We start from the raw sequence: 72,089 nt of genomic DNA, 5'->3' as shown, positions 1-72,089 counted from the left end.
CACACACACTCCCAGAGACACACACACACACTCCCAGACACACACACACACTCCCAGACACACACACACACACTCCCAGACACACACACACACTCCCAGACACACACACTCACTCCCAGAGACACACACACTCACTCCCAGACACACACACACTCCCAGACACACACACTCACTCCCAGAGACACACACACACTCCCAGACACACACACTCACTCCCAGAGACCCACACTCACTCCCAGAGACACACACACACTCCCAGACACACACACTCACTCCCAGAGACACACACACTCACTCCCAGACACACACACTCACTCCCAGAGACACACACACTCACTCCCAGAGACACACACACTCACTCCCAGAGACACACACACTCACTCCCAGACACACACACTCACTACCAGAGACACACACTCACTCCCAGAGACACACACTCACTCCCAGAGACACACACTCACTCCCAGACACACACACACTCTCCCAGACACACACACACACTCCCAGACACACACACACACTCCCAGACACACACACTCACTCCCAGACACACACACTCCCAGACACACACACTCACTCCCAGACACACACACTCACTCCCAGACACACACACTCACTCCCAGACACACACACTCACTCCCAGACACACACACTCACTCCCAGACACACACACTCACTCCCAGACACACACACTCACTCCCAGACACACACACTCACTCCCAGAGACACACTCACTCCCAGACACACACACTCACTCCCAGAGACACACTCAATCCCAGACACACACACTCACTCCCAGAGACACACACTCACTCCCAGACACACACACTCACTCCCAGAGAGACACACTCACTCCCAGACACACACACTCACTCCCAGACACACACACACACTCCCAGACAAACACACACACTCCCAGACACACACACTAACTCCCAGAGACACACACACTCCCAGACACACACACACACTCCCAGACACACACACTCACTCCCAGACACACACTCACTCCCAGACACACACACTCACTCCCAGAGACACACACACTCACTCCCAGAGACACACACTCACTCCCAGAGACACACACTCACTCCCAGAGACACACACACTCCCAGACACACACACTCACTCCCAAAGACACACACACACACTCCCAGAGACACACACACACTCCCAGACACACACACTCACTCCCAGAGACACACACTCACTCCCAGAGACACACACACACACTCCCAGACACACACACACACTCCCAGACACACACACTCACTCCCAGACACACACACACACTCCCAGACACACACACACACTTCCAGACACACACACTCATTCCCAGAGACACACACTCACTCCCAGAGACACACACACACTCCCAGACACACACACTCACTCCCAGACACACACACACTCCCAGACACACACACTCACTCCCAGACACACACACTCACTCCCAGACACACACACTCACTCCCAGAGACACACACTCACTCACAGAGACACACACACACTCCCAGACACACACACTCACTCCCAGGGACACACACACTCACTCCCAGAGACACACACACTCACTCCCAGACACACACACACTCCCAGACACACACACTCACTCCCAGAGACACACACTCACTCCCAGAGACACACACTCACTCCCAGACACACACACTCACTCCCAGAGACACACACACTCACTCCCAGAGACACACACACTCACTCCCAGAGACACACACACTCACTCCCAGACACACACACTCACTCCCAGACACACACACTCACTCCCAGACACACACACACACTCCCAGACACACACACTCTCCCAGACACACACACTCACTCCCAGACACACACACACACTCCCAGACACACACACTCACTCCCAGACACACACACTCACTCCCAGACACACACACTCCCAGACACACACACTCACTCCCAGACACACACTCACTCCCAGACACACACACACTCCCAGACACACACACTCACTCCCAGACACACACACTCACTCCCAGACACACACACTCACTCCCAGACACACACACTCACTCCCAGACACACACTCACTCCCAGAGACACACACTCATCCCAGAGACACACACACTCCCAGACACACACACTCACTCCCAGAGACACACACACACACTCCCAGAGACACACACACACTCCCAGACACACACACTCACTCCCAGAGACTCACACTCACTCCCAGAGACACACACTCACTCCCAGAGAGACACACACACACTCCCAGACACACACACACACTCCCAGACACACACACTCACTCCCAGACACACACACTCACTCCCAGACACACACACACACTCCCAGACACACACACTCACTCCCAGAGACACACACTCACTCCCAGAGACACACACACTCACTCCCAGACACACACACTCACTCCCAGACACACACACTCACTCCCAGACACACACACTCAGTCCCAGAGACACACACTCACTCCCAGAGACACACACTCACTCCCAGAGACACACACTCACTCCCAGACACACACACTCACTCCCAGACACACACACTCCCTCCCAGACACACACTCACTCCCAGAGACACACACACTCCCAGACACACACACTCCCAGACACACACACTCACTCCCAGACACACACACTCACTCCCAGACACACACACTCACTCCCAGACACACACTCACTCCCAGAGACACACACTCACTCCCAGAGACACACACACTCCCAGACACACACTCTCACTCCCAGAGACACACACACACACTCCCAGAGACACACACACACTCCCAAACACACACACTCACTCCCAGAGACACACACACTCACTCCCAGACACACACACACTCCCAGACACACACACTCACTCCCAGAGACACACACACACTCCCAGACACACACTCCCACTCCCAGACACACACACACACTCCCAGACACACACTCACTCCCAGACACACACACTCACTCCCAGAGACACACACACTCACTCCCAGACACACACACTCACTCCCAGAGACACACACACTCACTCCCAGAGACACACACACTCACTCCCAGACACACACACTCACTCCCAGACACACACACTCACTCCCAGAGACACACACTCACTCCCAGAGACACACACTCACTCCCAGACACACACTCACTCCCAGAGACACACACTCACTCCCAGACACACACTCACTCCCAGACACACACACACTCCCAGAGACACACACACTCGCTCCCAGACACACACACTCACTCCCAGAGACACACACTCACTCCCAGAGACACACACACTCACTCTCAGAGACACACACTCACTCCCAGACACACACTCACTCCCAGAGACACACACTCACTCCCAGACACACACACACTCACTCCCAGACACACACTCACTCCCAGACACACACACACACTCCCAGACACACACTCACTCCCAGAGACACACACACTCACTCCCAGACACACACTCACTCCCAGAGACACACACACACACACTCCCAGAGTCACACACACTCACTCCCAGACACACACTCACTCCCAGAGACACACACTCACTCCCAGACACACACACACTCACTCCCAGACACACACTCACTCCCAGACACACACACACACTCCCAGACACACACTCACTCCCAGAGACACACACACTCACTCCCAGACACACACTCACTCCCAGAGACACACACACACACACTCCCAGAGTCACACACACTCACTCCCAGACACACACTCACTCCCAGACACACACACACACTCCCAGACAAACACACACACTCCCAGACACACAGACTAACTCCCAGAGACACACACACTCCCAGACACACACACACACTCCCAGACACACACACTCACTCCCAGACACACACACTCACTCCCAGAGACACACACACTCACTCCCAGAGACACACACTCACTCCCAGACACACACTCACTCCCAGAGACACACACTCACTCCCAGAGACACACACACTCCCAGAGACACACACACACACTCCCAGAGACACACACACACTCCCAGACACACACACTCACTCCCAGAGACACACACACACACTCCCAGACACACACACACACTCCCAGACACACACACTCACTCCCAGACACACACACACACTCCCAGACACACACACACTCCCAGACACACACACACACTCCCAGAGACACACACACACTCCCAGACACACACACTCACTCCCAGACACACACACACTCCCAGACACACACACTCACTCCCAGACACACACACTCACTCCCAGAGACACACACTCACTCCCAGAGACACACACTCACTCCCAGACACACACACTCACTCACAGAGACACACACACACTCCCAGACACACACACTCACTCCCAGGGACACACACACTCACTCCCAGAGACACACACACTCACTCCCAGACACACACACACTCCCAGACACACACACTCACTCCCAGAGACACACACACACTCCCAGACACACACACTCACTCCCAGAGACACACACTCACTCCCAGACACACACACTCACTCCCAGAGACACACACACACTCCCAGACACACACACTCACTCCCAGAGACACACACACTCACTCCCAGAGACACACACACTGCCAGACACACACACTCACTCCCAGAGACACACACACACACTCCCAGAGACACACACACACTCCCAGACACACACACTCACTCCCAGAGACACACACTCACTCCCAGAGACACACACTCACTCCCAGAGACACACACACACACTCCCAGACACACACACACATTCCCAGACACACACACTCACTCCCAGACACACACACTCACTCCCAGACACACACACTCACTCCCAGACACACACACTCACTCCCAGAGACACACACTCACTCCCAGAGACACACACACTCACTCCCAGACACACACACTCACTCCCAGACACACACACTCACTCCCAGACACACACACTCACTCCCAGAGACCCACACTCACTCACAGAGACACACACTCACTCCCAGAGACACACACACTCCCAGACACACACACTCACTCCCAGAGACACACACACACACTCCCAGAGACACACACACTCCCAGACACACACACTCACTCCCAGAGACACACACACTCACTCCCAGACACACACACACACTCCCAGACACACACACTCACTCCCAGAGACACACACTCACTCCCAGACACACTCACACACTCCCAGACACACACACTCACTCCCAGAGACACACACACACTCCCAGACACACACACTCACTCCCAGAGACACACACTCACTCCCAGAGACACACACACACTCCCAGACACACACACTCACTCCCAGAGACACACACACTCACTCCCAGAGACACACACACTCACTCCCAGAGACACACACACTCACTCCCAGACACACACACTCACTCCCAGACACACACACTCACTCCCAGAGACACACACTCACTCCCAGAGACACACACTCACTCCCAGACACACACTCACTCCCAGACACACACACACACTCCCAGACACACACACTCTCCCAGACACATACACTCACTCCCAGACACACACACACACTCCCAGACACACACACTAACTCCCAGACACACACACTTACTCCCAGGCACACACACTCCCAGACACACACACTCACTCCCAGACACACACTCACTCCCAGAGACACACACACTCCCAGACACACACACACTCCCAGACACACACACACTCCCAGACACACACACACTCACTCCCAGACACACACACTCACTCCCAGACACACACTCACTCCCAGACACACACACTCACTCCCAGAGACACACACGCACTCCCAGAGACACACACTCACTCCCAGACACACACACTCACTCCCAGACACACACACTCACTCCCAGACACACACACACACTCCCAGACACACACACTCACTCCCAGACACACACACTCACTCCCAGACACACACACTCACTCCCAGACACACACTCACTCCCAGAGACACACACTCACTCCCAGACACACACACTCACTCCCAGACACACACACTCATTCCCAGAGATACACACTCACTCCCAGAGATACACACTCACTCCCAGACACACACACTCACTCCCAGAGACACACACTCACTCCCAGAGACACACACTCACTCCCAGAGACACACACACTCACTCCCAGACACACACACTCACTTCCAGAGACACACACTCACTCCCAGACACACACACTCACTCCCAGGCACACACACTCCCAGACACACACACTCACTCCCAGACACACACTCACTCCCAGAGACACACACACTCCCAGAGACACACACACTCCCAGACACACACACACTCCCAGACACACACACACTCCCAGACACACACACACTCACTCCCAGACACACACACTCACTCCCAGACACACACTCACTCCCAGACACACACACTCACTCCCAGAGACACACACGCACTCCCAGAGACACACACTCACTCCCAGACACACACACACACTCCCAGAGGCACACACTCACTCCCAGACACACACTCACTCCCAGACACACACACTCACTCCCAGACACACACACTCACTCCCAGACACACACACTCACTCCCAGACACACACACACTCACTCCCAGACAAACACACACTCCCAGACACACACACACACTCCCAGACACACACACACTCACTCCCAGACACACACACTCACTCCCAGAGACACACACAAACTCCCAGAGACACACACTCACTCCCAGACACACACACTCACTCCCAGAGAGACACACACTCCCAGACACACACACTCACTCCCAGACACACACACACTCACTCCCAGACACACACACTCACTCCCAGACACACATACTCACTCCCAGACACACATACTCACTCCCAGAGACACACACTCACTCCCAGACACACACACACTCACTCCCAGACACACACACTCACTCCCAGAGACACACACTCACTCCCAGACACACACACACACTCCCAGAGACACACACACACACTCCCAGAGACACACACACACACTCCCAGACACACACACACACTCCCAGACACACACACTCACTCCCAGACACACACACACTCCCAGAGACACACACACACACTCCCAGACACACACACACACTCCCAGACACTCACACTCCCAGACACACACACTCCCAGACACACACACTCCCAGACACACACTCACTCCCAGACACTCACACTCCCAGACACACACACTCCCAGACACACACACTCCCAGACACACACTCACTCCCAGACACACACACTCACTCCCAGAGACACACACGCACTCCCAGAGACACACACTCACTCCCAGACACACACACTCACTCCCAGACACACACACTCACTCCCAGACACACACACACACTCCCAGACACACACACTCACTCCCAGACACACACACTCACTCCCAGACACACACTCACTCCCAGACACACACACTCACTCCCAGAGACACACACTCACTCACAGACACACACACTCACTCCCAGACACACACACTCATTCCCAGAGATACACACTCACTCCCAGAGATACACACTCACTCCCAGACACACACACTCACTCCCAGAGACACACACTCACTCCCAGAGACACACACACTCACTCCCAGACACACACACTCACTCCCAGAGACACACACTCACTCCCAGACTCACACACTCACTCCCAGAGATACACACTCACTCCCAGACACACACACTCACTCCCAGACACACACACTCACTCCCAGAGACACACACTCACTCCCAGACACACACATACTCCCAGAGACACACACACTCACTCCCAGACACACACACACACTCCCAGACACACACACACACTCCCAGACACACACACACACTCCCAGACACACACACTCACTCCCAGACACACACACTCACTCCCAGACACACACACTCACTCCCAGACACACACACACTCCCAGACACACACACACACTCCCAGACACACACACACACTCCCAGACACACACACTCACTCCCAGACACACACACACTCACTCCCAGACACACACACTCACTCCCAGAGACACACACTCACTCCCAGACACACACACGCACTCCCAGAGACACACACTCACTCCCAGACACGCACACACTCCCAGAGACACACACACTCACTCCCAGACACACACACTCACTCCCAGAGACACACACTCACTCCCAGACACACACACTCACTCCCAGACACACACACACTCCCAGAGACACACACACACACTCCCAGACACACACACACACTCCCAGACACACACACACACACTCCCAGACACACACACACACTCCCAGACACACACACTCACTCCCAGAGACACACACACTCACTCCCAGACACACACACACTCCCAGACACACACACTCACTCCCAGAGACACACACACACTCCCAGACACACACACTCACTCCCAGAGACCCACACTCACTCCCAGAGACACACACACACTCCCAGACACACACACTCACTCCCAGAGACACACACACTCACTCCCAGACACACACACTCACTCCCAGAGACACACACACTCACTCCCAGAGACACACACACTCACTCCCAGAGACACACACACTCACTCCCAGACACACACACTCACTACCAGAGACACACACTCACTCCCAGAGACACACACTCACTCCCAGAGACACACACTCACTCCCAGACACACACACTCTCCCAGACACACACACACACTCCCAGACACACACACACACTCCCAGACACACACACTCACTCCCAGACACACACACTCCCAGACACACACACTCACTCCCAGACACACACACTCACTCCCAGACACACACACTCACTCCCAGACACACACACTCACTCCCAGACACACACACTCACTCCCAGACACACACACTCACTCCCAGACACACACACTCACTCCCAGACACACACACTCACTCCCAGAGACACACTCACTCCCAGACACACACACTCACTCCCAGAGACACACTCAATCCCAGACACACACACTCACTCCCAGAGACACACACTCACTCCCAGACACACACACTCACTCCCAGAGAGACACACTCACTCCCAGACACACACACTCACTCCCAGACACACACACACACTCCCAGACAAACACACACACTCCCAGACACACACACTAACTCCCAGAGACACACACACTCCCAGACACACACACACACTCCCAGACACACACACTCACTCCCAGACACACACTCACTCCCAGACACACACACTCACTCCCAGAGACACACACACTCACTCCCAGAGACACACACTCACTCCCAGAGACACACACTCACTCCCAGAGACACACACACTCCCAGACACACACACTCACTCCCAAAGACACACACACACACTCCCAGAGACACACACACACTCCCAGACACACACACTCACTCCCAGAGACACACACTCACTCCCAGAGACACACACACACACTCCCAGACACACACACACACTCCCAGACACACACACTCACTCCCAGACACACACACACACTCCCAGACACACACACACACTTCCAGACACACACACTCATTCCCAGAGACACACACTCACTCCCAGAGACACACACACACTCCCAGACACACACACTCACTCCCAGACACACACACACTCCCAGACACACACACTCACTCCCAGACACACACACTCACTCCCAGACACACACACTCACTCCCAGAGACACACACTCACTCACAGAGACACACACACACTCCCAGACACACACACTCACTCCCAGGGACACACACACTCACTCCCAGAGACACACACACTCACTCCCAGACACACACACACTCCCAGACACACACACTCACTCCCAGAGACACACACTCACTCCCAGAGACACACACTCACTCCCAGACACACACACTCACTCCCAGAGACACACACACTCACTCCCAGAGACACACACACTCACTCCCAGAGACACACACACTCACTCCCAGACACACACACTCACTCCCAGACACACACACTCACTCCCAGACACACACACACACTCCCAGACACACACACTCTCCCAGACACACACACTCACTCCCAGACACACACACACACTCCCAGACACACACACTCACTCCCAGACACACACACTCACTCCCAGACACACACACTCCCAGACACACACACTCACTCCCAGACACACACTCACTCCCAGACACACACACACTCCCAGACACACACACTCACTCCCAGACACACACACTCACTCCCAGACACACACACTCACTCCCAGACACACACACTCACTCCCAGACACACACTCACTCCCAGAGACACACACTCATCCCAGAGACACACACACTCCCAGACACACACACTCACTCCCAGAGACACACACACACACTCCCAGAGACACACACACACTCCCAGACACACACACTCACTCCCAGAGACTCACACTCACTCCCAGAGACACACACTCACTCCCAGAGAGACACACACACACTCCCAGACACACACACACACTCCCAGACACACACACTCACTCCCAGACACACACACTCACTCCCAGACACACACACACACTCCCAGACACACACACTCACTCCCAGAGACACACACTCACTCCCAGAGACACACACACTCACTCCCAGACACACACACTCACTCCCAGACACACACACTCACTCCCAGACACACACACTCAGTCCCAGAGACACACACTCACTCCCAGAGACACACACTCACTCCCAGAGACACACACTCACTCCCAGACACACACACTCACTCCCAGACACACACACTCCCTCCCAGACACACACTCACTCCCAGAGACACACACACTCCCAGACACACACACTCCCAGACACACACACTCACTCCCAGACACACACACTCACTCCCAGACACACACACTCACTCCCAGACACACACTCACTCCCAGAGACACACACTCACTCCCAGAGACACACACACTCCCAGACACACACTCTCACTCCCAGAGACACACACACACACTCCCAGAGACACACACACACTCCCAAACACACACACTCACTCCCAGAGACACACACACTCACTCCCAGACACACACACACTCCCAGACACACACACTCACTCCCAGAGACACACACACACTCCCAGACACACACTCCCACTCCCAGACACACACACACACTCCCAGACACACACTCACTCCCAGACACACACACTCACTCCCAGAGACACACACACTCACTCCCAGACACACACACTCACTCCCAGAGACACACACACTCACTCCCAGAGACACACACACTCACTCCCAGACACACACACTCACTCCCAGACACACACACTCACTCCCAGAGACACACACTCACTCCCAGAGACACACACTCACTCCCAGACACACACTCACTCCCAGAGACACACACTCACTCCCAGACACACACTCACTCCCAGACACACACACACTCCCAGAGACACACACACTCGCTCCCAGACACACACACTCACTCCCAGAGACACACACTCACTCCCAGAGACACACACACTCACTCTCAGAGACACACACTCACTCCCAGACACACACTCACTCCCAGAGACACACACTCACTCCCAGACACACACACACTCACTCCCAGACACACACTCACTCCCAGACACACACACACACTCCCAGACACACACTCACTCCCAGAGACACACACACTCACTCCCAGACACACACTCACTCCCAGAGACACACACACACACACTCCCAGAGTCACACACACTCACTCCCAGACACACACTCACTCCCAGAGACACACACTCACTCCCAGACACACACACACTCACTCCCAGACACACACTCACTCCCAGACACACACACACACTCCCAGACACACACTCACTCCCAGAGACACACACACTCACTCCCAGACACACACTCACTCCCAGAGACACACACACACACACTCCCAGAGTCACACACACTCACTCCCAGACACACACTCACTCCCAGACACACACACACACTCCCAGACAAACACACACACTCCCAGACACACAGACTAACTCCCAGAGACACACACACTCCCAGACACACACACACACTCCCAGACACACACACTCACTCCCAGACACACACACTCACTCCCAGAGACACACACACTCACTCCCAGAGACACACACACACTCCCAGACACACACACTCACTCCCAGAGACACACACTCACTCCCAGACACACACACTCACTCCCAGAGACACACACACACTCCCAGACACACACACTCACTCCCAGAGACACACACACTCACTCCCAGAGACACACACACTGCCAGACACACACACTCACTCCCAGAGACACACACACACACTCCCAGAGACACACACACACTCCCAGACACACACACTCACTCCCAGAGACACACACTCACTCCCAGAGACACACACTCACTCCCAGAGACACACACACACACTCCCAGACACACACACACACTCCCAGACACACACACTCACTCCCAGACACACACACTCACTCCCAGACACACACACTCACTCCCAGACACACACACTCACTCCCAGAGACACACACTCACTCCCAGAGACACACACACTCACTCCCAGACACACACACTCACTCCCAGACACACACACTCACTCCCATACACACACACTCACTCCCAGAGACCCACACTCACTCACAGAGACACACACTCACTCCCAGAGACACACACACTCCCAGACACACACACTCACTCCCAGAGACACACACACACACTCCCAGAGACACACACACTCCCAGACACACACACTCACTCCCAGAGACACACACACTCACTCCCAGACACACACACACACTCCCAGACACACACACTCACTCCCAGAGACACACACTCACTCCCAGACACACTCACACACTCCCAGACACACACACTCACTCCCAGAGACACACACACACTCCCAGACACACACACTCACTCCCAGAGACACACACTCACTCCCAGAGACACACACACACTCCCAGACACACACACTCACTCCCAGAGACACACACACTCACTCCCAGAGACACACACACTCACTCCCAGAGACACACACACTCACTCCCAGACACACACACTCACTCCCAGACACACACACTCACTCCCAGAGACACACACTCACTCCCAGAGACACACACTCACTCCCAGACACACACTCACTCCCAGACACACACACACACTCCCAGACACACACACTCTCCCAGACACATACACTCACTCCCAGACACACACACACACTCCCAGACACACACACTAACTCCCAGACACACACACTTACTCCCAGGCACACACACTCCCAGACACACACACTCACTCCCAGACACACACTCACTCCCAGAGACACACACACTCCCAGACACACACACACTCCCAGACACACACACACTCCCAGACACACACACACTCACTCCCAGACACACACACTCACTCCCAGACACACACTCACTCCCAGACACACACACTCACTCCCAGAGACACACACGCACTCCCAGAGACACACACTCACTCCCAGACACACACACTCACTCCCAGACACACACACTCACTCCCAGACACACACACACACTCCCAGACACACACACTCACTCCCAGACACACACACTCACTCCCAGACACACACACTCACTCCCAGACACACACTCACTCCCAGAGACACACACTCACTCCCAGACACACACACTCACTCCCAGACACACACACTCATTCCCAGAGATACACACTCACTCCCAGAGATACACACTCACTCCCAGACACACACACTCACTCCCAGAGACACACACTCACTCCCAGAGACACACACTCACTCCCAGAGACACACACACTCACTCCCAGACACACACACTCACTTCCAGAGACACACACTCACTCCCAGACACACACACTCACTCCCAGGCACACACACTCCCAGACACACACACTCACTCCCAGACACACACTCACTCCCAGAGACACACACACTCCCAGAGACACACACACTCCCAGACACACACACACTCCCAGACACACACACACTCCCAGACACACACACACTCACTCCCAGACACACACACTCACTCCCAGACACACACTCACTCCCAGACACACACACTCACTCCCAGAGACACACACGCACTCCCAGAGACACACACTCACTCCCAGACACACACACTCACTCCCAGACACACACACACACTCCCAGACACACACACTCACTCCCAGACACACACACTCACTCCCAGACACACACACTCACTCCCAGACACACACTCACTCCCAGACACACACACTCACTCCCAGAGACACACACTCACTCACAGACACACACACTCACTCCCAGACACACACACTCATTCCCAGAGATACACACTCACTCCCAGAGATACACACTCACTCCCAGACACACACACTCACTCCCAGAGACACACACTCACTCCCAGAGACACACACACTCACTCCCAGACACACACACTCACTCCCAGAGACACACACTCACTCCCAGACTCACACACTCACTCCCAGAGATACACACTCACTCCCAGACACACACACTCACTCCCAGAGACACACACTCACTCCCAGAGACCCACACTCACTCCCAGACACACACACTCACTCCCAGAGACACACACTCCCAGACACACACACTCACTCCCAGACACACACACTCACTCACAGAGACACACTCACTCCCAGAGACCCACACTCACTCCCAGACACACACACTCACTCCCAGAGACACACACTCCCAGACACACACACTCACTCCCAGACACACACACTCACTCACAGAGACACACACTCACTCCCAGAGACACACACACTCCCAGACACACACACTCACTCCCAGAGACACACACACACACTCCCAGAGACACACACACTCCCAGACACACACACTCACTCCCAGAGACACACACACTCACTCCCAGACACACACACACACTCCCAGACACACACACTCACTCCCAGAGACACACACTCACTCCCAGACACACACACACACTCCCAGCGACACACACACACTCCCAGACACACACACTCACTCCCAGAGACACACACTCACTCCCAGAGACACACACACACTCCCAGACACACACACTCACTCCCAGAGACACACACACTCACTCCCAGAGACACACACACTCACTCCCAGAGACACACACACTCACTCCCAGACACACACACTCACTCCCAGACACACACACTCACTCCCAGAGACACACACTCACTCCCAGAGACACACACTCACTCCCAGACACACACTCACTCCCAGACACACACACACACTCCCAGACACACACACTCTCCCAGACACACACACTCACTCCCAGACACACACACACACTCCCAGACACACACACTAACTCCCAGACACACACACTTACTCCCAGGCACACACACTCCCAGACACACACACTCACTCCCAGACACACACTCACTCCCAGAGACACACACACTCCCAGACACACACACACTCCCAGACACACACACACTCCCAGACACACACACACTCACTCCCAGACACACACACTCACTCCCAGACACACACTCACTCCCAGACACACACACTCACTCCCAGAGACACACACGCACTCCCAGAGACACACACTCACTCCCAGACACACACACTCACTCCCAGACACACACACTCACTCCCAGACACACACACACACTCCCAGACACACACACTCACTCCCAGACACACACACTCACTCCCAGACACACACACTCACTCCCAGACACACACTCACTCCCAGACACACACTCACTCCCAGACACACACACTCACTCCCAGAGACACACACTCACTCCCAGACACACACACTCACTCCCAGACACACACACTCATTCCCAGAGATACACACTCACTCCCAGAGATACACACTCACTCCCAGACACACACACTCACTCCCAGAGACACACACTCACTCCCAGAGACACACACACTCACTCCCAGACACACACACTCACTCCCAGAGACACACACTCACTCCCAGACACACACACTCACTCCCAGGCACACACACTCCCAGACACACACACTCACTCCCAGACACACACTCACTCCCAGAGACACACACACTCCCAGAGACACACACACTCCCAGACACACACACACTCCCAGACACACACACACTCCCAGACACACACACACTCACTCCCAGACACACACACTCACTCCCAGACACACACTCACTCCCAGACACACACACTCACTCCCAGAGACACACACGCACTCCCAGAGACACACACTCACTCCCAGACACACACACTCACTCCCAGACACACACACTCACTCCCAGACACACACACACACTCCCAGACACACACACTCACTCCCAGACACACACACTCACTCCCAGACACACACACTCACTCCCAGACACACACACTCACTCCCAGAGACACACACTCACTCACAGACACACACACTCACTCCCAGACACACACACTCATTCCCAGAGATACACACACACACACTCACTCCCAGACACACACACACTCACTCCCAGACACACACACTCACTCCCAGAGACACACACTCACTCCCAGACACACACACGCACTCCCAGAGACACACACTCACTCCCAGACACACACACACTCCCAGAGACACACACACTCACTCCCAGACACACACACTCACTCCCAGAGACACACACTCACTCCCAGACACACACACTCACTCCCAGACACACACACACTCCCAGAGACACACACACACACTCCCAGACACACACACACACTCCCAGACACACACACACACACTCCCAGACACACACACTCACTCCCAGACACACACACTCACTCCCAGACACACACACTCACTCCCAGACACACACACACTCCCAGACACACACACACACACTCCCAGACACACACACACACTCCCAGACACACACACTCACTCCCAGACACACACACACTCACTCCCAGACACACACACTCACTCCCAGAGACACACACTCACTCCCAGACACACACACGCACTCCCAGAGACACACACTCACTCCCAGACACACACACACTCCCAGAGACACACACACTCACTCCCAGACACACACACTCACTCCCAGAGACACACACTCACTCCCAGACACACACTCACTCCCAGAGACACACACACTCCCAGAGACACACACACTCCCAGACACACACACACTCCCAGACACACACACACTCCCAGACACACACACACTCACTCCCAGACACACACACTCACTCCCAGACACACACTCACTCCCAGACACACACACTCACTCCCAGAGACACACACGCACTCCCAGAGACACACACTCACTCCCAGACACACACACTCACTCCCAGACACACACACACACTCCCAGACACACACACTCACTCCCAGACACACACACTCACTCCCAGACACACACACTCACTCCCAGACACACACTCACTCCCAGACACACACACTCACTCCCAGAGACACACACTCACTCACAGACACACACACTCACTCCCAGACACACACACTCATTCCCAGAGATACACACTCACTCCCAGAGATACACACTCACTCCCAGACACACACACTCACTCCCAGAGACACACACTCACTCCCAGAGACACACACACTCACTCCCAGACACACACACTCACTCCCAGAGACACACACTCACTCCCAGACTCACACACTCACTCCCAGAGATACACACTCACTCCCAGACACACACACTCACTCCCAGAGACACACACTCACTCCCAGAGACCCACACTCACTCCCAGACACACACACTCACTCCCAGAGACACACACTCCCAGACACACACACTCACTCCAGGACACACACACTCACTCACAGAGACACACTCACTCCCAGAGACCCACACTCACTCCCAGACACACACACTCACTCCCAGAGACACACACTCCCAGACACACACACTCACTCCCAGACACACACACTCACTCACAGAGACACACACTCACTCCCAGAGACACACACACTCCCAGACACACACACTCACTCCCAGAGACACACACACACACTCCCAGAGACACACACACTCCCAGACACACACACTCACTCCCAGAGACACACACACTCACTCCCAGACACACACACACACTCCCAGACACACACACTCACTCCCAGAGACACACACTCACTCCCAGACACACACACACACTCCCAGAGACACACACACACTCCCAGACACACACACTCACTCCCAGAGACACACACTCACTCCCAGAGACACACACACACTCCCAGACACACACACTCACTCCCAGAGACACACACACTCACTCCCAGAGACACACACACTCACTCCCAGAGACACACACACTCACTCCCAGACACACACACTCACTCCCAGACACACACACTCACTCCCAGAGACACACACTCACTCCCAGAGACACACACTCACTCCCAGACACACACTCACTCCCAGACACACACACACACTCCCAGACACACACACTCTCCCAGACACACACACTCACTCCCAGACACACACACACACTCCCAGACACACACACTAACTCCCAGACACACACACTTACTCCCAGGCACACACACTCCCAGACACACACACTCACTCCCAGACACACACTCACTCCCAGAGACACACACACTCCCAGACACACACACACTCCCAGACACACACACACTCCCAGACACACACACACTCACTCCCAGACACACACACTCACTCCCAGACACACACTCACTCCCAGACACACACACTCACTCCCAGAGACACACACGCACTCCCAGAGACACACACTCACTCCCAGACACACACACTCACTCCCAGACACACACACTCACTCCCAGACACACACACACACTCCCAGACACACACACTCACTCCCAGACACACACACTCACTCCCAGACACACACACTCACTCCCAGACACACACTCACTCCCAGACACACACTCACTCCCAGACACACACACTCACTCCCAGAGACACACACTCACTCCCAGACACACACACTCACTCCCAGACACACACACTCATTCCCAGAGATACACACTCACTCCCAGAGATACACACTCACTCCCAGACACACACACTCACTCCCAGAGACACACACTCACTCCCAGAGACACACACACTCACTCCCAGACACACACACTCACTCCCAGAGACACACACTCACTCCCAGACACACACACTCACTCCCAGGCACACACACTCCCAGACACACACACTCACTCCCAGACACACACTCACTCCCAGAGACACACACACTCCCAGAGACACACACACTCCCAGACACACACACACTCCCAGACACACACACACTCCCAGACACACACACACTCCCAGACACACACACACTCACTCCCAGACACACACACTCACTCCCAGACACACACTCACTCCCAGACACACACACTCACTCCCAGAGACACACACGCACTCCCAGAGACACACACTCACTCCCAGACACACACACTCACTCCCAGACACACACACTCACTCCCAGACACACACACACACTCCCAGACACACACACTCACTCCCAGACACACACACTCACTCCCAGACACACACACTCACTCCCAGACACACACACTCACTCCCAGAGACACACACTCACTCACAGACACACACACTCACTCCCAGACACACACACTCATTCCCAGAGATACACACACACACACTCACTCCCAGACACACACACACTCACTCCCAGACACACACACTCACTCCCAGAGACACACACTCACTCCCAGACACACACACGCACTCCCAGAGACACACACTCACTCCCAGACACACACACACTCCCAGAGACACACACACTCACTCCCAGACACACACACTCACTCCCAGAGACACACACTCACTCCCAGACACACACACTCACTCCCAGACACACACACACTCCCAGAGACAGACACACACACTCCCAGACACACACACACACTCCCAGACACACACACACACACTCCCAGACACACACACTCACTCCCAGACACACACACTCACTCCCAGACACACACACTCACTCCCAGACACACACACACTCCCAGACACACACACACACACTCCCAGACACACACACACACTCCCAGACACACACACTCACTCCCAGACACACACACACTCACTCCCAGACACACACACTCACTCCCAGAGACACACACTCACTCCCAGACACACACACGCACTCCCAGAGACACACACTCACTCCCAGACACACACACACTCCCAGAGACACACACACTCACTCCCAGACACACACACTCACTCCCAGAGACACACACTCACTCCCAGACACACACACACTCCCAGAGACACACACACTCACTCCCAGAGACACACACACTCCCAGACACACACACACACTCCCAGACACACACACTCACTCCCAGAGACACACACTCACTCCCAGACACACACACTCACTCCCAGAGACACACACTCACTCCCAGACACACACACTCACTCCCAGAGACACACACACTCCCAGACACACACACACACTCCCAGACACACACACACTCACTCCCAGACACACACTCACTCCCAGAGACACACACTCACTCCCAGAGACACACACACTCAGTCCCAGAGACACACACACACTCCCAGACACACACACACACTCCCAGACACACACACACTCACTCCCAGAGACACACACACACACTCCCAGAGACACACACACACTCCCAGAGACACACACTCACTCCCAGACACACACACTCACTCCCAGACACACACACTCACTCCCAGACACACACTCACTCCCAGACACACACACTCACTCCCAGAGACACACACTCACTCCCAGACACACACACACACTCACTCCCAGACACACACACACACTCCCAGAGACACACACTCACTCCCAGAGACACACACACTCACTCCCAGACACACACACTCCCAGAGACACACACACACTCACTCCCAGACACACACACACACTCCCAGAAACAGACACACTCACTCCCAGACACACACTCACTCCCAGAGACACACACACACTCCCAGACACACACTCCCAGACACACACACTCACTCCCAGACACACACACTCACTCCCAGACACACACACACTCCCAGAGACACACACACACACTCCCAGACACACACACACACTCCCAGACACACACACTCACTCCCAGACACACACACTCACTCCCAGACACACACACTCACTCCCAGACAAACACACTCCCAGACACACACACACACTCCCAGACACACACACTCACTCCCAGACACACACACACTCACTCCCAGACACACACACTCACTCCCAGAGACACACACTCACTCCCAGACACACACACGCACTCCCAGAGACACACACTCACTCCCAGACACACACACACTCCCAGAGACACACACACTCACTCCCAGACACACACACTCACTCCCAGAGACACACACTCACTCCCAGACACACACACTCACTCCCAGACACACACACACTCCCAGAGACACACACACTCACTCCCAGAGACACACACACTCCCAGACACACACACACACTCCCAGACACACACACTCACTCCCAGAGACACACACTCACTCCCAGACACACACACTCACTCCCAGAGACACACACTCACTCCCAGACACACACACTCACTCCCAGACACACACACTCACTCCCAGAGACACACACTCACTCCCAGAGACACACACTCACTCCCAGACACACACACACTCACTCCCAGAGACACACACTCACTCCCAGAGACACACACTCACTCCCAGAGACACACACTCACTCCCAGACACACACACACTCACTCCCAGAGACACACACACTCCCAGACACACACACACACTCCCAGACACACACACTCACTCCCAGACACACACTCACTCCCAGAGACACACACTCACTCCCAGAGACACACACACTCAGTCCCAGAGACACACACACACTCCCAGACACACACACACACTCCCAGACACACACACACACTCCCAGAGACACACACACTCACTCCCAGAGACACACACACACACTCCCAGAGACACACACACACTCCCAGAGACACACACTCACTCCCAGACACACACACTCACTCCCAGACACACACACTCACTCCCAGACACACACACTCACTCCCAGACACACACTCACTCCCAGACACACACTCACTCCCAGAGACACACACTCACTCCCAGACACACACACACACTCACTCCCAGACACACACACACACTCCCAGAGACACACACTCACTCCCAGAGACACACACACTCACTCCCAGACACACACACTCCCAGAGACACACACACACTCACTCCCAGACACACACACACACTCCCAGAAACAGACACACTCACTCCCAGACACACACTCACTCCCAGAGACACACACACACTCCCAGACACACACTCCCAGACACACACACTCACTCCCAGAGACACACACTCACTCCCAGACACACACACACACTCCCAGAGGCACACACTCACTCCCAGACACACACTCACTCCCAGACACACACACTCACTCCCAGACACACACACTCACTCCCAGACACACACACTCACTCCCAGACACACACACACTCACTCCCAGACAAACACACACTCCCAGACACACACACACACTCCCAGACACACACACACTCACTCCCAGACACACACACTCACTCCCAGAGACACACACAAACTCCCAGAGACACACACTCACTCCCAGACACACACACTCACTCCCAGAGAGACACACACTCCCAGACACACACACTCACTCCCAGACACACACACACTCACTCCCAGACACACACACTCACTCCCAGACACACATACTCACTCCCAGACACACATACTCACTCCCAGAGACACACACTCACTCCCAGACACACACACTCACTCCCAGGCACACACACTCCCAGACACACACACTCACTCCCAGACACACACTCACTCCCAGAGACACACACACTCCCAGAGACACACACACTCCCAGACACACACACACTCCCAGACACACACACACTCCCAGACACACACACACTCACTCCCAGACACACACACTCACTCCCAGACACACACTCACTCCCAGACACACACACTCACTCCCAGAGACACACACGCACTCCCAGAGACACACACTCACTCCCAGACACACACACTCACTCCCAGACACACACACACACTCCCAGACACACACACTCACTCCCAGACACACACACTCACTCCCAGACACACACACTCACTCCCAGACACACACACTCACTCCCAGAGACACACACTCACTCACAGACACACACACTCACTCCCAGACACACACACTCATTCCCAGAGATACACACTCACTCCCAGAGATACACACTCACTCCCAGACACACACACTCACTCCCAGAGACACACACTCACTCCCAGAGACACACACACTCACTCCCAGACACACACACTCACTCCCAGAGACACACACTCACTCCCAGACTCACACACTCACTCCCAGAGATACACACTCACTCCCAGACACACACACTCACTCCCAGAGACACACACTCCCAGACACACACACTCACTCCCAGACACACACACTCACTCACAGAGACACACTCACTCCCAGAGACCCACACTCACTCCCAGACACACACACTCACTCCCAGAGACACACACTCCCAGACACACACACTCACTCCCAGACACACACACTCACTCACAGAGACACACACTCACTCCCAGAGACACACACACTCCCAGACACACACACTCACTCCCAGAGACACACACACACACTCCCAGAGACACACACACTCCCAGACACACACACTCACTCCCAGAGACACACACACTCACTCCCAGACACACACACACTCACTCCCAGACACACACACACACTCCCAGACACACACACTCACTCCCAGAGACACACACTCACTCCCAGAGACACACACACACTCCCAGACACACACACTCACTCCCAGAGACACACACACTCACTCCCAGAGACACACACACTCACTCCCAGAGACACACACACTCACTCCCAGACACACACACTCACTCCCAGACACACACACTCACTCCCAGAGACACACACTCACTCCCAGAGACACACACTCACTCCCAGACACACACTCACTCCCAGACACACACACACACTCCCAGACACACACACTCTCCCAGACACACACACTCACTCCCAGACACACACACACACTCCCAGACACACACACTAACTCCCAGACACACACACTTACTCCCAGGCACACACACTCCCAGACACACACACTCACTCCCAGACACACACTCACTCCCAGAGACACACACACTCCCAGACACACACACACTCCCAGACACACACACACTCCCAGACACACACACACTCACTCCCAGACACACACACTCACTCCCAGACACACACTCACTCCCAGACACACACACTCACTCCCAGAGACACACACGCACTCCCAGAGACACACACTCACTCCCAGACACACACACTCACTCCCAGACACACACACTCACTCCCAGACACACACACACACTCCCAGACACACACACTCACTCCCAGACACACACACTCACTCCCAGACACACACACTCACTCCCAGACACACACTCACTCCCAGACACACACTCACTCCCAGACACACACTCACTCCCAGACACACACACTCACTCCCAGAGACACACACTCACTCCCAGACACACACACTCACTCCCAGACACACACACTCATTCCCAGAGATACACACTCACTCCCAGAGATACACACTCACTCCCAGACACACACACTCACTCCCAGAGACACACACACTCACTCCCAGACACACACACTCACTCCCAGAGACACACACTCACTCCCAGACACACACACTCACTCCCAGGCACACACACTCCCAGACACACACACTCACTCCCAGACACACACTCACTCCCAGAGACACACACACTCCCAGAGACACACACACTCCCAGACACACACACACTCCCAGACACACACACACTCCCAGACACACACACACTCCCAGACACACACACACTCACTCCCAGACACACACACTCACTCCCAGACACACACTCACTCCCAGACACACACACTCACTCCCAGAGACACACACGCACTCCCAGAGACACACACTCACTCCCAGACACACACACTCACTCCCAGACACACACACTCACTCCCAGACACACACACACACTCCCAGACACACACACTCACTCCCAGACACACACACTCACTCCCAGACACACACACTCACTCCCAGACACACACACTCACTCACAGACACACACACTCACTCCCAGACACACACACTCATTCCCAGAGATACACACACACACACTCACTCCCAGACACACACACACTCACTCCCAGACACACACACTCACTCCCAGAGACACACACTCACTCCCAGACACACACACGCACTCCCAGAGACACACACTCACTCCCAGACACACACACACTCCCAGAGACACACACACTCACTCCCAGACACACACACTCACTCCCAGAGACACACACTCACTCCCAGACACACACACTCACTCCCAGACACACACACACTCCCAGAGACACACACACACACTCCCAGACACACACACACACTCCCAGACACACACACACACACTCCCAGACACACACACTCACTCCCAGACACACACACTCACTCCCAGACACACACACTCACTCCCAGACACACACACACTCCCAGACACACACACACACACTCCCAGACACACACACACACTCCCAGACACACACACTCACTCCCAGACACACACACACTCACTCCCAGACACACACACTCACTCCCAGAGACACACACTCACTCCCAGACACACACACGCACTCCCAGAGACACACACTCACTCCCAGACACACACACACTCCCAGAGACACACACACTCACTCCCAGACACACACACTCACTCCCAGAGACACACACTCACTCCCAGACACACACACACTCCCAGAGACACACACACTCACTCCCAGAGACACACACACTCCCAGACACACACACACACTCCCAGACACACACACTCACTCCCAGAGACACACACTCACTCCCAGACACACACACTCACTCCCAGAGACACACACTCACTCCCAGACACACACACTCACTCCCAGACACACACACTCACTCCCAGAGACACACACACTCCCAGACACACACACACACTCCCAGACACACACACACTCACTCCCAGACACACACTCACTCCCAGAGACACACACTCACTCCCAGAGACACACACACTCAGTCCCAGAGACACACACACACTCCCAGACACACACACACACTCCCAGACACACACACACACTCCCAGAGACACACACACTCACTCCCAGAGACACACACACACACTCCCAGAGACACACACACACTCCCAGAGACACACACTCACTCCCAGACACACACACTCACTCCCAGACACACACACTCACTCCCAGACACACACTCACTCCCAGACACACACACTCACTCCCAGAGACACACACTCACTCCCAGACACACACACACACTCACTCCCAGACACACACACACACTCCCAGAGACACACACTCACTCCCAGAGACACACACACTCACTCCCAGACACACACACTCCCAGAGACACACACACACTCACTCCCAGACACACACACACACTCCCAGAAACAGACACACTCACTCCCAGACACACACTCACTCCCAGAGACACACACACACTCCCAGACACACACTCCCAGACACACACACTCACTCCCAGACACACACACTCACTCCCAGACACACACACACTCCCAGAGACACACACACACACTCCCAGACACACACACACACTCCCAGACACACACACTCACTCCCAGACACACACACTCACTCCCAGACACACACACTCACTCCCAGACAAACACACTCCCAGACACACACACACACTCCCAGACACACACACTCACTCCCAGACACACACACACTCACTCCCAGACACACACACTCACTCCCAGAGACACACACTCACTCCCAGACACACACACGCACTCCCAGAGACACACACTCACTCCCAGACACACACACACTCCCAGAGACACACACACTCACTCCCAGACACACACACTCACTCCCAGAGACACACACTCACTCCCAGACACACACACTCACTCCCAGACACACACACACTCCCAGAGACACACACACTCACTCCCAGAGACACACACACTCCCAGACACACACACACACTCCCAGACACACACACTCACTCCCAGAGACACACACTCACTCCCAGACACACACACTCACTCCCAGAGACACACACTCACTCCCAGACACACACACTCACTCCCAGACACACACACTCACTCCCAGAGACACACACTCACTCCCAGAGACACACACTCACTCCCAGACACACACACACTCACTCCCAGAGACACACACTCACTCCCAGAGACACACACTCACTCCCAGAGACACACACTCACTCCCAGACACACACACACTCACTCCCAGAGACACACACACTCCCAGACACACACACACACTCCCAGACACACACACTCACTCCCAGACACACACTCACTCCCAGAGACACACACTCACTCCCAGAGACACACACACTCAGTCCCAGAGACACACACACACTCCCAGACACACACACACACTCCCAGACACACACACACACTCCCAGAGACACACACACTCACTCCCAGAGACACACACACACACTCCCAGAGACACACACACACTCCCAGAGACACACACTCACTCCCAGACACACACACTCACTCCCAGACACACACACTCACTCCCAGACACACACACTCACTCCCAGACACACACTCACTCCCAGACACACACTCACTCCCAGAGACACACACTCACTCCCAGACACACACACACACTCACTCCCAGACACACACACACACTCCCAGAGACACACACTCACTCCCAGAGACACACACACTCACTCCCAGACACACACACTCCCAGAGACACACACACACTCACTCCCAGACACACACACACACTCCCAGAAACAGACACACTCACTCCCAGACACACACTCACTCCCAGAGACACACACACACTCCCAGACACACACTCCCAGACACACACACTCACTCCCAGAGACACACACTCACTCCCAGACACACACACACACTCCCAGAGGCACACACTCACTCCCAGACACACACTCACTCCCAGACACACACACTCACTCCCAGACACACACACTCACTCCCAGACACACACACTCACTCCCAGACACACACACACTCACTCCCAGACAAACACACACTCCCAGACACACACACACACTCCCAGACACACACACACTCACTCCCAGACACACACACTCACTCCCAGAGACACACACAAACTCCCAGAGACACACACTCACTCCCAGACACACACACTCACTCCCAGAGAGACACACACTCCCAGACACACACACTCACTCCCAGACACACACACACTCACTCCCAGACACACACACTCACTCCCAGACACACATACTCACTCCCAGACACACATACTCACTCCCAGAGACACACACTCACTCCCAGACACACACACACTCACTCCCAGACACACACACTCACTCCCAGAGACACACACTCACTCCCAGACACACACACACACTCCCAGAGACACACACACACACTCCCAGAGACACACACACACACTCCCAGACACACACACACACTCCCAGACACACACACTCACTCCCAGACACACACACACTCCCAGAGACACACACACACACTCCCAGACACACACACACACTCCCAGACACACACACACACTCCCAGACACTCACACTCCCAGACACACACACTCCCAGACACACACACTCCCAGACACACACTCACTCCCAGACACTCACACTCCCAGACACACACACTCCCAGACACACACACTCCCAGACACACACTCACTCCCAGACACACACACTCACTCCCAGAGACACACACGCACTCCCAGAGACACACACTCACTCCCAGACACACACACTCACTCCCAGACACACACACACACTCCCAGACACACACACTCACTCCCAGACACACACACTCACTCCCAGACACACACACTCACTCCCAGACACACACTCACTCCCAGACACACACACACACTCCCAGAGACACACACTCACTCACAGACACACACACTCACTCCCAGACACACACACTCATTCCCAGAGATACACACTCACTCCCAGAGTTACACACTCACTCCCAGACACACACACTCACTCCCAGAGACACACACTCACTCCCAGAGACACACACACTCACTCCCAGACACACACACTCACTCCCAGAGACACACACTCACTCCCAGACTCACACACTCACTCCCAGAGATACACACTCACTCCCAGACACACACACTCACTCCCAGACACACACACTCACTCCCAGAGACACACACTCACTCCCAGACACACACATACTCCCAGAGACACACACACTCACTCCCAGACACACACACACACTCCCAGACACACACACACACTCCCAGACACACACACACACTCCCAGACACACACACTCACTCCCAGACACACACACTCACTCCCAGACACACACACTCACTCCCAGACACACACACACTCCCAGACACACACACACACTCCCAGACACACACACACACTCCCAGACACACACACTCACTCCCAGACACACACACACTCACTCCCAGACACACACACTCACTCCCAGAGACACACACTCACTCCCAGACACACACACGCACTCCCAGAGACACACACTCACTCCCAGACACGCACACACTCCCAGAGACACACACACTCACTCCCAGACACACACACTCACTCCCAGAGACACACACTCACTCCCAGACACACACACTCACTCCCAGACACACACACACTCCCAGAGACACACACACACACTCCCAGACACACACACACACTCCCAGACACACACACACACACTCCCAGACACACACACTCACTCCCAGACACACACACTCACTCCCAGACACACACACACTCCCAGACACACACACACACACTCCCAGACACACACACACACTCCCAGACACACACACTCACTCCCAGACACACACACACTCACTCCCAGACACACACACTCACTCCCAGAGACACACACTCACTCCCAGACACACACACGCACTCCCAGAGACACACACTCACTCCCAGACACACACACACTCCCAGAGACACACACACTCACTCCCAGACACACACACTCACTCCCAGAGACACACACTCACTCCCAGACACACACACTCACTCCCAGACACACACACACTCCCAGAGACACACACACTCACTCCCAGAGACACACACACTCCCAGACACACACACACACTCCCAGACACACACACTCACTCCCAGAGACACACACTCACTCCCAGACACACACACTCACTCCCAGAGACACACACTCACTCCCAGACACACACACGCACTCCCAGAGACACACACTCACTCCCAGACACACACACACTCCCAGAGACACACACACTCACTCCCAGACACACACACTCACTCCCAGAGACACACACTCACTCCCAGACACACACACTCACTCCCAGACACACACACACTCCCAGAGACACACACACACACTCCCAGACACACACACACACTCCCAGACACACACACACACACTCCCAGACACACACACTCACTCCCAGACACACACACTCACTCCCAGACACACACACACTCCCAGACACACACACACACTCCCAGACACACACACTCACTCCCAGACACACACACACTCACTCCCAGACACACACACTCACTCCCAGAGACACACACTCACTCCCAGACACACACACGCACTCCCAGAGACACACACTCACTCCCAGACACACACACACTCCCAGAGACACACACACTCACTCCCAGACACACACACTCACTCCCAGAGACACACACTCACTCCCAGACACACACACTCACTCCCAGACACACACACACTCCCAGAGACACACACACTCACTCCCAGAGACACACACACTCCCAGACACACACACACACTCCCAGACACACACACTCACTCCCAGAGACACACACTCACTCCCAGACACACACACTCACTCCCTGACACACACTCCCAGACACACACACTCACTCCCAGACACACACACTCACTCCCAGACACACACACTCACTCCCAGACACACACACTCACTCCCAGACACACACACTCACTCCCAGACACACACTCACTCCCAGACACACACACTCACTCCCAGAGACACACACTCACTCCCAGAGACACACTCACTCCCAGACACACACACACTCCCAGAGACACACACACTCCCAGAGACACACACACTCACTCCCAGACACACACACACACTCCCAGACACACACACACTCCCAGACACACACACACTCCCAGAGACACACACTCACTCCCAGACACACACACTCACTCCCAGAGACACACACACACACTCCCAGACACACACACACACTCCCAGAGACACACACACACTCCCAGACACACACACTCACTCCCAGAGACACACACTCACTCCCAGAGACACACACTCACTCCCAGACACACACACTCACTCCCAGACACACACACTCACTCCCAGACACACACACTCACTCCCAGACACACACTCACTCCCAGACACACACACACTCCCAGACACACACACACTCCCAGACACACACACTCACTCCCAGACACACACACTCACTCCCAGACACACACACTCACTCCCAGACACACACACTCACTCCCAGAGACACACACACACACTCCCAGAGACACACACACACTCCCAGACCCACACACACTCACTCCCAGAGACACACACACACTCCCAGACACACACACACACTCCCAGACACACACACACACACTCCCAGACACACACACACTCTCCCAGAGACACACACACACTCTCCCAGACACACACACACACTCCCAGACACACACACACACTCCCAGACACACACACTCACTCCCAGACACACACACACACTCCCAGAGACACACACTCACTCCCAGACACACACACACACTCCCAGACACACACACACTCCCAGACACACACACACACTCCCAGACACACACACACACTCCCAGACACACTCACTCCCAGACACACACACTCAATCCCAGACACACACACACACACACTCCCAGAGACACACACTCACTCCCAGAGACACACACTCACTCCCAGACACACACACTCACTCCCAGACACACACACTCACTCCCAGACACACACACACACTCCCAGAGACACACACTCCCAGACACACACACACACACTCCCAGAGACACACACTCACTCCCAGACACACACACTCACTCCCAGACACACACACACACACTCCCAGACACACACACACACTCCCAGACACACACACACTCCCAGACACACACACTCACTCCCAGACACACACACGCACTCCCAGAGACACACACTCCGAGACACACACACACACTCCCAGACACACACACACACTCCCAGAGACACACACTCACTCCCAGACACACACACACACTCCCAGACACACACACACACACTCCCAGAGACACACACTCACTCCCAGACACACACACACACTCCCAGACACACACACTCACTCCCAGAGACACACACACACACTCCCAGACACACACACACACTCCCAGACACACACACACTCCCAGACACACACACTCACTCCCAGACACACACACACTCACTCCCAGAGACACACACCCACTCCCAGAGACACACACTCACTCCCAGAGACACACACTCCCAGACACACACACACACTCCCAGACACACACACACACTCCCAGAGACACACACTACCAGACACACACACTCACTCCCAGAGACACACACACACACTCCCAGACACACACACACACTCCCAGAGACACACACACACTCCCAGACACACACACACACTCCCAGAGACACACACTCACTCCCAGAGACACACACTCACTCCCAGACACACACACTCACTCCCAGAGACACACACACTCACTCCCAGACACACACACTCACTCCCAGAGACACACACACTCCCAGAGACACACACTCCCAGACACACACACACTCCCAGAGACACACACTCACTCCCAGACACACACACTCACTCCCAGAGACACACACTCACTCCCAGAGACACACACTCACTCCCAGACACACACACTCACTCCCAGAGACACACACACACACTCCCAGACACACACACACTCCCAGACACACACTCACTCCCAGAGACACACACACACTCCCAGAGACACACACACACTCCCAGAGACACACACTCACTCCCAGAGACACACACTCACTCCCAGAGACACACACTCCCAGACACACACACACACACTCCCAGAGACACCCACCCACTCCCATACACACACACCCACTCCCAGAGACACACACACACTCCCAGAGACACACACACACTCCCAGAGACACACACACACTCCCAGAGACACACACTCACTCCCAGAGACACACACTCCCAGAGACACACACACACACTCCCAGAGACACACACACACACTCCCAGAGACACACACACACACTCCCAGACACACACACACACTCCCAGACATACACACACACACTCCCAGACACACACACACTCTCCCAGAGACACACACACACTCTCCCAGACACACACACACACTCCCAGACACACACACACACTCCCAGACACACACACTCACTCCCAGACACACACACACACTCCCAGAGACACACACTCACTCCCAGACACACACACACACTCCCAGACACACACACACTCCCAGACACACACACTCACTCCCAGACACACACACTCACTCCCAGACACACATACTCACTCCCAGACACACATACTCACTCCCAGAGACACACACTCACTCCCAGACACACACACACTCACTCCCAGACACACACACTCACTCCCAGAGACACACACTCACTCCCAGACACACACACACACTCCCAGAGACACACACACACACTCCCAGAGACACACACACACACTCCCAGACACACACACTCCCAGACACACACACTCCCAGACACACACTCACTCCCAGACACTCACACTCCCAGACACACACACTCCCAGACACACACACTCCCAGACACACACTCACTCCCAGACACACACACTCACTCCCAGAGACACACACGCACTCCCAGAGACACACACTCACTCCCAGACACACACACTCACTCCCAGACACACACACTCACTCCCAGACACACACACACACTCCCAGACACACACACACACTCACTCCCAGACACACACTCACTCCCAGACACACACACTCACTCCCAGACACACACACTCACTCCCAGACACACACACTCACTCCCAGACACACACTCACTCCCAGACACACACACTCACTCCCAGAGACACACACTCACTCACAGACACACACACTCACTCCCAGACACACACACTCATTCCCAGAGATACACACTCACTCCCAGAGATACACACTCACTCCCAGACACACACACTCACTCCCAGAGACACACACTCACTCCCAGAGACACACACACTCACTCCCAGACACACACACTCACTCCCAGAGACACACACTCACTCCCAGACTCACACACTCACTCCCAGAGATACACACTCACTCCCAGACACACACACTCACTCCCAGACACACACACTCACTCCCAGAGACACACACTCACTCCCAGACACACACATACTCCCAGAGACACACACACTCACTCCCAGACACACACACACACTCCCAGAGACACACACACTCACTCCCAGACACACACACACACTCCCAGACACACACACACACTCCCAGACACACACACACACTCCCAGACACACACACTCACTCCCAGACACACACACTCACTCCCAGACACACACACTCACTCCCAGACACACACACACTCCCAGACACACACACACACTCCCAGACACACACACACACTCCCAGACACACACACTCACTCCCAGACACACACACACTCACTCCCAGACACACACACACTCCCAGACACACACACTCACTCCCAGACACACACACACACTCCCAGAGACACACACACACTCCCAGAGACACACACACTCCCAGAGACACACACACTCACTCCCAGACACTCCCAGACACACACACCACACTCCCAGAGACACACACACATTCCCAGAGACACACACACACTCCCAGAGACACACACTCACTCCCAGACACACACACACTCCCAGACACACACACTCACTCCCAGACACACACACACACTCCCAGAGACACACACACTCACTCCCAGACACACACACTCACTCCCAGACACACACACTCACTCCCAGACACACACTCACTCCCAGGCACACACACACACTCCCAGACACACACACTCACTCCCACAGACACACACACTCCCAGAGACACACACACTCACTCCCAGACACACACACACACTCCCAGAGACACACACACACTCCCAGAGACACACACACACTCCCAGACACACACACTCACTCCCAGACACACACACTCACTCCCAGACACACACACTCACTCCCAGACACACACACTCACTCCCAGACACACACACTCACTCCCAGAGACACACACACTCACTCCCAGACACACACACACTTCCAGACACACACTCACTCCCAGACACACACACTCACTCCCAGAGACACACACACTCACTCCCAGACACACACACACTCCCAGAGACACACACACTCACTCCCAGACACACACACACTTCCAGACACACACTCACTCCCAGACACACACACACTCCCAGACACACACACACTCTCGCCGACGCACACCGTATTCCCGAGACTCGGATGTGCTCTCACCGCTGTGCCCCCCCCCAGGGGCTGGTCTTGTGATGAATGTCGTTCCAGGTCAAGACGTCGTTCTTGCCGGTGGTGCGGGAGGTTCCCACGGTAAAGGTGAGCCTCTGATCGAAGGCTCTCTTCAGCAGGCGCTCGACCTTCCGCCCCTCCTTGCAGTCGGGGAGGTAGGCCAGACGCGTGGTCCCCTGGTACGGCAGGCCGGGGTTCGGGTGTTCCGCCTGGAAGCATAAACCGGATTAAACACACGGCGGGGAGTGCGGGCCTCACCGCCAGGCCTCCAGACTGCTACACGGGAACAGGAGGATCCCATTCCGCCCCCTCCTCCTCCTCGAGCCTGTTACACAGGAACAGGAGGATCCCATTCAGCCCCCTCCTCGAGCCTGTTACAGAGGAACAGGAGGATCCCATTCCGCCCCCTCCTCCTCCTCGAGCCTGTTACACAGGAACAGGAGGATCCCATTCAGCTTCCTCCTCCTCCTCGAGCCTGTTACACAGGAAAAGGAGGATCCCATTCAGCCCCCTCCTCCTCCTCCTCGAGCCTGTTACACAGGAACAGGAGGATCCCATTCAGCCCCCTCCTCCTCCTCGAGCCTGTTACACAGGAACAGGAGGATCCCATTCAGCCCCCTCCTCCTCCTCGAGCCTGTTACACAGGAACAGGAGGATCCCATTCAGCCCCCTCCTCCTCCTCGAGCCTGTTACACAGGAACAGGAGGATCCCATTCAGCCCCCTCCTCGAGCCTGTTACACAGGAACAGGAGGATCCCATTCAGCCCCCTCCTCGAGCCTGTTACACAGGAACAGGAGGATCCCATTCAGCCCCCTCCTCGAGCCTGTTACACAGGAACAGGAGGATCCCATTCAGCCCCCTCCTCCTCCTCGAGTCTGTTACACAGGAACAGGAGGATCCCATTCAGCCCCCTCCTCCTCCTCGAGCCTGTTACACAGGAACAGGAGGATCCCATTCAGCTCCCTCCTCCTCCTCGAGCCTGTTACACAGGAACAGGAGGATCCCATTCAGCCCCCTCCTCGAGCCTGTTACACAGGAACAGGAGGATCCCATTCAGCCCCCTCCTCGAGCCTGTTACACAGGAACAGGAGGATCCCATTCAGCCTCCTCCTCCTCCTCGAGCCTGTTACACAGGAACAGGAGGATCCCATTCAGCCCCCTCCTCGAGCCTGTTACACAGGAACAGGAGGATCCCATTCAGCCCCCTCCTCGAGCCTGTTACACAGGAACAGGAGGATCCCATTCAGCCCCCTCCTCGAGCCTGTTACACAGGAACAGGAGGATCCCATTCAGCCCCCTCCTCGAGCCTGTTACACAGGAACAGGAGGATCCCATTCAGCCCCCTCCTCGAGCCTGTTACACAGGAACAGGAGGATCCCATTCAGTTTCTCTCTGTCGACACCTCCCCCCCTCGATCTCCGTCCGCATCCCACACTCCGTGGGCCGTGTACCCTTTCCGAGGTGGTGGGGCCCAGAGCAGCTGCAGGTGCCACCGGCCCCCGCCTCAGCTCATCAACTGCTGGAGCCCTCGCCCGAGACCCTGCCCCCCCCTCCAGGCGCGACTTGCCAGCTCCTCCCACCCCCGCCACCTCCCACCCCCCTCCCCCCTCCCCTCACCCCACCCCCACCTCCCCCGACCCCCCCCTCCCCTCACCCCACCCCCCGTCCCCCCCCGCCCCTCCCCCCAACCCCCCCCCCCACCCCTCCCCGTCCCCCCCCGCCCCTCCCCGTCCCCCCCCCCGCCCCTCCCCCCACCCCCCTCCCCTTCCTCATTCGTTCGCTGACCCACACCGACTCCCAGTCCGGCATGTGAGGCCTGTTGGGATTTCGGAGGTAGCGTTTATCGTTCTTTGGCGCAGTAAGGGTTAAAAGACTGGCTTAGAGTGCGCGCGACCGCGACAGTCATGTTTTTAAAGAATCCTGGTTTCAAAGACCGGGGCGCGATTAAGGCGCCGTAAAAAGATCGGGCTGATGGGAATGTTGTTTGGATGAAGGGGAGTCCCCGTGGAGTTAATTAGATTTCAGCCTGGGGCGGTGATGTTGGTGCTGTGGGGTGGGGGGGGGGGGGGGGGGAAAGAGCTAGGTGGGGGGGGAGCTAAGGCACCTTTGAGAAAGCAGGTCAGCTCTGAGCTGAAAGAGGTCTGCTCTCACCACCGGTCAGTTCAAAGGAGATTAACGGTCTTTGAAGCGGCGCAGACTTGTCCGAGGAGAAGGGGGCAGCTGAAACAAGCTGAGAAGCATAACTGAAGCAATGCAGCCAGGGTTTCTGTGTGGGTCTGACAGGAGTCAGATCTTATCTTTAGGGCAGCGCCGAGAGATCGCTCTTTCTTCAAGAACATCTTTGAAAAGCAAGCACTCGGTGCCATTAGTAATTGTAGTCGATGGAGAGCTGAGATGGGTTTGTGTCTTGTGGTTTGAGTGGGAATAAAGATGGCACTTAAGTATTCACTGGATTGAGTAGCGTCAAGAGATAATTGTAAATTATTCTCTGGTGTGTCACTGGCCAATCCAGCATACTTGCCCCTCCCTAATTGCCCCTCGAGTACGGGTTGAGTGAGCCGCCTTCTCGAATCTGCTGCGGTCTCCGTGTGGTGTAGGTACAGGAGGTGAGCTACTCTCCGCAGGATTCCCAGACTCCGACCTGCTCCGGGAGCCGCGGTATTTACACGTCTGGGGCCGATTCAGCTTCTCATCAATGGTAACTCCCCAGGATGTCGATAGTGGTGAGGGATTCATCGGTGGTAATGACATTGGATGTCAAAGGGGCAGTGGTTAGATCGTCTCTTGTAGGAGATGGTCATTGCCTGGGGCTTGTGTGGCACGAATGTAACTTGCCCCTTGCCAGCCCCGAGTCTGGATATTGTCCAGGTCTTGCTACATTTGGACAGGGACTGCTTCAGTGTCAGAGGAGTCGCGAATGGTTCAAAACTATCAATGTCCTATTTCTGTGACCTCCTCCAGTCCCCTACACCCCTCCCTATCTCTGTAACCTCCTCCAGCCCCCTACAACCCTCCCTATCTCTGTAACCTCCTCCAGCCCCCTACACCCCTCCCTATCTCTGTAACCTCCTCCAGCCCCTAAACCATCCCTATCTCTGTAACCTCCTCCAGTCCCCCCTACAACCCTCCCTATCTCTGTAACCTCCTCAGTCCCCTACAACCCTCCCTATCTCTGTAACCTCCTCCAGCCCCCTACACACTCCCTCTCTCTGTAACGTCCTCAAGTCCCCTACACCCCTCCCTATCTCTGTAACCTCCTACAGCCCCCTACACCCCGCCCTATCTCTGTAACCTCCTCCAGCCCGCTACAACCCTCCCCATCTCTGTAACCTCCTCCAGCCCCACAACCCTCCCTATCTCTGTAACCTCCTCCAGCCCCCTACACCCTCCCTATCTCTGTAACCTCCTCCAGCCCCCTACACCCCTCCCTATCTCTGTAACATCCTCCAGCCCCCCTACATCCCTCCCTATCTCTGTAACCTCCTCCAGCCCCCTACACCCCTCCCTATCTCTGTAACCTCCTCCAGCCCCCTACACCCCTCCCCATCTCTGTAACCTCCTCCAGCCCCCTACACCCCTCCCTATGTCTGTAACCTCCTCCTGCCCCCTACACCCCTCCCTATCTCTGTAACCTCCTCCAGCCCCCTACACCCCTCCCTATCTCTGTAACCTCCTCCAGCCCCTACACCCCTCCCTATCTCTGTAACCTCCTCCAGCCCCCCTACACCCCTCCCTATCTCTGTAACCTCCTCCAGCCCCCTACACCCCTCCCTATCTCTGTAACCTCCTCCAGCCCCTACACCCCTCCCTATCTCTGTAACCTCCTCCAGCCCCTACACCCCTCCCTATCTCTGTAACCTCCTCCAGTCCCCTACACCCCTCCCTATCTCTGTAACCTCCTCCAGCCCCCTACACCCCTCCCTATCTCTGTAACCTCCTCCAGCCCCCTACACCCCTCCCTATCTCTGTAACCTCCTCCAGTCCCTAGATCAGGAATGCCCTCCCCAAAACCTGCCCGCTCTCCCTCTCCCTCCCTCCTTCGTTTACGAGACTCCCAGTAGCGAGTGGAAAGGATGCCCCTCACCCCTTGGCAGCCTCCGGGGAAGCGATACGTGATCACGATAGTCCCCGAGCCCTCGTAGCCGGGCAGGTGGAGGGTCTTGTCCCTGGCGACGGTCATCGAACCGTTCAGCGGCTGGTCGCCCATGACGGCCTCGTAGATCTGACCGCAGACGGGGCAGGCGGGCCTGGTCCGGAAGGCTTCGTCGATGCAAGGGCGGCAGAAGGCGTGTCGGCAGTGGCCAAGGACCTTGGGGTCGTCCACCTCGCCAAGGCAAATGGGGCAGGGGTCCGGCGGGCCGGGCGAGGGGCCCAGGCAGCTGGGGGGGGCCCCCGCCCGGCCCCCGCCCGGCCCCCCCCCTGTTGCACAGGCGGATTAACTCGTCCCTGACCTGCGCCTCCCAGTTCCACTGGCCGAGCGGGCGGACGGTCAGGCTGACGAGGGGCGGGCCCCGCCTGGGGACCATCTCCTGGACCTCCAGCTCCACCTGGTGCCTCCTCTTGAACTCCTGCAGTCGGGGGTCAGCGGTCAGCGAGTCCCAGACCTCCAGCGGGAGCAGGAGCTCTCCCCGCGCCGCCCCGGCTCGCGCGGTCATCTTGATCCGGGAACTGCGGAAGCGGGAAAACCAGAGTTACTCTTGACCAATGCTGAGGGAGCTCCGCACTGTGGGAGGGTCGGTGCTGCGGGAGCTCCGCACTGTGGGAGGGTCAGTGCTGAGGGAGCGCCGCACTGTGGGAGGGACAGTGCTGAGGGAGCTCCGCACTGTGGGAGGGTCAGTGCTGAGGGAGCGCCGCACTGTGGGAGTGTCAGTGCTGAGGGAGCGCCGCACTGTGGGAGGGTCAGTGCTGAGGGAGCGCCGCACTGTGGGAGGGTCAGCGCTGAGGGGGCGCCGCACTGTGGGAGGGTCAGTGCTGAGGGAGTGCCGCACTGTGGGAGGGTCGGTGCTGAGGGAGCGCCGCACTGTGGGAGTGTCAGTGCTGAGGGAGCGCCGCACTGTGGGAGGGTCAGTGCTGAGGGAGCGCCGCACTGTGGGAGGGTCAGTGATGAGGGAGCTCCGCACTGTGGGAGGATCAGTGCTGAGGGAGCGCCGCACTGTGGGAGGGTCGGTGCTGAGGGAGCGCCGCACTGTGGGAGGGTCAGTGCTGAGGGAGCGCCGCACTGTGGGAGGGTCGGTGCTGAGGGAGCGCCGCACTGTGGGAGGGTCGGTGCTGAGGGAGCACCGCACTGTGGGAGGGTCAGTGCTGAGGGAGCTCCGCACTGTGGGTGGGTCAGTGCTGAGGGAGCGCCGCACTGTGGGAGGGTCAGTGCTGAGGGAGCTCCGCACTGTGGGAGGGTCAGTGCTGAGGGAGCTCCGCACTGTGGGAGGGTCGGTGCTGAGGGAGCGCCGCACTGTGGGAGGGTCGGTGCTGAGGGAGCTCCGCACTGTGAGAGGGTCAGTGCTGAGGGAGCGCCGCACTGTGGGAGGGTCAGTGCTGAGGGAGCTCCGCAGTGTGGGAGGGTCAGTGCTGAGGGAGCTCCGCAGTGTGGGAGGGTCAGTGCTGAGGGAGCGCCGCACTGTGGGAGGGTCAGTGCTGAGGGAGCTCCGCACTGTGGGAGCGTCAGTGCTGAGGGAGCTCCGCACTGTGGGAGGGTCAGTGCTGAGGGAGCGCCGCACTGTGGGAGGGTCAGTGCTGAGGGAGCTCCGCACTGTGGGAGGGTCAGTGCTGAGGGAGCTCCGCACTGTGGGAGGGTCAGTGCTGAGGGAGCGCCGCACTGTGGGAGGGTCAGTGCTGAGGGAGCTCCGCACTGTGGGAGGGTCAGTGCTGAGGGAGCGCCGCACTGTCGGAGGGTCAGTGCTGAGGGAGCGCCGCACTGTGGGAGGGTCAGTGCTGAGGGTGCGCCGCACTGTGGGAGGGTCGGTGCTGAGGGAGCTCCGCACTGTGGGAGGGTCAGTGCTGAGGGAGCTCCGCACTGTGCGAGGGTCGGTGCTGAGGGAGCTCCGCACTGTGCGAGGGTCGGTGCTGAGGGAGCGCCGCACTGTGGGAGGGTCAGTGCTGAGGGAGCGCCGCACTGTGGGAGGGTCAGTGCTGAGGGAGCTCCGCACTGTGGGAGGGTCAGTGCTGAGGGAGCGCCGCACTGTGGGAGGGTCAGTGCTGAGGGAGCTCCGCACTGTGGGAGGGTCAGTGCTGAGGGAGCTCCGCACTGTGGGAGAGTCAGTGCTGAGGGAGCTCCGCACTGTGGGAGGGTCAGTGCTGAGGGAGCGCCGCACTGTGGGAGGGTCAGTGCTGAGGGAGCTCCGCACTGTGGGAGGGTCAGTGCTGAGGGAGCTCCGCACTGTGGGAGGGTCAGTGCAGAGGGAGCTCCGCACTGTGGGAGGGTCAGTGCTGAGGGAGCTCCGCACTGTGGGAGGGTCAGTGCTGAGGGAGCGCCGCACTGTCGGAGGGTCAGTGCTGAGGGAGCTCCGCACTGTGGGAGGGTCAGTGCTGAGGGAGCTCCGCACTGTGGGAGGGTCAGTGCTGAGGGAGCTCCGCACTGTGGGAGGGTCAGTGCTGAGGGAGCTCCGCACTGTGGGAGGGTCAGTGCTGAGGGAGCGCCGCACTGTGGGAGGGTCAGTGCTGAGGGAGCTCCGCACTGTGGGTGGGTCAGTGCTGAGGGAGCGCCGCACTGTGGGAGGGTCAGTGCTGAGGGAGCTCCGCACTGTGGGAGGGTCAGTGCTGAGGGAGCTCCGCACTGTGGGAGGGTCAGTGCTGAGGGAGCGCCGCACTGTGGGAGGGTCAGTGCTGAGGGAGCTCCGCACTGTGGGAGGGTCAGTGCTGAGGGAGCGCCGCACTGTGGGAGGGTCAGTGCTGAGGGAGCGCCGCACTGTGGGAGGGTCAGTGCTGAGGGAGCGCCGCACTGTGGGACGGTCAGTGCTGATGGAGCTCCGCACTGTGGGAGGGTCAGTGCTGAGGGAGCTCCGCACTGTGGGAGGGTCAGTGCTGAGGGAGCGCCGCACTGTGGGAGGGTCAGTGCTGAGGGAACTCCGCTCTGTGGGAGGGTCGGTGCTGAGGGAGCGCCGCACTGTGGGAGGGTCAGTGCTGAGGGAGCTCCGCACTGTGGGAGGGTCGGTGATGAGGGAGCGCCGCACTGTGGGAGGGTCAGTGCTGAGGGAGCTCCGCACTGTGTGAGGGTCAGTGCTGAGGGAGCGCCGCACTGTGGGAGGGTCAGTGCTGAGGGAGCGCCGCACTGTGGGAGGGTCAGTGCTGAGGGAGCTCCGCACTGTGTGAGGGTCAGTGCTGAGGGAGCGCCGCACTGTGGGAGGGTCAGTGCTGAGGGAGCGCCGCACTGTGGGAGGGTCAGTGCTGAGGGAGCTCCGCACTGTGGGAGGGTCAGTGCTGAGGGAGCGCCGCACTGTGGGAGGGTCAGTGCTGAGGGAGCGCCGCACTGTGGGAGGGTCAGTGATGAGGGAGCACCGCACTGTGGGAGGGTCAGTGCTGAGGGAGCTCCGCGCTGTGGGAGGGTCGGTGCTGAGGGAGCGCCGCACTGTGGGAGGGTCAGTGCTGAGGGAGCGCCGCACTGTGGGAGGGTCGGTGCTGAGGGAGCGCCGCACTGTGGGAGGGTCAGTGCTGAGGGAGCTCCGCGCTGTGGGAGGGTCGGTGCTGAGGGAGCGCCGCACAGTGGGACGGTCAGCACTGAGGGAGCGCCGCACTGTGGGAGGGTCAGTGCTGAGGGAGCTCCGCACTGTGGGAGGGTCAGTGCTGAGGGAGCTCCGCACTGTGGGAGGGTCAGTGCTGAGGGAACTCCGCACTGTGGGAGGGTCAGTGCTGAGGGAACGCCGCACTGTGGGAGGGTCAGTGCTGAGGGAGCGCCGCACTGTGGGAGGGTCGGTGCTGAGGGAGCGCCGCACTGTGGGAGGGTCAGTGCTGAGGGAGCTCCGCACTGTGGGAGGGTCAGTGCTGAGGGAGCGCCGCACTGTGGGAGGGTCAGTGCTGAGGGAGCGCCGCACTGTGGGAGGGTCAGTGCTGAGGGAGCTCCGCACTGTGGGAGGGTCAGTGCTGAGGGAGCGCCGCACTGTGGGAGGGTCAGTGCTGAGGGAGCGCCGCACTGTGGGAGGGTCAGTGCTGAGGGAGCTCCGCACTGTGGGAGGGTCAGTGCTGAGGGAGCGCCGCACTGTCGGAGGGTCGGTGCTGAGGGAGCTCCGCACTGTGGGAGGGTCAGTGCTGAGGGAGCGCCGCACTGTGGGAGGGTCAGTGCTGAGGGAGCTCCGCACTGTGGGAGGGTCAGTGCTGAGGGAGCGCCGCACTGTGGGAGGGTCAGTGATGAGGGAGCGCCGCACTGTGGGAGGGTCAGTGCTGAGGGAGCTCCGCGCTGTGGGAGGGTCGGTGCTGAGGGAGCGCCGCACTGTGGGAGGGTCAGTGCTGAGGGAGCGCCGCACTGTGGGAGGGTCAGTGCTGAGGGAGCGCCGCACTGTGGGAGGGTCAGTGCTGAGGGAGCTCCGCACTGTGGGAGGGTCAGTGCTGAGGGAGCGCCGCACTGTGGGAGGGTCAGTGCTGAGGGAGCTCCGCACTGTGGGAGGGTCAGTGCTGAGGGAGCTCCGCACTGTGGGAGGGTCAGTGCTGAGGGAGCTCCGCACTGTGGGAGGGTCAGTGCTGAGGGAGCTCCGCACTGTGGGAGGGTCAGTGCTGAGGGAGCTCCGCACTGTGGGAGGGTCAGTGCTGAGGGAGCGCCGCACTGTGGGAGGGTCAGTGCTGAGGGAGCGCCGCACTGTGGGAGGGTCGGTGCTGAGGGAGCGCCGCACTGTGGGAGGGTCAGTGCTGAGGGAGCTCCGCACTGTGGGAGGGTCAGTGCTGAGGGAGCGCCGCACTGTGGGAGGGTCAGTGCTGAGGGAGCGCCGCACTGTGGGAGGGTCAGTGCTGAGGGAGCTCCGCACTGTGGGAGGGTCAGTGCAGAGGGAGCTCCGCACTGTGGGAGGGTCAGTGCTGAGGGAGCGCCGCACTGTGGGAGGGTCAGTGCTGAGGGAGCTCCGCACTGTGGGAGGGTCGGTGCTGAGGGAGCTCCGCACTGTGGGAGGGTCAGTGCTGAGGGAGCTCCGCACTGTGGGAGGGTCAGTGCTGAGGGAGCTCCGCACTGTGGGAGGGTCAGAGCTGAGGGAGCGCCGCACTGTGGGAGGGTCAGTGCTGAGGGAGCTCCGCACTGTGGGAGGGTCAGCGCTGAGGGAGCTCCGCACTGTGGGAGGGTCAGTGCTGAGGGAGCGCCGCACTGTGGGAGGGTCAGCGCTGAGGGAGCGCCGCACTGTGGGAGGGTCAGTGCTGAGGGAGCGCCGCACTGTGGGAGGGTCAGCGCTGAGGGAGCGCCGCACTGTGGGAGGGTCAGTGCTGAGGGAGCGCCGCACTGTGGGAGGGTCAGTGCTGAGGGAGCTCCGCACTGTGGGAGGGTCAGTGCTGAGGGAGCGCCGCACTGTGGGAGGGTCAGTGCTGAGGGAGCGCCGCACTGTGGGAGGGTCAGTGCTGAGGGAGCGCCGCACTGTGGGAGGGTCAGTGCTGAGGGAGCGCCGCACTGTGGGAGGGTCAGTGCTGAGGGAGCTCCGCACTGTGGGAGGGTCAGTGCTGAGGGAGCTCCGCACTGTGGGAGGGTCAGTGCTGAGGGAGCGCCGCACTGTGGGAGGGTCAGTGCTGAGGGAGCGCCGCACTGTGGGAGGGTCAGTGCTGAGGGAGCTCCGCACTGTGGGAGGGTCAGTGATGAGGGAGCGCTGCACTGTGGGAGGGTCGGTGCTGAGGGAGCTCCGCACTGTGGGAGGGTCGGTGCTGAGGGAGAGCCGCACTGTGGGAGGGTCAGTGCTGAGGGAGCTCCGCACTGTGGGAGGGTCGGTGCTGAGGGAGCGCCGCACTGTGGGAGGGTCAGTGCTGAGGGAACTCCGCACTGTGGGAGGGTCAGTGCTGAGGGAGCTCCACACTGTGTCGGGGACTGGAGGAGGTTACAGAGATAGGGAGGGGTGTAGGGGGCTGGAGGAGGTTACAGAGATAGGGAGGGGTGTAGGGGACTGGAGGAGGTTACAGAGATAGGGAGGAGTGTAGGGGGCTGGAGGAGGTTACAGAGATAGGGAGGGGTGTAGGGGGCTGGAGGAGGTTACAGAGATAGGGAGGGGTGTAGGGGGTTGGAGAAGGTTACAGAGATAGGGAGGAGTGTAGGGGGCTGGAGGAGGTTACAGAGATAGGGAGGGGTGTAGGGGGCTGGAGGAGGTTACAGAGATAGGGAGGGGTGTAGGGGGCTGGAGGAGGTTACAGAGATAGGGAGGGGTGTAGGGGGCTGGAGGTTACAGAGATAGGGAGGTGTGTAGGGGACTGGAGGAGGTTACAGAGATAGGGAGGAGTGTAGGGGGCTGGAGGAGGTTACAGAGATAGGGAGGGTGTAGGGGGACTGGAGGAGGTTACAGAGATAGGGAGGGGTGTAAGGGGACTGGTGGAGGTTACAGAGATAGGGAGGGGTGTAGGGGGCTGGAGGAGGTTACAGAGATAGGGAGGGTTGTAGGGGGCTGGAGGAGGTCACAGAGATAGGGAGGGGTGTAGGGGGCTGGAGGAGGTTACAGTGATAGGGAGGGATGTAGGGGACTGGAGGAGGTTACAGTGATAGGGAGGGTTGTAGGGGGCTGGAGGAGGTCACAGAGATAGGGAGGGGTGTAGGGGGCTGCAGGAAGTTACAGAGATAGGGAGGGGTGTAGGGGGCTAGAGGAGGTTACAGAGATAGGGAGGCGTGTAGGGGGCTGTAGGAGGTCACAGAGATAGGGAGGGGTGTAGGGGGCTGCAGGAAGTTACAGAGATAGGGAGGGTGTAGGGGGCTGGAGGAGGTTACAGAGATAGGGAGGGGTGTAGGGGGCTAGAGGAGGTTACAGAGATAGGGAGGGGTGTAGGGGGCTGGAGGAGGTTACAGAGATAGGGAGGTGTGTGGGGACTGGAGGAGGTTACAGAGATAGGGAGGGGTGTAGGGGACTGGAGGAGGTTACAGAGATAGGGAGGGGTGTAGGGGGCTGGAGGAGGTTACAGAGATAGGGAGGGGTGTAGGGGACTGGAGGAGATTACAGAGATAGGGAGGAGTGTAGGGGGCTGGAGGAGGTTACAGAGATAGGGAGGGTTGTAGGGGCTGGAGGAGGTTACACAGATAGGGAGGGGTGTAGGGGGCTGGAGGAGGTTACAGAGATAGGGAGGGGTGTAGGGGCTGGAGGAGGTTACAGAGATAGGGAGGGGTATCGGGGGCTGGAGGAGGTTACAGAGATAGGGAGGGGTGTAGGGGCTGGAGGAGGTTACAGAGATAGGGAGGGGTGTCGGGGGCTGGAGGAGGTTACAGAGATAGGGAGGGGTGTCGGGGGCTGGAGGAGGTTACAGAGATAGGGAGGGGTGTCGGGACTGGAGGAGGTTACAGTGATAGGGAGGGTCGTAGGGGCTGGAGGAGGTTACAGAGATAGGGAGGGGTGTAGGGGGCTGGAGGAGGTTACAGAGATAGGGAGGGGTGTCGGGACTGGAGGAGGTTACAGAGATAGGGAGGGGTGTAGGGGCTGGAGGAGGTTACAGAGATAGGGAGGGGTGTAGGGGGACTGGAGGAGGTTACAGAGATAGGGAGGGGTGTCGGGGGCTGGAGGAGGTTACAGAGATAGGGAGGGTTGTCGGGGGCTGGAGGAGGTTACAGAGATAGGGAGGGGTGTTGGGGACTGGAGGAGGTTACAGAGATAGGGAGGAGTGTAGGGGGCTGGAGGAGGTTACAGAGATAGGGAGGGGTGTAGGGGACTGGAGGAGGTTACAGAGATGGGGAGGAGTATAGGGGACTGGAGGAGGTTACAGAGATAGGGAGGGGTGTAGGGGACTGGAGGAGGTTACAGAGATAGGGAGGAGTGTAGGGGGCTGGAGGAGGTTACAGAGATAGGGAGGGGTGTTGGGGACTGGAGGAGGTTACAGAGATAGGGAGGAGTGTAGGGGGCTGGAGGAGGTTACAGAGATAGGGAGGGGTGTAGGGGGACTGGAGGAGGTTACAGAGATAGGGAGGGGTGTAGGGGGGCTGGAGGAGGTTACAGAGATAGGGAGGGGTGTAGGGGGACTGGAGGAGGTTACAGAGATAGGGAGGGGTGTAGGGGGACTGGAGGAGGTTACAGAGATAGGGAGGGGTGTAGGGGGACTGGAGGAGGTTACAGAGATAGGGAGGGGTGTAGGGGGGCTGGAGGATGTTACAGAGATGGGAGGGGTGTAGGGGGGCTGGAGGAGGTTACAGAGATAGGGAGGGGTGTAGGGGGCTGGAGGCGGTTACAGAGATAGGGAGGGGTGTAGGGACTGGAGGACGTTACAGAGATAGGGAGGGGTGTAGGGGGCTGGAGGAGGTTACAGAGATAGGGAGGGTTGTCGGGGGCTGGAGGAGGTTACAGAGATAGGGAGGGGTGTAGGGGGACTGGAGGAGGTTACAGAGATAGGGAGGGGTGTAGTGGGGCTGGAGGAGATTACAGAGATAGGGAGGGGTGTAGGGGCTGGAGGAGGTTACAGAGATAGGGAGGGGTGTAGGGGCTGGAGGAGGTTACAGAGATAGGGAGGTGTGTAGGGGGCTGGAGGAGGTGACAGAGATAGGGAGGGGTGTAGCGGCTGGAGAGGTTACAGAGATAGGGAGGGGTGTAGGGGGACTGGAGGACGTGAACGAGACTCCGATGAATAACACTGCGAGGAATTTGGAGAGGCGATGCAATTGCTTTGTTGGGGGGGATTTCCCTCCTGCGCACACACACACACACACACAGATATCTGGAGCTACGTCGGTGTAAACAGGGTCTCCCTCGGCCCCCCGGAGGCGTCTGGCTGGATAGTTACAGATCCGCAGGCCCTGGAGGTCTAAAAGGGACCACGGAACTGGCCCGCAGGGATTTAAAGGGACCTCTCCCCCTCTCCCGGTCCGTCCTCCGAGCTCAGATCCCTGTCGAGGCTGTGGGTGGGGGGGGGGGGGGGGATTGCAGCTCGCCCACCTGTCCCTGCTGCCTGGCCAGGGGTCACGGGAGCTGCCCCCCCCCCCCCCCCCACCCACCCACCTCAAAGCAATGGAAATAAGAACTCACGCGACCAGCTCCCGGTGTCACATTCTCTGCCGGCTCACTTCCTGGTCGAGCGATCCTGGGCTGACCCGTCTTAAAGGGGATGTGCGCATCTGGGCTTCCCTGCTCACTTCGAGCTGAGAACGTGACAGCGCAGTACAGGCCCTTCGGCCCTCGATGTTGCGCCGACCTGTGAAACCGCTCTAAAGCCCATCTACACTATTCCCTTACCGTCCATATGTCGATCCAATGACCATTCGAATGCCCTTAGTGTTGTCGAGTCCACTACTGTTGCAGGCAGGGCATTCCACGCCCTCACTACTCTCTGAGTGAAGAACCTACCTCTGATGTCTGTCCTACATCTATCTCCCCTCAATTTAAAGCTACGTCCCCTCGTGCTAGACATCACCACCCGAGGGAAAAGGCTCTCACTGTCCACCCTATCCAATCCTCTGATCATCCTGTCTGCCTCAATTAAGTCACCTCTTAACCTTCTTCTCTCGAACGAAAACAGCCTCAAACCTTTCCTCATCAGATCTTCCCTCCATACCCGGCAACATCCTGGTGAATCTCCTCTGCACCCTTTCCAACGCTTCCACGTCCTTCCTATAATGCGGTGACCAGAATTGCACGCACGTACTCCAAATGCGGCTGCACCAGAGTTTTGTACAGCTGCAACGTGACCTCGTGGCTCCGAAACTCAGTCCCTCCACCAATAAAAGCTAACACACCGTACGCCTCCTTAACAACCCTCTCAACCTGGGTGGCAACTTTCAGGGATCTATGTACGTGGACACCGAGATGGGGCAGCATGGTGGTTAGCACAATTGCTTCACGGCTCCAGGGTCCCGGGTTCGATTCCCGGCTTGGGTCACTGTCCGTGCGGAGTCTGCGCGTCCTCCCCGTGTCTGCGTGGGTTTCCTCCGGGTGCTCCGGTTTCCTCCCACAGTCCAAAGATGTGCGGGTGAGGTGGATCGGCCGTGATCAATTGCCTCTTAGTGTCCAAAAATTGCCCTTCGTGTAGGGTGGGGTTGCTGGGTTATGGGGATAGGGTGGAGGTGTTGACCGTGGGTAGGGTGCTCGTTCCAAGAGCCGGTGCGGACTCGATGGGCCGAATGGCCTCCTTCTGTGCTGTAAATTCTATGAAATCTAATCTAAGAATCGGCAGGGCGCAGGAGATGGACGTTCGGCCCATCGACCCCCCCCACCACCAATCGAGCATCGTGACTCCGCCCCACCCCCTCGTGATCATCCGAATCCCTCTCGGAGGCCTCGATTGGACAATCCGGGCCTGGGACGTACAGCCTGCTCACAGCCCATCGGCCCCTGCTAGCCCGGTCTCCATTCGTCCCCACTCCCTTTCAGCCCCTCCCCACACGATAACTCTGTAAATCGCTCCCCCCCCCGCACTTTCCGGTAATTAGCTGCGTCCCCCCCTTTTTTGAAAGTTCCTGTCAAATCTGCTTCCGTCTCCCTTTCAGGCAGAACCTTCCGGATCACTCCACCGTACTCCCCATCTCTCTCTCCCCCACCCCCACCGTCTCTCTCTCTTTCCCTCCCGTCTCTCTCTCTCCCACCGTCTCTCCCCCTCCCTCCCACCGTCTCTCTCTCCCACACCGTCTCTCTCTCCCACACCGTCTCTCTCTCCCACACCGTCTCTCTCTCTCCCACACCGTCTCTCTCTCTCCCACACCGTCTCTCTCTCTCCCTCCCGTCTCTCTCTCTCTCACCGTCTCTCTCTCTCTCCCCCGTCTCTCTCTCCCACACCGTCTCTCTCTCTCCCACACCGTCTCTCTCTCTCTCCCCTGTCTCTCTCTCTCCCACACCGTCTCTCTCTCCCACACCGTCTCTCTCTCCCACACCGTCTCTCTCTCCCACACCGTCTCTCTCTCCCACACCGTCTCTCTCTCCCACACCGTCTCTCTCTCCCACACCGTCTCTCTCCCACACCGTCTCTCTCTCCCACACCGTCTCTCTCTCCCACACCGTCTCTCTCCCACACCGTCTCTCTCTCCCACACCGTCTCTCTCTCTCCCACACCGTCTCTCTCTCTCTCCCCCGTCTCTCTCTCCCACACCGTCTCTCTCTCTCCCACACCGTCTCTCTCTCTCCCACACCGTCTCTCTCTCCCACACCGTCTCTCTCTCTCTCCCACACCGTCTCTCTCTCTCCCACACCGTCTCTCTCTCTCTCCCCCGTCTCTCTCTCTCCCCCGTCTCTCTCTCTCCCCCACCGTCTCTCTCTCCCACACCGTCTCTCTCTCCCACACCGTCTCTCTCTCTCTCCCACACCGTCTCTCTCTCTCTCCCACACCGTCTCTCTCTCTCCCACACCGTCTCTCTCTCTCTCCCCTGTCTCTCTCTCTCCCACACCGTCTCTCTCTCCCACACCGTCTCTCTCTCCCACACCGTCTCTCTCTCCCACACCGTCTCTCTCTCCCACACCGTCTCTCTCTCCCACACCGTCTCTCTCTCCCACACCGTCTCTCTCTCCCACACCGTCTCTCTCTCCCACACCGTCTCTCTCTCCCACACCGTCTCTCTCTCCCACACCGTCTCTCTCTCCCACACCGTCTCTCTCCCACACCGTCTCTCTCTCTCCCACACCGTCTCTCTCTCTCCCACACCGTCTCTCTCTCTCTCCCCCGTCTCTCTCTCCCACACCGTCTCTCTCTCTCCCACACCGTCTCTCTCTCCCACACCGTCTCTCTCTCCCACACCGTCTCTCTCTCTCTCCCACACCGTCTCTCTCTCTCCCACACCGTCTCTCTCTCTCTCCCCCGTCTCTCTCTCTCCCCGTCTCTCTCTCCCACACCGTCTCTCTCTCCCACACCGTCTCTCTCTCTCTCTCCCACACCGTCTCTCTCTCTCTCCCACACCGTCTCTCTCTCTCTCCCACACCGTCTCTCTCTCTCCCACACCGTCTCTCTCTCTCCCACACCGTCTCTCTCTCTCCCACACCGTCTCTCTCTCCCACACCGTCTCTCTCTCTCCCACACCGTCTCTCTCTCTCCCACACCGTCTCTCTCTCTCCCTCCCGTCTCTCTCTCTCTCCCACACCGTCTCTCTCCCCCACACCGTCTCTCTCTCCCTCACCGTCTCTCTCTCTCCCACACCGTCTCTCTCTCCCACACCGTCTCTCTCTCCCACACCGTCTCTCTCTCTCCCACACCGTCTCTCTCTCTCCCACACCGTCTCTCTCTCTCCCACACCATCTCTCTCTCTCCCACACCGTCTCTCTCTCTCCCACACCGTCTCTCTCTCCCACACCGTCTCTCTCTCCCTCACCGTCTCTCTCTCTCCCACACCGTCTCTCTCTCTCCCACACCGTCTCTCTCTCCCACACCGTCTCTCTCTCTCCCACACCGTCTCTCTCTCTCCCACACCGTCTCTCTCTCTCCCACACCGTCTCTCTCTCTCCCACACCGTCTCTCTCACCCACACCGTCTCTCTCTCTCCCCCCCACCGTCTCTCTCTCTCCCACACCGTCTCTCTCCCCCACACCGTCTCTCTCTCTCTCCCACACCGTCTCTCTCTCTCCCACACCGTCTCTCTCTCACCCACACCGTCTCTCTCTCTCCCCCCCCACCGTCTCTCTCTCTCCCACACCGTCTCTCTCTCTCCCACACCGTCTCTCTCTCTCCCACACCGTCTCTCTCTCTCCCACACCGTCTCTCTCTCTCCCACACCGTCTCTCTCTCTCTCTCCCACCGTCTCTCTCTCTCCCACACCGTCTCTCTCTCTCCCACACCGTCTCTCTCTCTCTCCCACCGTCTCTCTCTCCCCCACCGTCTCTCTCTCTCACACACCGTCTCTCTCTCTCCCACACCGTCTCTCTCTCCCACACCGTCTCTCTCTCCCACACCGTCTCTCTCTCTCCCACACCGTCTCTCTCTCTCCCACACCGTCTCTCTCTCTCCCACACTGTCTCTCTCTCTCACACCGTCTCTCTCTCTCTCCCCCGTCTCTCTCTCTCCCACACCGTCTCTCTCTCCCACACACCGTCTCTCTCTCCCACACACCGTCTCTCTCTCCCACACCGTCTCTCTCTCTCCCACACCGTCTCTCTCTCCCACACCGTCTCTCTCCCCCCACCGTCTCGCTCTCTCCCCCACACCGTCTCTCTCCCGTCTGTCTCCCACCGTCTCTCCCTCCCCCTCACCAACTCTCTCTCTCCCCCTACCGTCTCTCTCTCCCCTCATCGTCTCTCTCCCCCATCCACTCTCTCTCCCCCACCGTCTTTCTCTCTCTGCCCCACTGTCTCTCTCTCCCCCACCGTCTCTCTCTCCCCCCCCACCGTCTTTCTCTCTCTCTCCCCCACCGTCTCTCTCTTCCACCGTCTCTTTCTCCCTCCCATCTCCCTCCCTCCCCCTCTTTCCCTCCCGTGTCCCTCCGCCCCCCCCCCCCCTCTCCGTCCTTCCCTCCCTGTCTCTCCCCCTCCCTCTCTCCGAGGGGAATGATCCTAGCTCCATCCGATCTCTCGGCAGGTCCCGAAGCCCCATCAGAAAGACCCAGGATCTAACGCGCTCCCTCGCCGGAGCCCCGACAGACCCACCCCGCGGTGTCCACGGGGGGGCCCGTCCGCCGACCGTCGCCACCGCGCCCTCCACACAAGACGAAAAGGGAATCAGAATCTAGTTTATTGAACCGCGAGAGAGAAACAAAAAACAGGAGGTACAAAAGATTTGCAGCTAAAGTTATATATAATATATATATTTATACGCGCTGGAAACTGGGTGTTGTTTGTAAACCACCCAACACAGACCGGTTAATTAAGGCACTTGCTGTGTCGCTAACATTTTGGTGCAGGTATCTGAGACTAATACTTGGTGGGGTTGGCGGAGGGTGGGGTTGGCAGAGGGTGGGGTTGGCGGAGGGTGGGGTCGCCCCAACATCCTGAGACAAAGCATCGAAGCAGACCGGGAGGGGTGTCTAAACCCGGCACGGCGTAGTCGGCAGGCGGAGAGGCGACGCTCAGCGGCGCCAACCTCGCGTCTTTAAAAACATTAAAAGATCATTTAAAGCTTCGCCTAATTAAAAGAGAATGATTCGATCAAAAGAAACCCACTGTGAAAACCCAAGATCAAGAAGACGGGAGTGTTTCGGTCAGGCTCCGGGTGCTGTTTCGCCTCTGGCGCTCGTGTGTCGGGTTCTGGGTCTGATACCGGTGGGTCCTGGGGCCAGCAGGGTCCGGGGGGTGGTGAATGTTCACCCCCCCCCCCCCCCCCCCCCCCCCACCCGCCTCCCTTTCCGATGGGGATACACACTAGAAAGAGAGCGGGAGAGAGGGAGCGAGAGGGAGAGCGCGCGAAAGGGAGAGCGTTAGACGGAGTGCGAGAGGGAGAGAGTGTGGGAGAGAGAGGGAGAGCACGTGAGAGCGCATGAGAAAGAGAGGGAGCGCGCGAGGGAGAGGGAGTGCGCGCGAAAGAGAGCGCGCGAAAGAGGGAGCGCGAAAGAGGGGGCGCGAAAGAGAGCGCGCGAAAGAGGGGGCGCGAAAGAGAGGGCGCGAAAGAGAGCGCGCGAAAGAGGGGGCGCGAAAGAGAGGGCGCGAAAGAGAGGGCGCGAAAAAGAGCGTGCGAAAGAGAGGGCGCGAAAGAGAGGGTGCGAAAGAGAGGGCGCGAAAGAGAGGGCGCGAAAAAGAGAGCGCGAAAGAGAGCGCGAAAGAGAGAGCGCAAGAGAGCACGAGAGAGAAAGCGCGAGAGAGAAAGAGCGCGCGAGATGGAGACAAAGCGCAAGAGGGAGAAAGAGCATGAGAGAAAATGCGAGAGCACGCGAGAGGGAGAGAGCGCGAGAGAGAGAGAGCGCGAGAGAGAGAGAGCGCGAGCGAGTGCGAGAGAGCGCGAGAGAGACCGCATGAGAGAGCGCGAGAGAGAGATTGCGCGAGCGAGTGCGAGAGAGAGCGCGAGAAAGACCGCATGAGAGAGAGCGCGAGAGAGAGAGCGCGAGAGAGAGAGAGAGCGCGAGAGAGAGAGAGCGCGAGCGAGCGCGAGAGAGAGCGCGCGAGAGAGAGAGCGCGAGAGAGAGAGAGAGCGTGAGAGAGAGCGCGAGAGAGAGAGCGCGAGAGAGAGAGAGCGCGAGAGAGAGAGAGAGCGCGAGAGATAGAGAGCGCGAGAGATAGAGAGCGCGAGAGATAGAGAGCGCGAGAGCGAGAGAGCGCGAGAGAGAGAGAGCGCGAGAGAGAGCGCGAGAGAGAGAGAGAGCGCGAGAGAGAGAGAGCGCGAGAGGCAGAGAGAGAGAGCGCGAGAGAGAGAGAGGGCGGGAGAGAGAGAGAGAGGTCGGGAGAGAGAGAGAGAGGTCGGGAGAGAGGGAGGGCGGGAGAGGGTGAGGGAGAGAACAGGAGAGGGTGAGAGAGAGGGCGGGAGAGAGAGAGAGAGGGCGGGAGAGAGAGGGCAGGAGAGGGAGAGCGAGAGGGTGGGAGAGGGAGAGGGCGGGAGAGAGAGAGAGGGCGGGAGAGAGAGAGGGCAGGAGAGGGAGAGAGAGGGCAGGAGAGGGAGAGAGAGCGTGAGAGAGAGAGAAGGGAGAGCGCGCGAGAGGGAGAGTACGCGTGAGGGAGAAAGAGAGAGGGAGAAAGAGAGAGGGAGAAAGAGAGAGGGAGAAAGAGTGAGAGAGAGAGAAGGTGAGAGCGCGCGAGAGGGAGAGCGCGCGAGAGGGAGAGTGCGCGTGAGGGAGAGTGCGCGTGAGGGAGAGGGAGCGCGGATGGGAGTGTGCGAGCGGCAGAGGGGAGACGAGCGGAATATTGGGAAACAGCCTGAGAAACCGAGCGAGGGAGGACTCTGGGACGTGGCGAGACCAGGCCCCAGGAACACAGCTCTCGGCCTGGCCCGGGCGTTTCGAGGCGTTGAAGAGCAGCCCAGGGTGCTACGCGAAGATATTGGTGATGAAATCCATGAAGCGTTTGCCGTACTGCTCCGGGTTCACTGTCGAAATCTCGGCACCGGCCTGGGAACACACACAGGGGACAGGGTCAGGGTTCATGAGCTTCCTGACACACCCTCCTTTCCGGCCCTCTGCCAACCACGCACCCCCCACTCCTGCTTCTTCCCAATCCCTCCATACAGCAACAGGAGGATCCCATTCAGCCCCCTCCTCGAGCCTGTTACACAGGAACAGGAGGATCCCATTCAGCCCCCTCCTCGAGCCTGTTACACAGGAACAGGAGGATCCCATTCAGCCCCCTCCTCCTCCTCGAGCCTGTTACACAGGAACAGGAGGATCCCATTCAGCCCCCTCCTCCTCCTCGAGCCTGTTACACAGGAACAGGAGGATCCCATTCAGCCTCCTCCTCGAGCCTGTTACACAGGAACAGGAGGATCCCATTCAGCCCCCTCCTCGAGCCTGTTACACAGGAACAGGAGGATCCCATTCAGCCCCCTCCTCGAGCCTGTTACACAGGAACAGGAGGATCCCATTCAGCCTCCTCCTCGAGCCTGTTACACAGGAACAGGAGGATCCCATTCAGCCTCCTCCTCGAGCCTGTTACACAGGAACAGGAGGATCCCATTCAGCCCCCTCCTCCTCCTCGATCCTGTTACACAGGAACAGGAGGACCCCATTCAGCCCCCTCCTCCTCCTCGAGCCTGTTACACAGGAACAGGAGGATCCCATTCAGCCCCCTCCTCCTCCTCGAGCCTGTTACACAGGAACAGGAGGATCCCATTCAGCCCCCTCCTGGACACTATTACACAGGAACAGGAGGATCCCATTCAGCCTCCTCCTCGAGCCTGTTACACAGGAACAGGAGGATCCCATTCAGCCCCCTCCTCCTCCTCGAGCCTGTTACACAGGAACAGGAGGATCCCATTCAGCCTCCTCGAGCCTGTTACACAGGAACAGGAGGATCCCATTCAGCCCCCTCCTCGAGACTGTTACACAGGAACAGGAGGATCCCATTCAGCCCCCTCCTCGAGCATGTTACACAGGAACAGGAGGATCCCATTCAGTCCCCTCCTCGAGTCTGTTACACAGGAACAGGAGGATCCCATTCAGCCCCCTCCTCGAGACTGTTACACAGGAACAGGAGGATCCCATTCAGCCTCCTCCTCGAGCCTGTTACACAGGAACAGGAGGATCCCATTCAGCCTCCTCCTCGAGCCTGTTACACAGGAACAGGAGGATCCCATTCAGCCCCCTCCTCGAGCCTGTTACACAGGAACAGGAGGATCCCATTCTGCCCCCTCCTCCTCCTCGAGCCTGTTACACAGGAACAGGAAGATCCCATTCAGCCCCCTCCTCGAGCCTGATACACAGGAACAGGAGGATCCCATTCAGCCTCCTCCTCGAGCCTGTTACACAGGAACAGGAGGATCCCATTCAGCCTCCTCCTCGAGCCTGTTACACAGGAACAGGAGGATCCCATTCAGCCTCCTCCTCGAGCCTGTTACACAGGAACAGGAGGATCCCATTCAGCCCCCTCCTCGAGCCTGTTACACAGCAACAGGAGGATCCCATTCAGCCCCCTCCTCGAGCTTGTTACACAGGAACAGGAGGATCCCATTCAGCCCCCTCCTCCTCCTCGAGCCTGTTACACAGGAACAGGAGGATCCCATTCAGCCCCCTCCTCCTCCTCGAGCCTGTTACACAGGAACAGGAGGATCCCATTCAGCCTCCTCCTCCTCCTCGAGCCTGTTACACAGGAACAGGAGGGTCCCATTCAGCCCACTCCTCGAGCCTGTTACACAGGAACAGGAGGATCCCATTCAGCCCCCTCCTCGACCCTGTTACACAGGAACAGGAAGATCCCATTCAGCCCCCTCCTCCTCCTCGAGCCTGTTACACAGGAACAGGAGGATCCCATTCAGCCCCCTCCTCGACCCTGTTACACAGGAACAGGAGGATCCCATTCAGTCCCCTCCTCGAGCCTGTTACACAGGAACAGGAGGATCCCATTCAGCCCCCTCCTCGACCCTGTTACACAGGAACAGGAGGATCCCATTCAGCTCCCTCCTCGAGCCTGTTACACAGGAACAGGAGGATCCCATTCAGCCCCCTCCTCGACCCTGTTACACAGGAACAGGAGGATCCCATTCAGCTCCCTCCTCGAGCCTGTTACACAAGAACAGGAGGATCCCATTCAGCCTCCTCCTCCTCCTCGAGCCTGTTACACAGGAACAGGAGGATCCCATTCAGCCCCCTCCTCCTCCTCGAGCCTGTTACGCAGGAACAGGAGGATCCCATTCAGCCCCCTCCTCGAGCCTGTTACACAGGAACAGGAGGATCCCATTCAGCCCCCTCCTCGACCCTGTTACACAGGAACAGGAGGATCCCATTCAGCCTCCTCCTCGAGCCTGTTACACGGGAACAGGAGGATCCCATTCAGCCCCCTCCTCCTCCTCGAGCCTGTTACACAGGAACAGGAGGATCCCATTCAGCCCCCTCCTCGAGACTGTTACACAGGAACAGGAGGATCCCATTCAGCCCCCTCCTCGAGCATGTTACACAGGAACAGGAGGATCCCATTCAGTCCCCTCCTCGAGTCTGTTACACAGGAACAGGAGGATCCCATTCAGCCCCCTCCTCGAGACTGTTACACAGGAACAGGAGGATCCCATTCAGCCTCCTCCTCGAGCCTGTTACACAGGAACAGGAGGATCCCATTCAGCCTCCTCCTCGAGCCTGTTACACAGGAACAGGAGGATCCCATTCAGCCCCCTCCTCGAGCCTGTTACACAGGAACAGGAGGATCCCATTCAGCTTCCTCCTCGAGCCTGTTACACAGGAACAGGAGGATCCCATTCAGCCCCCTCCTCGAGCCTGTTACACAGGAACAGGAGGATCCCATTCTGCCCCCTCCTCCTCCTCGAGCCTGTTACACAGGAACAGGAAGATCCCATTCAGCCCACTCCTCGAGCCTGTTACACAGGAACAGGAGGATCCCATTCAGCCCCCTCCTCGAGCCTGTTACACAGCAACAGGAGGATCCCATTCAGCCCCCTCCTCGAGCTTGTTACACAGGAACAGGAGGATCCCATTCAGCCCCCTCCTCCTCCTCGAGCCTGTTACACAGGAACAGGAGGATCCCATTCAGCCCCCTCCTCCTCCTCGAGCCTGTTACACAGGAACAGGAGGATCCCATTCAGCCTCCTCCTCCTCCTCGAGCCTGTTACACAGGAACAGGAGGGTCCCATTCAGCCCCCTCCTCGAGCCTGTTACACAGGAACAGGAGGATCCCATTCAGCCCCCTCCTCGACCCTGTTACACAGGAACAGGAAGATCCCATTCAGCCCCCTCCTCCTCCTCGAGCCTGTTACACAGGAACAGGAGGATCCCATTCAGCCCCCTCCTCGACCCTGTTACACAGGAACAGGAGGATCCCATTCAGTCCCCTCCTCGAGCCTGTTACACAGGAACAGGAGGATCCCATTCAGCCCCCTCCTCGACCCTGTTACACAGGAACAGGAGGATCCCATTCAGCTCCCTCCTCAAGCCTGTTACACAGGTACAGGAGGATCCCATTCAGCCTCCTCCTCCTCCTCGAGCCTGTTACACAGGAACAGGAGGATCCCATTCAGCCCACTCCTCCTCCTCGAGCCTGTTACGCAGGAACAGGAGGATCCCATTCAGCCCCCTCCTCGAGCCTGTTACACAGGAACAGGAGGATCCCATTCAGCCCCCTCCTCGACCCTGTTACACAGGAACAGGAAGATCCCATTCAGCCCCCTCCTCGACCCTGTTACACAGGAACAGGAGAATCCCATTCAGTCCCCTCCTCGAGCCTGTTACACAGGAACAGGAGGATCCCATTCAGCCCCCTCCTCGACCCTGTTACACAGGAACAGGAGGATCCCATTCAGCCCCCTCCTCCTCGAGCCTGTTACACAGGAACAGGAGGATCCCATTCAGCCTCCTCCTCGACCCTGTTACACAGGAACAGGAGGATCCCATTCAGTCCCCTCCTCCTCCTCGAGCCTGTTACACAGGAACAGGAGGATCCCATTCAGCCTCCTCCTCGAGCCTCTTACACAGGAACAGGAGGATCCCATTCAGCCCCCTCCTCCTCCTCGAGCCTGTTACACAGGAACAGGAGGATCCCATTCAGCCTCCTCCTCGAGCCTCTTACACAGGAACAGGAGGATCCCATTCAGCCCCCTCCTCCTCCTCGAGCCTGTTACACAGGAACAGGAGGATCCCATTCAGCCTCCTCCTCGACCCTGTTACACAGGAACAGGAGGATCCCATTCAGCCCCTCCTCCTCCTCAAGCCTGTTACACAGGAACAGGAGGATCCCATTCAGCCCCCTCCTCGAGCCTGTTACACAGCAACAGGAGGATCCCATTCAGCCCCCTCCTCCTCCTCGAGCCTGTTACACAGGAACAGGAGGATCCCATTCAGCCCCCTCCTCGACCCTGTTACACAGGAACAGGAAGATCCCATTCAGCCCCCTCCTCGACCCTGTTGCACAGGAACAGGAGGATCCCATTCAGTCCCCTCCTCGAGCCTGTTACACAGGAACAGGAGGATCCCATTCAGCCCCCTCCTCGAGCCTGTTACACAGGAACAGGAGGATCCCATTCAGCCCCCTCCTCGACACTGTTACACAGGAACAGGAAGATCCCATTCAGCCCCCTCCTTGACCCTGTTACACAGGAACAGGAGGATCCCATTCAGTCCTCTCCTCGAGCCTGTTACACAGGAACAGGAGGATCCCATTCAGCCCCCTCCTCGACCCTGTTACACAGTAACAGGAGGATCCCATTCAGCCCCCTCCTCTTCGTGCCTGTTACACAGGAACAGGAGGATCCCATTCAGCCTCCTCCTCGACCCTGTTACACAGGAACAGGAGGATCCCATTCAGCCCCTCCTCCTCCTCAAGCCTGTTACACAGGAACAGGAGGATCCCATTCAGCCCCCTCCTCGAGCCTGTTACACAGCAACAGGAGGATCCCATTCAGCCCCCTCCTCCTCCTCGAGCCTGTTACACAGGAACAGGAGGATCCCATTCAGCCCCTCCTACTCTTCAAGCCTGTTTCACAGGAACAGGAGGATCCCATTCAGCCCCCTCCTCGAGCCTGTTACACAGGAACAGGGGGATCCCATTCAGCCCCCTCCTCCTCCTCGAGCCTGTTACACAGGAACAGGAGGATCCCATTCAGCCCCCTCCTCGAGCCTGTTACACAGGAACAGGAGGATCCCATTCAGCCTCCTCCTCCTCCTCGAGCCTGTTACACAGGAACAGGAGGATCCCATTCAGCCCCCTCCTCCTCCTCGAGCCTGTTACACAGGAACAGGAGGATCCCATTCAGCCCCCTCCTCCTCCTCGAGCCTGTTACACAGGAACAGGAGGATCCCATTCAGCCCCCTCCTCCTCCTCGAGCCTGTTACACAGGAACAGGAGGATCCCATTCAGCCTCCTCCTCGACCCTGTTACACAGGAATAGGAGGATCCCATTCAGCCCCTCCTCCTCCTCAAGCCTGTTACACAGGAACAGGAGGATCCCATTCAGCCCCCTCCTCGAGCCTGTTACACAGCAACAGGAGGATCCCATTCAGCCCCCTCCTCCTCCTCGAGCCTGTTACACAGGAACAGGAGGATCCCATTCAGCCTCTCCTCCTCTTCAAGCCTGTTACACAGGAACAGGAGGATCCCATTCAGCCCCCTCCTTGAGCCTGTTACACAGGAACAGGAGGATCCCATTCAGCCCCCTCCTCCTCCTCGAGCCTGTTACACAGGAACAGGAGGATCCCATTCAGCCCCCTCCTCCTCCTCGAGCCTGTTACACAGGAACAGGAGGATCCCATTCAGCCCCCTCCTCCTCCTCGGGCCTGTTACACAGGAACAGGAGGATCCCATTCACCCCCCTCCTTCTCCTCCAGCCTGTTACACAGGAACAGGAGGATCCCATTCAGCCTCCTCCTCGAGCCTGTTACACAGGAACAGGAGGATCCCATTCAGCCCCCTCCTCCTCCTCGAGCCTGTTACACAGGAACAGGAGGATCCCATTCAGCCTCCTCCTCGAGCCTGTTACACAGGAACAGGAGGATCCCATTCAGCCCCCTCCTCGAGCCTGTTACACAGGAACAGGAGGATCCCATTCAGCCCCCTCCTCGAGTCTGTTACACAGGAACAGGAGGATCCCATTCAGCCTCCTCCTCGAGCCTGTTACACAGGAATAGGAGGATCCCATTCAGCCCCTCCTCCTCCTCGAGCCTGTTACACAGGAACAGGAGGATCCCATTCAGCCCCCTCCTCCTCCTCGAGCCTGTTACACAGGAACAGGAGGATCCCATTCAGCCTCCTCCTCCTCGAGCCTGTTACACAAGAACAGGAGGATCCCATTCAGCACCCTCCTCGAGCCTGTTACACAGGAACAGGAGGATCCCATTCAGCCTCCTCCTCGACCCTGTTACACAGGAACAGGAGGATCCCATTCAGCCCCTCCTCAAGCCTGTTACACAGGAACAGGAGGATCCCATTCAGCCCCCTCCTCGAGCCTGTTACACAGCAACAGGAGGATCCCATTCAGCCCCCTCCTCCTCCTCGAGCCTGTTACACAGGAACAGGAGGATCCCATTCAGCCCCTCCTCCTCTTCAAGCCTGTTACACAGGAACAGGAGGATCCCATTCAGCCCCCTCCTCCTCCTCGAGCCTGTTACACAGGAACAGGAGGATCCCATTCAGCCACCTCCTCCTCCTCGAGCCTGTTACACAGAAACAGGAGGATCCCATTCAGCCCCCTCCTCCTCCTCGAGCCTGTTACACAGGAACAGGAGGATCCCATTCAGCCCCCTCCTCGAGCCTGTTACACAGGAACAGGAGGATCCCATTCAGCCCCCTCCTCGAGCCTGTTACACAGGAACAGGAGGATCCCATTCAGGCCCCTCCTCCTCCTCGGGCCTGTTACACAGGAACAGGAGGATCCCATTCACCCCCCTCCTTCTCCTCCAGCCTGTTACACAGGAACAGGAGGATCCCATTCAGCTCCTCCTCCTCCTCGAGCCTGTTACACAGGAACAGGAGGATCCCATTCAGCCCCCTCCTCGAGCCTGTTACACAGGAACAGGAGGATCCCATTCAGCCCCCTCCTCGAGCCTGTTACACAGGAACATGAGGATCCCATTCAGCCCCTCCTCCTCCTCGAGCCTGTTACACAGGAACAGGAGGATCCCATTCAGCCCCCTCCTCGAGCCTGTTACACAGGAATAGGAGGATCCCATTCAGCCCCCTCCTCCTCCTCGAGCCTGTTACACAGCAACAGGAGGATCCCATTCAGCCCCCTCCTCGAGCCTGTTACACAGGAACAGGAGGATCCCATTCAGCCCCCTCCTCCTCCTCGAGCCTGTTACACAGGAACAGGAGGATCCCATTCACCCCCCTCCTTCTCCTCCAGCCTGTTACACAGGAACAGGAGAATCCCATTCAGCCCCCTCCTCCTCCTCGAGCCTGTTACACAGGAACAGGAGGATCCCATTCAGCCCCCTCCTCGAGCCTGTTACACAGGAACAGGAGGATCCCATTCAGCCCCCTCCTCCTCCTCGAGCCTGTTACACAGGAACAGGAGGATCCCATTCAGCCCCTCCTCCTCCTCAAGCCTGTTACACAGGAACAGGAGGATCCCATTCAGCCCCCTCCTCGAGCCAGTTACACAGGAACAGGAGGATCCCATTCAGCCCCTCCTACTCTTCAAGCCTGTTTCACAGGAACAGGAGGATCCCATTCAGCCCCCTCCTCGAGCCTGTTACACAGGAACAGGAGGATCCCATTCAGCCCCCTCCTCGAGCCTGTTACACAGGAACAGGAGGATCCCATTCAGCCCCCTCCTCCTCCTCGGGCATGTTACACAGGAACAGGAGGATCCCATTCAGCCCCGTCCTTCTCCTCCAGCCTGTTGCACAGGAACAGGAGGATCCCATTCAGCCCACTCCTCGAGCCTGTTACACAGGAACAGGAGGATCCCAATCAGCCCCTTCCTCGAGCCTGTTACACAGGAACAGGAGGATCCCATTCAGCCCCTTCCTCGAGCCTGTTACACAGGAACAGGAGGATCCCATTCACCCCCCTCCTTCTCGTCCAGCCTGTTGCACAGGAACAGGAGGATCCCATTCAGCCCCCTCCTCGAGCCTGTTACACAGGAATAGGAGGATCCCATTCAGCCCCCTCCTCCTCCTCGAGCCTGTTACACAGGAACAGGAGGATCCCATTCACCCCCCTCCTTCTCCTCCAGCCTGTTACACAGGAACAGGAGGATCCCATTCAGCCCCTCCTCCTCCTCGAGCCTGTTACACAGGAACAGGAGGATCCCATTCAGCCCACTCCTCGAGCCTGTTACACAGGAACAGGAGGATCCCATTCAGCCCCCTCCTCCTCCTCGGGCATGTTACACAGGAACAGGAGGATCCCATTCAGCCCCCTCCTTCTCCTCCAGCCTGTTGCACAGGAACAGGAGGATCCCATTCAGCCCACTCCTCGAGCCTGTTACACAGGAACAGGAGGATCCCATTCAGCCCCTTCCTCGAGCCTGTTACACAGGAACAGGAGGATCCCATTCAGCCCCAGAATCTTACAAGACTGGGATCAGCCCTGTCTGCGCGATCGGCCCCTGGGGATCTCAACAAGCGCATTTACCCCGTGTTTGACAGTTTTCGCAGCGTGAGCGGCCTTTTTCTTGGTGTCGTACTGAGTCAGGATGTCGATTAACCCCATGAAGTAAACCTCTTTACGAGGAGACCCTGGAGGAGAGGAAAAGAGGGTTAGTGAGACCGGCGGGCAGGCAGGGAGAGAGAGAGCGAGCGATCGCGAGAGAGAGAGAGAGCGAGCGAGTGTGAGAGAGCGAGACCGTGAGAGAGACAGAGCGAGCGAGCGTGAGGGGCTGGCAGGCAGGGAAGGAGAGAGAGAGGGAGTGTGTGGTTGAGAGAGAGAGAGAGAGAGAGAGAGCGAGGGAGAGGGGCCGGCAACGATAGAGAGAGCGAGACTGAGAGAAGGAGAGAGCGAGATAGTGAGAGCGAGTGAGGGTGCAAGAGAGTGATCGGCAGGCAGGGGAGGGTGTCGGCAGGCAGGGGAGGGGGGGTCGGCAGGCAGGGGAGGGGGGGTCGGCAGGCAGGGGAGAGGGGAGCGTCAGGCAAAGAACAAAGAAATGTACAGCACAGGAACAGGCCCTTCGGCCCTCCAAGCCCGTGCCGGCCATGCTGCCCGACTAAACTACAATCTTCTACACTTCCTGGGTCCATATCCCTCTATTCCCATCCTATTCATGTATTTGTCAAGATGCCCCTTAAACGTCACTATCGTCCCTGCTTCCACCACCTCCTCCGGCAGCGAGTTCCAGGCACCCACTACCCTCTGTGTAAAACACTTGCCTCGTACATCTCCTCTAAACCTTGCCCCTCGCACCTTAAACCTATGCCCCCTAGTAATTGACCCCTCTACCCCGGGGAAAAGCCTCTGACTATCCACTCTGTCTATGCCCCTCATAATTTTGTAGACCTCTATCAGGTCGCCCCTCAACCTCCGTCGTTCCAGTGACAACAAACCGAGTTTATTCAACCGCTCCTCATAGCTAATGCCCTCCATACCAGGCAACATTCTGGTAAATCTCTTCTGCACCCTCTCTAAAGCCTCCACATCCTTCTGGTAGTGTGGCGACCAGAATTGAACACTATACTCCAAGTGTGGCCTAACTAAGGTTCTATACAGCTGCAACATGACTTGCCAATTCTTATACTCAATGCCCCGGCCAATGAAGGCAAGCATGCCGTATGCCTTCTTGACTACCTTCTCCACCTGTGTCGCCCCTTTCAGTGACCTATAGACCTGTACTCCTATGACTTTTCGTGACCCCTTCTAGCCCTCCTGACTCCTTGCTTAAGTTCCTTCCTACTTTCGTTATATTCCACACAGGCTTCGTCTGTTCCCAGCCTTTTAGCCCTGACAAATGCCTCCTTTTTCTTTTTGACGAGGCCTACAATATCTCTCGTTATCCAAGGTTCCCGAAAATTGCCGTGTTTATCCTTCTTCCGCACAGGAACATGCCAGTCCTGAATTCCTTTCAACTGACACTTGAGAGCCTCCCACATGTCAGATGTTGATTTACCCTCAAACATCCGCCCCCAATCTATGTTCTTCAGTTCCCGCCTAATATTGTTATAATTAGCCTTCCCCCAATTTAGCACATTCACCCTAGGACCACTCTTATCCTTGTCCACCAGCACTTTAAAACTTACTGAATTGTGGTCACTGTTCCCGAAATGCTCCCCTACTGAAATATCTACCACCTGGCCGGGCTCATTCCCCAATACCAGGTCCAGTACCGCCCCTTCCCTCGTTGGACCATCTACATATTGTTTTAAGAAGCCCTCCTGGATGCTCCTTACAAACTCCGCCCCGTCTAAGCCCCTGGCACTAAGTGAGTCCCAGTCAATATTGGGGAAGTTGAAGTCTCCCATCACAACAACCCTGTTGTTTTTACTCTTTTCCAAAATCTGTCTACCTATCTGCTCCTCTATCTCCCGCTGGCTGTTGGGAGGCCTGTAGTATACCCCCAACATTGTGACTGCACCCTTCTTATTCCTGATCTCTACCCATATAGCCTCACTGCCCTCTGAGGTGTCCTCTCGCAGTACAGCTGTTATATCCTCCCTAACCAGTAGCGCAACTCCGCCACCCCTTTTACATCCCCCTCTATCCCGCCTGAAACATCTAAATCCTGGAACGTTTAGCTGCCAATCCTGCCCTTCCCTCAACCAGGTCTCTGTAATGGCAACAACATCATAGTTCCAAGTACTAATCCAAGCTCTAAGTTCATCTGCCTTACCCGTAATACTTCTTGCATTAAAACATATGCACTTCAGGCCACCAGACCCGCTGTGTTCAGCAACTTCTCCCTGTCTGCTCTGCCTCAGAGCCACACTGTCCCTATTCCCTAGTTCTCCCTCAATGCTCTCACCTTCTGACCTATTGCTCTCGTGCCCACCCCCCTGCCATACTAGTTTAAACCCTCCCGTGTGACACTAGCAAACCTCGTGGCCAGGATATTTATGCCTCTCCAGTTTAGATGCAACCCGTCCTTCTTATATAAGTCACACCTGCCCCGGAAGAGCTCCCAGTGGTCCAGATAACGGAAACCCTCCCTCCTACACCAGCTGTTTAGCCACGTGTTTAGCTGCTCTATCTTCCTACTTCTAGCCTCACTGGCACGTGGCACAGGGAGTAATCCCGAGATTACAACCCTAGAGGTCCTGTCTTTTAACTTTCTGCCTCGCTCCCTGAACTCCTGCTGCAGGACCTCATGCCCCTTCCTGCCTATGTCGTTAGTACCAATATGTACAACAACCTCTGCCTGTTTGCCCTCCCCCTTCAGGATGTCCTCTACCCGTTCAGAGACATCCTGGACCCTGGCACCAGGGAGGCAACATACCATCCTGGAGTCTCTTTCACGTCCACAGAAGCACCTATCTGTGCCCCTGACTATAGAGACCCCTGTGACTATTGCTCCTTTGCGCTTTGACCCTCCCTGCTGAACATCAGAGCCAGCCATGGTGCCACTGCTCTGGCTGCTGCTGTTTTCCCCTGATAGGCTCCAAAGGGGTATATCTGTTCGAGAGGGGGACAACCACAGGGGATTCCTGCACTGACTGCCTGCCCTTTCTGGTGGTCACCCATTTCTCTGCCTGCACCTTGGGTGTGACGTCTCTATCACTGCGATCTATGGCGCTTTCCGCCACCTGCATGCTCCTAAGTGCATCCAATTGCTGCTCCAACCGAACCACGCGGTCTGTGAGGAGCTGCCATCGGTTACACTTGCTGCAGCTGTAGTCGACCGGAACGCTGGAAGAGTGTCTTATCTGCTGCTTTTCACAGTTGGAGCACTGCACCTCGCTGAGTGAATTTTAAGCACTAATTAATTAATTTAAAATATACAATCAAATAATTGTCAGGTTGAGTTACAATTAACCAAAAGGCCCTGACGCTAGATGATTTTTCCTGTAAAATTAAATGCTAAATACCGATCACTGCCCTCAGGTTTAGTTACTAAACTATCTAGTTAATCAATTAGATTTTTTTTTTTTGCAATATTATTTTTTCCCCCCCAAATTTAACAGATTTGCAACCAGCCAATCAGGTCACAGCTTTACTGTGATGTCACTTACAGATTCCCCCCCCTCCCACCACAAAGCAATTTGAAACGGTAATACAAATAAAAATCACTTACCTTCCAAGGATGCTCTCTGGTTCTCTCCCTGCAGATTGACAGTTACAGGCCAGAAGAAAGGGAACAAAAAGGTAGGGAAAACGCACCTTCTCCCACTCTGCACCGAATTACCTCACCACTCTGGCTGGGTCTCACTCACTCGGGATGTGTCTCCTTCACCTGCGCAAAGGTTACTGAGTGCGCTTTCGGTCTGTCTTTTATACAGAACTCAGCTAACCAGGGTGACTCACACGACTTCAGCTTCAAAGAGAAGAATACAATGTACCTTTGTGCCCCTAAACAGGCCTCAGGTGGCTGACAGATAACTGCCTCTCAGCAATTAGGGTGGGGGCAGCTTCAGCCAATCAGACACTAAGCTACACACTGCACTTTTAACTGACAAACAGCAGAATTAGACTTACCTTTCCTGATTACCTCACTGCACCAAATTACCACGTTCCAATTCCCACTCTGGATGTGTCTCACTCACTCAGGATGTGTCTCCTTCACCTGCGCAAGGCAGCGGGAGAGGGAGGGGCAGGCAGCGGGAGAGGGAGGGGCAGGCAGCGGGAGAGGGAGGGGCAGGCAGCGGGAGAGGGAGGGGCAGGCAGCGGGAGAGGGAGGGGCAGGCAGCGGGAGATGGAGGGGCAGGCAGCGGGAGAGGGAGGGGCAGGCAGCGGGAGAGGGAGGGGCAGGCAGCGGGAGAGGGAGGGGCAGGCAGCGGGAGAGGGAGGGGCAGGCAGTGGAGGCAGTTAGCGCTCTCACCCTCGGCGCTTCTCACGGCGTACACGTCCGTGAAGGGGTCATACTCCGCCAGGACGGGCACCTTCATCATGTTGTTGCTCTGCATGTCGGGCGACTGCCCATAAAACGGCGTCAGCAGGTTGTTGGTCCCGTTCTCGACATCGTTGAAATGCACGCTCAGCTCCTCCTCCTCGTCCAGTCTCTGGGTGTCGTGGATGCCGAGCAGGAGGCTGTAGTCCATGATCTTCAGGTTGGTGAGGAACTGGCGGGGCGACAGAAGGAGAGACCAGTCTTCAGGGAGGCGCAGCATCGGTCACGGACCCTCTACACCACCCTCCCTATCACGCAAGCTCGCCACCCCCACATTGATTCTGTCTACACCTCCCGCGGCCTCAGGAAGGCTGACCGCATTGCCAGAGACCCCTCCCACCCAGGCATTGCCCTCTTTCGGACCCTTCCATCGGGCAGAAGGTACAGGAGTCTGAAGACCCGCACATCAGGCTTCTTCCCCACAGCTACCAGACTCCTCAACGTCTCCCCCTCGGACTGATCTGTTCCCTGTAAGAACACTATTCACGACGCCCTATGCTGCTCTTGTTTGGCCCCTTGTTCCGCGCTGTAACCAATCACTGTTTGTCAATGTACCATTTGTCAATGTTCTCTGTCGATTATCCTTTTTGGCGACTCTGTACGCACTGTGCACGTTCCCTCGGCCGCAAAAAAATACTTTTCACTGTACTTTGGTACATGTGACAATAAATATTGTCTATCTCTATAACATCCTCCTGCCCCCCTACAACCCTCCCTATCTCTATAACCTCCTCCTGCCCCCCTACACCCCTCCCTATCTCTGCAACCTCCTCCTGCCCCCCTACACCCCTCCCTATCTCTGCAACCTCCTCCTGCCCCCTACACCCCTCCCTATCTCTGTAACCTCCTCCAGCTCCCCTACAACCCTCCCGATCTCTGTAACCTCCTCCAGCCCCCTACAACCCTATCTCTGTAACCTCCTCCAGCCCCCCTACACCCCTCCCCATCTCTGTAACCTCCTCCAGCCCCGTACACTCCTCCCTATCTCGGTAACCTCCTCCAGCCCCCGACGACCCTCCCTATCTCTGTAACCTCCTCCAGCCGCCTACAACCCTTCCTATCTCTGTAACCTCCTCCAGCCCCCTGCAACCCTCTCTATCTCTGTAACCTCCTCCTGCCCCCTACAACCCTCCCTATCTCTGTAACCTCCTCCAGCCCCCTACACCCCTCACTATCTCTGTAACCTCCTCCAGCCCCCTACACACCTCCCTATCTCTGTAACCTCCTCCAGTCCCCTACAACCCTCCCTATCTCTGGAAACTCCTCCAGCCCCCTACAACCCTCCCTATCTCTGTAACCTCCTCCAGCTCCGTACACCCCTCCCTATCTCTGTAACCTCCTCCAGCTCCCTACAACCCTCCCTATCTCTGTAACCTCCTCCAGCTCCGTACACCCCTCCCTATCTCTATAACCTCCTCCATCCCCCTACACCCCTCCCTATCTCTGTAACCTCCTGCAGCTCCGACACCCCTCCCTATCTCTGTAACCTCCTCCAGCCCCTACAACCCTCCCTATCTCTGTAACCTCCTCCAGTCCTCTACACCCCTCCCTATCTCTGTAACCTCCTCCAGCCCCGCTACACCCCTCCCCATCTCTGTAACCTCCTCCAGCCCCCTACAACCCTCCCTATCTCTGTAACCTCCTCCAGTCCCCTTCAACCCTCCCTATCTCTGTAACCTCCTCCAGGCCCCTACAAACCTCTCTATCTCTGTAACCTGATCCAGCCCCGTACACTCCTCCCTATCTCTGTAACCTCCTGCACCCCCCGACGACCCTCCCTATCTCTGTAACCTCCTCCAGCCCCCGACGACCCTCCCTATCTCTGTAACCTCCTCCAGCCGCCTACAACCCTCCCTATCTCTGTAACCTCCTCCAGCCCCCTGCAACCCTCTCTATCTCTGTAACCTCCTCCAGCCCCCTGCAACCCTCTCTATCTCTGTAACCTCCTCCTGCCCCCTACACCACTCACTATCTCTGTAACCTCCTCCAGCCCCCTACACACCTCCCTATCTCTGTAACCTCCTCCAGTCCCCTACAACCCTCCCTATCTCTGGAAACTCCTCCAGCCCCCTACAACCCTCCCTATCTCTGTAACCTCCTCCAGCTCCGTACACCCCTCCCTATCTCTGTAACCTCCTCCAGCTCCCTACAACCCTCCCTATCTCTGTAACCTCCTCCAGCTCCGTACACCCCTCCCTATCTCTATAACCTCCTCCATCCCCCTACACCCCTCCCTATCTCTGTAACCTCCTGCAGCTCCTACACCCCTCACTATCTCTGTAACCTCCTCCAGCCCCTGCAACCCTCCCTATCTCTGTAACCTCCTCCAGTCCTCTACACCCCTCCCTATCTCTGTAACCTCCTCCAGCTCCGTACACATCTCCGTCTCTGTAACCTCCTCCAGCCCCCTACACCCCTCCCTATCTCTGTAACCTCCTCCAGCCCCCTACACCCTCCCTATCTCTGTAACCTCCTCCAGCCCCCTACAACCCTCCCTATCTCTGTAACCTCCTCCAGCCGCCTACAACCCTTCCTAACTCTGTAACCTCCTCCAGCCCCCTGCAACCCTCTCTATCTCTGTAACCTCCTCCTGCCCCCTACAACCCTCCCTATCTCTGTAACCTCCTCCAGCCCCCTACACCCCTCACTATCTCTGTAACCTCCTCCAGCCCCCTACACACCTCCCTATCTCTGTAACCTCCTCCAGTCCCCTACAACCCTCCCTATCTCTGGAAACTCCTCCAGCCCCCTACACCCCTCACTATCTCTATAACCTCCTCCAGCCCCCTACACACCTCCCTATCTCTGTAACCTCCTCCAGTCCCCTACAACCCTCCCTATCTCTGGAAACTCCTCCAGCCCCCTACAACCCTCCCTATCTCTGTAACCTCCTCCAGCCCCTACACCCCTCCCTATCTCTGTAACCTCCTCCAGCCCCCTACGACCCTCCCTATCTCTGTAACCTCCTCCAGCCCCCTACACCCCTCCCTATCTCTGTAACCTCCTCCAGTCCCCTACACCCCTCCCTATCTCTGTAACCTCCTCCAGCCCCTACACCCCTCCCTATCTCTGTAACCTCCTCCAGCCCCTACACCCCTCCCTATCTCCGTAACCTCCTCCAGCTCCCTACAACCCTTCCTATCTCTGTAACCTCCTCCAGCCCCCTACACCCCTCCCTATCTCTGTAACCTCCTCCAGCCCCCTACACCCCTCCCTATCTCTGTAACCTCCTCCAGCCCCCTACACCCCTCCCTATCTCTGTAACCTCCTCCAGCCCCCTACGACCCTCCCTATCTCTGTAACCTCCTCCAGCCCCCTACACCCCTCCCTATCTCTGTAACCTCCTCCAGTCCCCTACACCCCTCCCTATCTCTGTAACCTCCTCCAGCCCCTACACCCTCCCTATC

General features: G+C 57.2%; 2 protein-coding genes across 2 annotated transcripts; both read right to left on the bottom strand.

Moving 5' to 3' along the window:
- Positions 1 to 35,638: 35,638 nt before the first annotated feature.
- LOC140405763 (probable E3 ubiquitin-protein ligase DTX3) lies at positions 35,639 to 40,084 on the bottom strand (the record flags this gene model as incomplete). The annotated part of the gene is made up of 2 exons (XM_072494198.1): positions 35,639 to 35,860; positions 39,737 to 40,084. Coding segments are annotated over 2 exons (570 nt in total), but the record flags the coding sequence as incomplete, so codon positions are not given.
- A 13,267-nt stretch (positions 40,085 to 53,351) lies between these two features.
- On the bottom strand, positions 53,352 to 68,902 carry LOC140405762 (phosphatidylinositol 5-phosphate 4-kinase type-2 gamma-like). Its single transcript, XM_072494197.1, has 3 exons — positions 68,614 to 68,902; positions 64,287 to 64,390; positions 53,352 to 55,666 (listed from the first exon to the last, which is right to left on the bottom strand). The coding sequence occupies exons 1-3, from the start codon at positions 68,900 to 68,902 to the stop codon at positions 55,586 to 55,588; spliced, it is 474 nt and encodes a 157-aa protein (XP_072350298.1). The 3' UTR covers positions 53,352 to 55,585.
- Positions 68,903 to 72,089: the final 3,187 nt, after the last annotated feature.

This window comes from Scyliorhinus torazame, unplaced genomic scaffold, assembly GCF_047496885.1.
Source record: "Scyliorhinus torazame isolate Kashiwa2021f unplaced genomic scaffold, sScyTor2.1 scaffold_204, whole genome shotgun sequence".
In the NCBI taxonomy this organism is placed as follows: Eukaryota; Metazoa; Chordata; class Chondrichthyes; order Carcharhiniformes; family Scyliorhinidae; genus Scyliorhinus; species Scyliorhinus torazame.
Note: the sequence above shows the minus strand (reverse complement) of the source record. Positions and strands in the feature narration are given on the sequence as shown.

What these genes read in the sequence shown, in the direction of transcription:
- LOC140405762 (XM_072494197.1), bottom strand. Translation starts at nt 68,902, where the DNA reads ATGCTGCGCCTCCCTGAAGACTGGTCTCTCCTTCTGTCGCCCCGCCAG. An exon ending in CGCCGTGAGAAGCGCCGAGG is followed by an intron (nt 64,391 to 68,613) that starts GTGAGAGCGCTA and finishes CCTCTCCTCCAG; the next exon opens with GGTCTCCTCGTAAAGAGGTT. An exon ending in CGAAAACTGTCAAACACGGG is followed by an intron (nt 55,667 to 64,286) that starts GTAAATGCGCTT and finishes GTGTGTTCCCAG; the next exon opens with GCCGGTGCCGAGATTTCGAC.